The sequence below is a fragment of the Cucumis melo genome, chromosome 9 (assembly GCF_025177605.1).
Source record: "Cucumis melo cultivar AY chromosome 9, USDA_Cmelo_AY_1.0, whole genome shotgun sequence".
In the NCBI taxonomy this organism is placed as follows: domain Eukaryota; kingdom Viridiplantae; phylum Streptophyta; class Magnoliopsida; order Cucurbitales; family Cucurbitaceae; genus Cucumis; species Cucumis melo.
Genome location: NC_066865.1, coordinates 22,485,820 through 22,557,849, shown reverse-complemented (window position 1 = coordinate 22,557,849; position 72,030 = coordinate 22,485,820). Strand labels below are relative to the sequence as shown.

The 72,030-nt window shown below is 31.4% G+C and overlaps 7 protein-coding genes across 10 annotated transcripts in view; 3 read left to right on the top strand and 4 right to left on the bottom strand.

Moving 5' to 3' along the window:
- Positions 1-11,452: 11,452 nt before the first annotated feature.
- Positions 11,453-15,945, bottom strand: LOC103482641 (monocopper oxidase-like protein SKU5). Its single transcript, XM_008438905.3, has 9 exons — positions 15,512-15,945; positions 15,152-15,261; positions 14,795-15,065; positions 14,544-14,682; positions 13,122-13,488; positions 12,582-12,947; positions 12,415-12,493; positions 11,987-12,186; positions 11,453-11,867 (listed from the first exon to the last, which is right to left on the bottom strand). The coding sequence occupies exons 1-9, from the start codon at positions 15,653-15,655 to the stop codon at positions 11,765-11,767; spliced, it is 1,779 nt and encodes a 592-aa protein (XP_008437127.1). The 5' UTR covers positions 15,656-15,945; the 3' UTR covers positions 11,453-11,764.
- Positions 15,946-22,079: 6,134 nt separating this feature from the next.
- Positions 22,080-25,215, bottom strand: INV1 (acid beta-fructofuranosidase-like). Its single transcript, NM_001297457.1, is given in 7 exon segments — positions 22,080-22,651; positions 22,723-22,810; positions 22,897-23,132; positions 23,215-23,376; positions 23,458-24,314; positions 24,411-24,419; positions 24,694-25,215. Coding segments are annotated over 7 exon segments (2,043 nt in total). The 5' UTR covers positions 25,106-25,215; the 3' UTR covers positions 22,080-22,372.
- Positions 25,216-28,320: 3,105 nt separating this feature from the next.
- On the bottom strand, positions 28,321-33,774 carry LOC103482639 (uncharacterized). Its single transcript, XM_008438903.3, has 13 exons — positions 33,592-33,774; positions 33,386-33,500; positions 33,220-33,298; positions 33,042-33,117; positions 32,829-32,912; positions 32,636-32,740; positions 32,167-32,247; positions 31,997-32,061; positions 29,741-29,810; positions 29,546-29,623; positions 29,122-29,219; positions 28,891-29,026; positions 28,321-28,615 (listed from the first exon to the last, which is right to left on the bottom strand). Exons 1-13 carry the CDS (start codon positions 33,673-33,675, stop codon positions 28,469-28,471), a joined length of 1,218 nt encoding a protein of 405 aa, XP_008437125.1. The 5' UTR covers positions 33,676-33,774; the 3' UTR covers positions 28,321-28,468.
- Positions 33,775-34,550: 776 nt separating this feature from the next.
- LOC103482638 (3-oxoacyl-[acyl-carrier-protein] synthase 3 A, chloroplastic) lies at positions 34,551-39,242 on the bottom strand. The gene is made up of 8 exons (XM_008438901.3): positions 38,671-39,242; positions 37,594-37,742; positions 37,098-37,237; positions 35,939-36,044; positions 35,733-35,851; positions 35,513-35,577; positions 35,211-35,433; positions 34,551-35,041 (listed from the first exon to the last, which is right to left on the bottom strand). The coding sequence occupies exons 1-8, from the start codon at positions 38,859-38,861 to the stop codon at positions 34,820-34,822; spliced, it is 1,215 nt and encodes a 404-aa protein (XP_008437123.1). The 5' UTR covers positions 38,862-39,242; the 3' UTR covers positions 34,551-34,819.
- An 8,218-nt stretch (positions 39,243-47,460) lies between these two features.
- Positions 47,461-49,958, top strand: LOC103483060 (protein RGF1 INDUCIBLE TRANSCRIPTION FACTOR 1-like). Its single transcript, XM_008439493.3, has 4 exons — positions 47,461-47,726; positions 48,163-48,237; positions 48,357-48,533; positions 49,485-49,958. Exons 1-4 carry the CDS (start codon positions 47,538-47,540, stop codon positions 49,770-49,772), a joined length of 729 nt encoding a protein of 242 aa, XP_008437715.1. The 5' UTR covers positions 47,461-47,537; the 3' UTR covers positions 49,773-49,958.
- Positions 49,959-53,024: 3,066 nt separating this feature from the next.
- On the top strand, positions 53,025-56,581 carry LOC103482637 (uncharacterized). 4 transcript variants are annotated; one of them, XM_008438900.3, is made up of 6 exons: positions 53,025-53,452; positions 53,968-54,195; positions 54,335-54,514; positions 54,678-54,765; positions 54,853-55,047; positions 55,136-56,581. In XM_008438900.3, the coding sequence occupies exons 2-6, from the start codon at positions 54,085-54,087 to the stop codon at positions 56,383-56,385; spliced, it is 1,824 nt and encodes a 607-aa protein (XP_008437122.1). In that variant the 5' UTR covers positions 53,025-53,452; positions 53,968-54,084; the 3' UTR covers positions 56,386-56,581. The 4 variants fall into 4 exon arrangements, with proteins under 4 accessions (XP_008437122.1, XP_050945793.1, XP_050945792.1 ...); XM_051089836.1 differs by having other exon boundaries at positions 53,079-53,452; positions 54,015-54,195; XM_051089835.1 differs by having other exon boundaries at positions 53,100-53,452; positions 54,015-54,249.
- A 12,583-nt stretch (positions 56,582-69,164) lies between these two features.
- Positions 69,165-72,030, top strand: part of LOC103482635 (adenine phosphoribosyltransferase 3-like) — a 5,708-nt gene continuing 2,842 nt past the window's right edge. Inside the window, exons 1-3 of the mRNA XM_008438897.3 lie at positions 69,165-69,600; positions 69,847-69,957; positions 71,520-71,612. Of these exons, the coding sequence (XP_008437119.1) occupies positions 69,519-69,600; positions 69,847-69,957; positions 71,520-71,612 (286 nt within the window). The 5' untranslated portion in view covers positions 69,165-69,518. The remainder of the gene's footprint in view (positions 69,601-69,846; positions 69,958-71,519; positions 71,613-72,030) is intronic.

The following is a 72,030-nucleotide window of genomic DNA, read 5'->3' as shown; positions in this document are numbered from 1 at the left end:
AAAAAAATAAGAAGAAGAAATTTGGCTTGCCTTTTTGCAGACCATTGAGTGCCCAATTCAAAATTTGAATCATAAGAGCAAAAAAGAAAAACCCATTTGGAGGAAGAAGAAAAAAAAGGTTCCTTCAAATTTATTTATTTTTGGAGGTTTGTGAATATATGACTTTGCACGAATGTTATGTGTCTTTTTAGAAGTCAAGATTGAAAGAGGAGGGGATGGGGGAAAAGAGGTATTAATTTGACGGCCGCAATCACATTTCATTTAAATGAACATAGGTAAAAGGGAAATAAAACTATTAAATAATACATATCAATATTGTTTATAGATATTTATATATTTTCATAGATTCAATAACAAAGATTCATACATTCCACATCAATACGAAATATCACTAATACTATATAAATCGTTAAAATATCATTAATACGATATAAATTGTTAAACAACATCGATAGAATATATGATTGTTGAGTTATTTTTATTTTCTTTTTTCTTGATATTTTTTCATTTGTTTTGCTGTCCTTTGCTTTTGCTATTGTTGGTTTGCTTTTAAAGTTGAAGGTCTCGAGATTTGTGCATCCAATGTAGGCATTAGGGTTTGGAAAGTGGAGATGCATTATATATTATATTGTTGTTATTATTAGTTTATTATCACCCTTTTTCCAAACTTTTAAGTTTCCACGAATTAACTTATTATTTTTCATATTGATCAACTATATCCTTTTATTCAATACTGTATATATTTGTTTACAGTTAAACTTTTATATATATATATATATTGTTATACTTTTCTTTACCAATTCAGATTGTGAAACCAAACTTGTTAATTCAGAATGCACAATTCAGAATAAATCAGAGAATAATAAAAGAACAAGAACGCAGCGATATATAGTGGTTCGACCAATTTGGTCTACATCCACTTTGAGAACCAGTTTGGAGGATTTTATTTCGAGCAAATGTGAGGAACAATTACAGAAATTTACAATTCAACAATCTGTAATTAAGAGACAAACTCAAAATATACCATCAACCAAGAATGAGAGACCCGCTGTATTGAACCCCAGAAAGACAACACTGACCGTTTACCACTGCCTGTAAACCGACGCTGCTCGTCGGAATAAAACCAGAAAACCGACGCTGAAGAGACCCGAGAGTTTGCCCACGTCGTCAACCCGACGCTGTCTACCGGAATGAACCCGAAAAACCGACCAACGGCGCTGAAAGAATCGAAAGGACCGACGCCGTAGACCGCCGAAACCACGCGAAGAACTGACGCTGACTCGTCACGGTGAAGGCCGACCTGTTGTCGGAAAAGTCACGCCGCCGAAGTCCTTCCGCCGCGCCTGTGCAGATCAATCTTCCGCCGTCACTCTCTCTCTCTCTCTTTCTGTATATCAAAAACGGCTGCCCCTTTTTTCTTGTCTTCTTCTTTTTGTTCTTTTCTTGTTAACCTAAAAGAAAAGAAAAAGATTGATATAATTTCAATTATGCCATTAGGCATAATTACCCATCTGCCCTCAATGTTTAATAGAAAGAAAAAAAAAACCCCATTATTTAACCTCTTAAATAATTTGTCAATTTTCACAAATCTCCCTCTTGACAAACTATTTAAGGCACCAAACTGATTCTTCAAACTCCCTATCATCCAGATTTAACATTCAGCTCATCTAATAGGTATTTAAACCTATGAGCTGAAAGAGCTTTAGTTAGCATGTCTGACAAATTCTCAACTGTATGAACTTTGACCAGTTCCACGTCTTTCTGAGCAATGACGTTTCTTATGTAATGAAATTTGACATCGATATGCTTAGATCGTTCATGATGAGAAGGATTCTTCGCAAGATGAATAGCACTCTGGCTATCACAATGAATGATAGGAATAAACTCCTGCGATAACAACTCACCAACAATTCTTTTCAACCATACTGCTTCCTTAACTGCTTCACCAAGAGAAATATATTCTGACTCCGTAGTCGACAAAGCAACAACTGGCTGTAGGTTAACTTTCCAACTGACAACATTACCATATAAACGAAAAATGTGACCTGATAAGGACCTTCTTTTATCAAGGTCTGCAGCATAGTCAGCGTCTGTGAAACCTTCTAACAGTGTTGATTTATCACAATCCCTGCTATAACACAATGATACACTGGCACTACCTTTCAAATATCGTAATACCCATTTAACAGCTTTCCAATGTTCCTTCCCAGGATTTGACATAAATCTACTGATCATACTCATAGCATAACCCAAGTCAGGTCTAGTACAAATCATCAGATACATAATACTCCCAACAGCATTACAATATGGAATATTAGACATCTCTATCCTTTCTTGTTTAGTAACAGGACATTGTGACGAAGAAAGTCTAAAGTGAGATGCTAAGGGTGTTGAGACTGCCTTGCTACCAGACATATTATACTTTTCAAGCAGTTTGATCACATAACTCTCCTGCGAGATGGTTAACAAACCTTTCTCTCTATCTCTCTTTACATCCATGCCTAGAATTCTCTTTAGTTCACCTAAATCTTTCATTTCAAACTCATTACTCAACTGTTTCTTGAGTTCACATATTTCAGCATAATCCTTAGACACTAGTATCATATCATCTACATACAACAGTAGATAGATGTACGTACCTTTTTGAGATTGTTTCCAGTAAACACAAGCATCATATGAGTTTCTGTGGAATCCCTGCTTTAGAATGAAAGTATCAAACCTGATGTACCACTGTCTTGGGGATTGTTTTAATCCATAGAGGGACTTGTGAAGTCGACAAACCATGTCTTCCTTACCCTTCACCTCATAGCCCTTAGGTTGAGCCATGTAGATCACTTCCTCCAATTCTCCATGAAGAAATGCTGTGGTGACGTCCATCTGTTCAATAAACATGTCAAAGTGAACAGCAATAGATAAAATTAATCTGATAGACGAATGCCTCACCACTGGAGAGAAAATCTCATGAAAATCAACTCCCTCCTTCTGAGTGTAGCCCTTGGCTACCAACCTAGCCTTATATCTAGGCTTACTGTTACCTCCTGTACCTGGCTTAATTTTGTAAATCCATTTTGATTGAATAAGTTTCTGATTAGGAGGCTTTGGAACCAATGACCATGTCTGATTCTTATGCAAAGAGAACAATTCTTCTTCCATGGCATCCTTCCATTGTTTCTTTGAATCAGATACAATTGCCTCTTCAAAGGTAAGAGGCTCTGCTTCAATACTGTCAGCTGCACAAGTGAGAGCATAAGCAACTAAGTCAGCATAACCATACCTTATAGGTGCATGTCTTTCCCTCTGAACTCTGTCACGGGTAAGCTGATAATTCTGTAGGTCATTGTTACTTGAGCTTTCTTCAATAAAAGCTCCCTCATCAATCAAAATCCTCTCCTGTTGAGATTGGATACCATCAAATTCAGACTGTTGTGTATCCTCTATTTCTGAAACCAGTGGCGGCTGATTATCTAAGTCAATTGATGGTCGTACTTCTGAAGCAATTCTAACTTCTGTCACAACATGATCACCCGTCTGTTGTTTCTGCTGCTCTTTAACACAGTAAGGCATTTCAGTCTCATTAAAAGTTACATCTCTACTGATAATGCATTTATTCATCCCTTTTTCAATGCACCAAAGTTTATAACCTTTGACACCCTGAGGATACCCAATAAACATGCATTTCAGTGCCCTCTTGTTCAATTTTCCATCTTTAACATGAGCATAAGCTGTGCATCCAAACACTCTAAGATGTTCTAAACTTGGAGCCTTACCTGTCCAGACCTCCTGAGGAGTCTTTAAGTTTAAAGCGGTAGAAGGACTCCTATTAATGAGATAACACGCTGTTTGGGCAGCTTCTCCCCAAAATTTCAATGGTAAAGAAGCATTAGTCAAGAGACACCTTGTACGTTCCATGATAGTTCTGTTAAACCTTTCAGCCAAACCATTTTGTTGTGGAGTGTAAGTAACAGTAAAGTGCCTCGTGATTCCCTCAGATTTGCAAAACTGGTTGAATTTGTTATTTACAAACTCTAAGCCATTATCTGTCCTCAGATACTTAACCTTCCTACCTGTTTGGTTCTCAACCTGCTTCTTCCATTCAAGGAATTTTCCAAAGGCTTCATCCTTTTGTTTCAATGGATAAATCCATACTTTTCTTGAGAAATCATCAATGATAGAGATAAAGTATCTCGAACCTCCCATAGAGACCTCTTTCGTAGGACCCCACAAATCTGAGTGAACATAATCCAAAATACCTTTGGTTGTGTGCTTCCCTTTTCCAAACTTTACTCTGGTAGACTTTCCCATTATACAGTGTTCACAAAATGGGAGTTCAACATTCTTAACTCCTCCTAGCAAACCTTGTTGGGATAGAGCTTGTAAGCCTCTTTCACTCACATGAGCTAGCCTTTTATGCCATAACATAGACATATCTGTAATTTTATCTGACGCGATAGCAGCACTGCCTGAAACTGTAGTACCTTCCAACACATATAGACCATGTCTTAAAGTTCCCCTCAGTTTAACTAGAGAACCTTTGGTAACTTTCATAACTCCATTTTCAGATTTTATGGTACAACCTGATCTATCTAATTCCCCAAGGGATATTAGATTACGTTTAAGTTTTGGAACATACCGCACATTGGTAAGAATTCTTACCATCCCATCATGTGTTGCAATTTGCACTGAACCAGTTCCTTTTACATCGCATGTACCATTGTCACCCAATAAGACCTTTCCCCCATCAACTTTCTGAAAGTTTGTCAGAAAATCCCGATGAGGAGTCATATGAAAGGTACACCCTGAATCCATGATCCAAGCATCCTGTATATCTCTGTGAGACACCATCAAAACCTCTGCAGACTCATACCCAGTCTCTGCTGAATCATACCCATCAGTGATCTCTGCTGAATTATACCCATCAGTAACATTCGCTTCACTGGTTGATGCTTCTCTGCTCTTATTCAAAGGGCAATTTTTCTTAAAGTGTCCTTCTTTATGACAAAGGAAACACTTTCTAGATTTTCCCTTGGATTTTGATCTGAAACTCCTCTCTTTACCTTTCCAGCTCTTTTTCTCACTCCTCCCTCTGGCCATTAGTAACTCGCCATCTTTGCGTTCTTTCTTGATCTCGAGATTTCTAGTTTTCAAGGCATCCAACACTATACTCATGGTCAATGAATCCCGACCATATTTAATAGCAGCCTTAACCTCTCGATATGTTTCTGGTAGTGAATTTAAAAGAATCACTGCTTGATTCTCATCCGACATCTTTTCACCAATGTTATTGAGATCAACTACAATCTTCTGAAATTCATCCAAATTCTCTTCTAAACTTTTACTTTGGTCCATTTTATATCCAAAGAACTTCTCCTTTATATATATTTTATTTGGCAATGACTTGGTCAAATAAAGGCTCTCCAGCTTTTTCCATAACTCCCCTGTAGTAGTGGCCTCATCCACTAGCCTAAGAACTTCATCTGACAGATACAGAAGAATAGTCGAATAGGCCATTTCATCCATATCTCTTTTTTCACTTTCTGTAATATTATCTGGAAGTCTTTCTTCATCTAAGATCTTTGCTACTTTATGTTGAACCAAAATAGCTCTAATCTTTTTTCTCCAAAGAGCAAAATCTCCATGTCCATTAAACTTAGACACTTCAAATCGTGTAGAAGCCATCTTTACAGAAAAGAAATTTAACCAAGATATGCCGACTTCGAACTACTACTCAAAACCCAAATTTCCTTTTGGATCGAACGGAGCTCTGATACCACTTGTTATACTTTTCTTTACCAATTCAGATTGTGAAACCAAACTTGTTAATTCAGAATGCACAATTCAGAATAAATCAGAGAATAATAAAAGAACAAGAACGCAGCGATATATAGTGGTTCGACCAATTTGGTCTACATCCACTTTGAGAACCAGTTTGGAGGATTTTATTTCGAGCAAATGTGAGGAACAATTACAGAAATTTACAATTCAACAATCTGTAATTAAGAGACAAACTCAAAATATACCATCAACCAAGAATGAGAGACCCGCTGTATTGAACCCCAGAAAGACAACACTGACCGTTTACCACTGCCTGTAAACCGACGCTGCTCGTCGGAATAAAACCAGAAAACCGACGCTGAAGAGACCCGAGAGTTTGCCCACGTCGTCAACCCGACGCTGTCTACCGGAATGAACCCGAAAAACCGACCAACGGCGCTGAAAGAATCGAAAGGACCGACGCCGTAGACCGCCGAAACCACGCGAAGAACTGACGCTGACTCGTCACGGTGAAGGCCGACCTGTTGTCGGAAAAGTCACGCCGCCGAAGTCCTTCCGCCGCGCCTGTGCAGATCAATCTTCCGCCGTCACTCTCTCTCTCTCTCTTTCTGTATATCAAAAACGGCTGCCCCTTTTTTCTTGTCTTCTTCTTTTTGTTCTTTTCTTGTTAACCTAAAAGAAAAGAAAAAGATTGATATAATTTCAATTATGCCATTAGGCATAATTACCCATCTGCCCTCAATGTTTAATAGAAAGAAAAAAAAAAACCCCATTATTTAACCTCTTAAATAATTTGTCAATTTTCACATATATATATATATATATATATATATATATATATATATATATATATATATATATATATATATATATTATGTATAACTTTCACTTTTGAGGTTGAAGTCTTGGAACTTAATGTTACCTAATGTTCATATGCATCAATTCTAAGGTACTTACTTTTTTTGGGTTTTGTTTTGTTCTTAAATATTAATATTATATATCTAATTAACTTGAAGAAAGAATTAAAGTCCTTCCATTATGGATGGAATATATGACCCCTAGTATATGTAAAAGCTCTTTTCAAGAATATCTAGACACCATATTTGTTTTTGTTGCACAGTATCTTTTAAGATATTCATAAATTTAGGAATCTAGATACCCAATAAATATTGTATTGTATGCCTTTGAGATTCCCATTAAATCTAACTTTAATGTTTTCCTACCATGCCCAAAATAATGGAAAAGGAAATGTAAATTTTGAAATATTCTTAATTAGCCTTCAATTTAAAAAAACAAATTGTCAAACCAAATATGTTGTTACCTAAACAGGTTTGCCCATTCAATTTTAATAACATCCAAATTTAATTTCTATGAAAAAAAAAATATTAAAAAAAGTAGACTAATTTTCACATTTATTAATTAGGAAAAAGAAAGTTAAAAGGGCCCTATTGATCCGATTATGAGTGCTGAATTTAAGAATAAAAACAATATTCATTTTTCTTATTGTATGGTAATTATCTTAATAAAAAGAAAAAAGGCATACCATATTGCTCTTCTTCTTCTTTTTTTGTCGTAAGTTATGTTTTAGAAAAATTTGTAAACTTTGTAAATACATATGTGTAACATAAAGTCACATAAACCTTAGCACCTTCTGTAATTAGATCTTGGGCTTTTCTCTAGCCCTTCATTAATAAAATTGTGTGTCTAGTGCGGTCTTAGGCACATGCCTAAGTCCCATCTAGTTGTTTCCTTAAAAAAAAAAACATAAAGTCACATAAACATAAATATACAAATTTATCGATCTAAAAAATTGAACTAGGAGTGAAGAATATAGTTTGGAAAAGCGTATATATCGATATCTTGTTTGAAGGGCATCTTAGTGCTTTTTAGCTCTTTCTCTTATCACGGGGCTTTCCTCTAGCTCCTTGATTTGTTTTGTATTTGGTATCTCTCCCTTGCTTCTTGTTGTAATTCTTTATATGATTAATGAAGTGGGGATGATAAGGGTGTTAAGAGAGTTCACCTAGTGGAGATGTCTAGATGCACCTGACCCAATGTATTTTTTTCAAAAAAAAAAAAAAACCAACATATCAACATAGTGTCTACAGATGTTTTGATATTTTTAGTCAATGAATAGGAATAAAGGTACTTCATATAAACTCTATCAGCCAATTAAAATGACGAGTTTAACTCAATGGTAATTACAATAATATTTCTATTAGAAATCAAACATTCAATCCCACATTCTAGGTCGTAGTCATAAAAATTTCAATTAAAATCTATTCATTTACATAACTCCCTTACCTATTACACAAACTTAAATATATTCTAACCCTAAACTCTATTGGATAAACCTAAATCTAAGAGCGAGTCAAACATCCCTATTCCTATATCCATATCCCAATGATGTCCCCTATCTCCATCCCCTAGTGTGTGTGTATTTTAATTTACCAATTGATGTCATGTTTAGTCAATTTATTATAAAAGAAAAGGTCAGCATGTACCTAGCTAATCTAATAGTAGAGAGGGAGAAGAGGAATAAGAGACTATATATATATATATATAAATTAAATATGATGTGGTTGTGTAGATGAGAAGTGACAATATTTAATGTACATGGTGAAGAAGAGGGATTTGATCCAAAGCATGTTGGAAGGGCTGAAGATATAGAGATAAATAGGAGAAATTTTGGGTTAGGTGAGATTAGGGCAGGCAAAGGAATCTGATCCAAAGTCCTTCCTTTTCTCTCTCCCTGCAAACAGCACAAGGCTCGAGCTCTCAGTCACCGTACTTTCAAAATAAAAATTAAAAAGCTTCAACCCCAAACACATTCACCTTCTGCTAAACACTATGATCAGTAGCTCTTTCTTAATGGGATTGAATTGGTTTTAAAATCAAATTTTATGTTTATCTACCATGTATCATATCACTCTTCATAGAACTAAAATGAGTATTTAATAGAAAAAATATAGATTTAACTAAATGACGGTAAATTTAAAAAGATATCATCGATCTAGATGAGCATATTAAAAATCTCCAATGAAATAGATATACGGACTACTTGATCTCCCACTATCAACTAGTTTTGAAGATGGAACGTGGTCACTTTTGTCCAATATCCCTTCATATATCTCCATGTAATGTATTGATATTAATGTTCAACTTTGATATAGTTCACCTTCTTAATTAACTTTACATTTTGGTTCACCCAAACTGCAAATTCTTATACTAATTGAGATAGTCATTCTCACTTCTATGAACCAACTCTAAAGGTTATCATGGATTTCCATCCAAAGACACTCGACATATATATGTATGTATGCATGTATGGTAGGAAGGGAGGAAAAGTTATTTAATTGAAAAAGAAAAGAAAAAGAGAAAAGGGTGAATAGGGGAGCTATTTAGGATGCTGTAGGTTGTGGATATGAGGATCTTTCAGCTTCCTTTCAATCTCTCTATGTTTGTCTCTCATGAGGTGTCATTGGATGTTTTTGTTGGTAGAGAATCAATAAAGTTTACTTAAAACATTTTCAAAATAATCAATTTGTTTTGTTTTGCTTTTCTTTTTCCTTTTTCTCTTTTGTTTCTTTGTGTCTTTTTTTTTTTTTTTCCTTTTCTTTTCTTGAAGTTTTAACTGATGAGTGATGACTAGTGGATTTACTCTTTTGCCTTTGGCTTTCTCCTTTGAGTTACAATTACAAGTACTTGAAAGAATTGACTCTAAAAGGCAGGGGGGATCAGTTGGTACCACACCATTCTTCCCCTCCCCTTTAACCTTTTAACTCTTTTAATTACCATTTATATATATATAAATAATAATGAGTATTTAATTACCTTTTAACTCTCTCACTTGTCATTTTTATCAATAATAATGAGTTCTCTCTTCTTTCCTTTTCTTTTCTTTTCCCTTTACTTAAAAGTTATCTTCAACCAGTAACTAATAATAAGATACAGTTAAATTATAACTTTGATCACTTCTCTTTGTCTGTACCATATACAATTTTAGACTTTTATTGTTGCATGAAACCTTTAATCTTCTACATATTTAGATACTAATTACTTTCAAAATTGAAAAATACAAATATTTGTTAAACATTTTGAGTTTAATGACATATTAGAAACAAAGTTGAAAAGTTTAGAAAAGTTTTAAACAATTTGAAAATCAAGAGCGAAAGAACTAAACTAGTAATTTAATATCATTAAAAAGAAAAAAAAAAAAAAAGCCTAAAATTACTTGGGTGTGTTTCTATAAATACACTAAAAATAAGGTGAGAACTTTAAACATTATTAGGAATAAGAATATATTGTTTTGAGTATATTGTAATTGAAATCTGAAAATGGAAATTTGAACCTACCATTTTAAAAGGTGACCAATATTACTATATAAAGAGTTGAGTTTGACAAGTAAATATATATATATACACACACACACATATATATATAGTTACAAAGTTTATGATTAAGTAATGATGGGATTGGGAAATTTGGAATTGATAGTAAATGAGGAAGTTGTTGGGTTGAATCACATGGTGAGGCAATGGGATAGGATGGCCCCACCACAAAAAGAAAAGAAAAAGAAAAAGAAAACATATGGATTTATTATACTTTAGCCTTAAATTTAAATATAAAAAAAATAAAAAAAAAATATTGTGGGATTTTTGGGAGAAGACAAAGGCAAACCAAGTTGAGGTTTGTGTTTGGTTGATATCACCCTTTCTCTCTATTTTCACCAATTCTCTATTCCCTCTCCCATCAATGCCTTTGTCTTTGACATGATTTCTCATTCCCCCTAATCTTTTCTCTCTATATTATTATTCTTCTCATTCCCTCTTTCACTATTTTATATAAATCCATTTCCAAATTAATTTTACAATTATATATATACATACATACATACACACTACAACATGTGAGACTTTAATCAAAACATTTATCTATTTAATCAGCATTTCTTAATTAGGTCAAACCATGACAAAGATGCTGGTAAACATATGCCTCGTGACTCAGGTATGATGAAAGATGTTACGTATGTGCCACACAAGTTGAGATAGTCAAGTGCATTTATTGATCGTCCCCTTTGTTTTTTAGCATTCTTCTCTAAATATATATGATTATATCATACAGAATTTTCATAAAATTAAGAATATAGATTTCGATTATATTCCTAAATTTTAAGAAGTTCCATCGTGACAATTCTGGATACATGGAATAGTTGAATCCCAATCACGTAGAATTTTCAGACTGAAAAATATTATTACCACATCTTAACAACATTTGTAGGATCTTTTATGGTAATGAAAGTTGGTTGAATCGTAATTAGAAATTCATCGGTGGGTTTACTTTTCCATGTAATGCAAACGAAATGTGAAATTAATACCATAATACCCTTTTATATTTCTAATTAACTTTATGATGCTATTCATTCTATTCTTTAATAGTTTTTTTTTTTTTTATTTTACCTAGTAATTAAAATTTTGTATTGAACCGATTGTAGATTTACTTTTTTGAAATTCATAGTTAATTTTTCTATAAAAACAAAATAAATAAAAGTCAATAGTTAACTTTGATTGGGCTAATTTATGACATGGCCCAACCTATCAGGTTAAACTCAAATGGTCCGTAGGCAAACAAATTAGTCCTAAGCAAAAAGCAAAGAAAACTCGGAAAAGTATTACAGAAATACGATGATAAACGACACGTGAGAAAGCAGTTGAATTGAACATCGATGAATCGTTAATGGGACAGTTGGTGTATCATGACTCGAGAATTAAAAGAATGATTAATCCAAATCTAATGAACTATGAAAACCAAAGATACATCTTCTACAGCTTGCAGCATGTGGGAAAAAAAAATGCTATGCAAAAATCATGAAAAATTGGGTATCCACAAGACTTATACAGACCTACACACTCAACCACAAACCTTACGGAGACGACGCCCGACATTTTTGACAACTTACGTAACACGAGCAGCCATAGAGCAACGGTGCTACTTAGCGCAAAGCAGAGATTAAAGTGGAGATCATCATCAGCAGAGTGAATAACATCTTCAATCTATCGCCCGTGATTGAAGTTGCAGAAGAGATATCTTGAGGCCTGAGTTCATATTGCAGAAGACAAACAAGAAAATTAGAGTTTATATAATCATTCAAATTTTCAGTTTCCACAATAGATAAATAGAAATATAGTTGAAAAGGGTTTTTTTTTTTCCATACTTTTGTAATTTACTAAGCTGGCCACAAAAGAGAGCATTGTCTGGCATAGGCAGTTCTGTTTTGTTAGTAGCCTCAGGATTGACAACCCGAACATACGTCTCTTGCCCAAGATACCACGAGTCGAGATTCTCTGTCCTGATGTTCCATACTCCCACGTTATCAAGAGATACCAAGATGGCAGTCCATGCTCCAGGATAAACCTAGACCAGGAGATGAACAAGTCAGAGGTGCTACCGAATATGGTATTTTTCGGCATACAACTTATAATCGTACATCACCCAACAAGATTCTCAAATTATTGAATTTCAATTTTACTTGTTAACACAAGGTTAAAAGGATTACTAGCAATTATTATACTAGTGAAAGAAAAGGTATCAATCACATCTGGGCAGGCACAGAAGTAGCAGATTACCCCATCAAAAATGTACCTGAATTGTTGAGCGAGCAATTCCATCCCATTTATTGTATGTACCTCTGCTATTCTCAGTCCACTCGCCATAGTCCATCCTATAACCATTCAATCATTGAATGAATACAAATGTAATTTAATTGTGCCTCATTACTAGTGTTCGTGAAGATAAATGATAAAACATACCCCACGACAAAGAAGGCGTATCCATTCATGTGATAGCTCTGCATCTTGGTGTCGTTATTCTGCAGTATAACCTCCATAAACCCTCTATATGTTCCATTAATCACTGATGTCTCTGCCTTTGGTGGTCCTGTAAGTGGCCTAGTGGGGAAGTCGAGCTTATAAACACCCTTTAATTTGAATTGGTCAGCCAATCTGATTGGTGTAGATGGATTAACAAATGAGATTCCACTGAGCGTCGTTCGCATTTTACCATTGATTGACACAGGAGGCTTATTTTTCAAGACATAAACATCAGTTACATTGATTGAGCCATATCTGAATGATCCTTGAGGATTGGGACGAGCACCACTAGCGGATACATTCCATCTGCAGAATTTATTAGCAAATTTCTTAGATAACACAAAATATTAAGAATTCCAAATTCTCAAAACTTACAAGTTTGCTTTTGTGACTGCATATCGTGCAATTTTTATTGAACACAAAAGTCAAATCCTTGTAATACTCCACTAAAAGAACAGAATCTTCCTAAATTTCACAAACCTGATTGATCTTGCCTGGTTCATTGAGAAAGTTTTGTCAAACTCATCATTTGGTGCTTCTGGAAGAGGGCCAATTGCCTTTCCTTTGGAATTAGAGTAATGCAAGATAGCAACACCTGTAACTCTTTTCCAAAGTGATTCATTGACAAACCGAGCACTAGCTACAATGTAATAATCAGTGCTCGCATTCTGATCCATGGTGACCAAAAATGAATATGACTGTCCTACATGTATGTCTAAGCTAGTATAATTCTGTTGCACTGTATATGACCCCTCTGTTTCAGCTAAAAGAAGATTGTGGTTTTGGATCCTGAAATTCAGACTAGTAGATATTCCAACATTGTGTACACGAATCCGATATGTTTTTCCTGTTCAACAGAAGCAGAAAACCCATCAATCTTTAGATGCCACCACAACAACCAAGGACTTGCTAACATTTAGAAGTACGAAAGAAGTCTAAATGCTTTTATCATAACTCTACGAAGATTTTAGACACATAAAGATTCTTAAATATTGGATAGTTTGGCAACCATCTTAGTGCCCAAACGAGAAATCAAGGATATATTGTATTGCATTGATTCGTACAGTATCCGCAGCATCCAACTCAAAAAAATAATTATATGCCTTCCAACTAGTCTTATACTCCCACTATCAAGTTGGTCAAATGAAGGTTAAGTTAGGAGGAAGGATTGGTTAGTTGACGCGCACATAATTGACAATATAACTAGCATTTTTAGAAGTCCAATAATAGGAGATTCAGACTCCCAAGAACATGGGAGTGAGCCTAGTAGAAAGAAAATGTTCCTCCCACCTGTTCAAAGCAACCAGTTGTATTTTTAAGGGGATACCTCTATCTAAAGTGATTACTGTGTGTGGAGCCTCCATGCTATGGGTTTAGAGAGAGTTAGCTTATGTACCCCACATTAGTTGGAATTAGAGTTAGTAGCCTTGTGTTCAAAGCCCCTTATTAAATGTGTTTAAAGAGGATTTTCCATAGGAGAACTAGAAAAATAATGCCATGTTTGAACATTAGAGTGTCCCGCTAGGTATGAAAACCCTGCTCTTTGAGTTTGCCAATCAGGTTTATCACCCGTACAGATGGACCCAAACAAAATAGGCTTAGGGATTCTCCTCTCAGGCTAGAACCTACATGATGCTCATTGCTTAGTAGTAGATTGGGCTCTGTCCACTATCAGAAGCAAGCCAGTTGTGCTCAATTATAAAATGTTGTAGTTTTAGCAAATACACAAATTAAAGTTGGTACATCAAGCATCTAATACTGAAAAAGAATTTCTGAGGCAATTCAAGTGAGAGAATGATATCAGAGCACGTTAATGCAATGTTGGTAAAAAGAAAGCACATTTTAAACCAAAGACAGAGTAAGAATCTCTCTTCACCAATTTTGTTGAGGTATGGGTGTTACCTGGATGAACTTCAATTGTTTCATGGTCGATACCATCAGGGACTAGCGTGTCATTATATCTGTAGGGGCCTTTGCCATTAATAAGAACACCATGTGGCATTCCAAGATCCTTCCCGTCATCAAGGGATTTTCTCAGAGCCTACATTTACAACGTTGCAGTTAGTATTAATATCAAGACAAGAACCATTACATGCATTTACAACATTGCAATTAGATAGACCAGACATTTTGTTCCTTCAGCAAACACTAACCGTGTGATTCCGTGTGTACCAATCGCCAATCAAAATTGTAATGTCTCCATCTGGGGTTGAAAAAGGAATGGGGATTACATCCCTATTGTTAATAATAATGCCACCAAATCCACCCGACGCTCTCTGGAAATGGAGTGATGGAAAGTAAAAGAAGCTCCCTATCTGATCCTTAACTTGAAACTGGTAAGTCCAGTTCCACTTGGGAGGAATTGGACAATTTGTTCCTGGAACTCCATCTTGCCATGAACTTCGCCGCTGCTGAACTCCAGACCTATTACTCATCAAATCAATCTTTCCATTCTCATAAATCAACATAAATTCCCAAAAAAAAAAAATGAACTTTAAATCAAACAATACCAATGCATGAGCATGCTCTCATCCAACTTGTTCCGGACATTGATAACAACATTGTTATTAGTAGTCACATTGACAGTAGGACCAGGAAACTTCCCATTAATAGCAATAACCTGCAAAACCCAAGACAAAAATCACAACAACTACTTAGATATAGTCTTTCTTCAGCTCCTCTCAGCTCAATTCCAACAATGTACTCTGTTTCTCAAAAACATAGCAACATAACAAGAAGAACCAGACTAATAAAAACACATACAATCTTCAAATCCAACACAAACCCACCTAAGCATGCAACTAAATAGACCCCCCAGAAGTGGAAAAAAGAAAAACAGAAGAGGAAAACAAGATCCAACAAAAACAAACCTGTTGAGGGATACCCAGAGGAGAAGCAGTGATGTAGGAGACTTCAAAATCAAAGAAAGCGAACGGATCTGCGGCCGATGAGAATGTAACAAACAGGCAAATTGGAAGGAGGAACAGAGATAAGTAACCAAAAGAAGCCATCATTCTACAACGAATCTTGAGTGAATGAAGGAAACGCGAATTAAGAGCTGAAAAACTTCACTGGAAAAAACCTCTGTTTTACATTATCAGTGGAGAAATGCGTTGAGAAATGGAAGAAAGTGAAGAGCGAGAGAGAGAAGAAAAGGGATAAAAAAAACGGCTATATTTCACTGCTTTTGATAATGGAAGGGGATGCAGAGTTTTGCAGTGGTGTGTTTGAGCTGGTGGGGCGTAGTGTAGTGGTAGCTAAGAAGAGGAGTGCGTGAAAGACAGAGCAACTGCGTTGGCTATTGGTTTTTTTTGACTAAGTTGGACATGGTTCTGTCGGTTACCGGTCACCCCTTAATTCACGTTCAAGCCAACGGAGAGGAGAGAGAAAGAGATGGTAAGAGAGAGAAGTTCCAGTAGTCGGTAAATATTATTATATTTTACTCTCTTTTATTTTTTTAATGATCTACGCAACTATCTCTTTTTTATTATTATTTAACCATCGCCTTTATTATTTCTTTTTTTAATACAATTTTTTTTAAATATAAAAAAATAATCTTATTTTCCCACCTAATTTCCTTTATTTATTGGGATACTAACAATTTTGTAATGTTAGAAGAAAAATAATGGATAGAGTATTTTAAATTTTTGTGTCGTATTTATTAACAAGCAATCAAGGTATGGTGATTCATTAAATAATTCTTTCTATTTTTGTTCTTAGTAACTTTAGATGCTTTCATTTTTGTTTTTTTTTTTTTTTTTAACTATAACATGTCAATTTTTTACTCTTTAATTATTTTTATTGATTTTTTTTTAACAAATTCGTTTTAATTCTAGACTAGACCGGAATAACATTAAGCTAATGAAAATTAGATAGAAAAATAACATAAAAATAAGACCAGAAAATGAAAAATTTTAACATATTTGATATATATATTAATCAAAATATGTTTAAGCTCTCCACATATAATTGTATATCTTTAACAAAAAATAATAATAAATAATTTAAAATAAATATAGTTCAAACATACCATTGATTAAAAAATTCGAAAATTCAAATTTAATTAATGAAAATTTTACGCTAAACTTGAAAATTAAAACAAAAAGACACTTACATAATCTTAAAATTATTCACAAATAACTTTAACACACCAAAGTGAAAAGAATTGACCCTCCCAAGTTAAAAACGCAATAATCTAAAGTCGAGTATAAGTTAGTGTAATCTATTACTTCAATTTCATGTTCGTAAACCTCATTTTATTGTTTTAATGAAATAATAAAGAACGTAAAATAAAAAGATTAATTGAGGTAAGGTGTGTAATGTTTATTTATACAAAAAAAAGAAAAGAAAAATGGTGGGAATGGACATAGAGAGAAGAGTGTGATATATATAAATAATAAATACATTGAAAGGGAAAGAAAATAATAAATACAAAGAAAAAAGAAGAAGGGGGAAAACGGGAAGAACGTAATATATAATATAAAATTGGGAAATAACGTTCTTATAAAAATCTGTCTGAAAGCGCCACGTGATTGCCAGCCGTTAACCATTTGACGTCAACACAAGTGGGCCCCCTCACTCCTTAAATGTTTAACCCCTTTTGTTTTTGTGGGGCCCTCCCCTTCCATCCTTCCATCCTTCCCCTTCCCCTTCCCCTTCCCTAATTTTTTTTATTTTTTTGGCTCATCTGCTGGACTTAAACATTATTAGCAATGCCATACATATTAATTAACAAATAGTAATTAAGATTAGAGAGTTATTAATTGTTAAATTTCAACATTTCTCCACACTCCCATTCATTTTATTCCCACTCCTTGTTTGGTTTAAATTTAATCAATGTTCACATACATCTTTGATTCATTTTATATAATTACCTTTTTTGACCTATTTTTTAGGTTCAATTTCATCTATGTTGTTACCCTACCCCCTCCTCATTTTTATTGCTAGCAGCAGTCTCCAAACTTTTTAATTTGGTATTTAAGAGGTTTTTGAATTTTGAATTTTGTTATTAATAGATTTTTAAATCTTTTTTTTTAAATGTTTAATAAATATCATAGATTAATGATCTATAGAAGAAAAAAAAAATTGTATCATAAAAGTCTTAACTTTCATAAATTCGTGAAAATTTTAAAACCATTGAATAAGTTGAGACTCTAATAAATTCAACATCGAGTAGCCGTTTGTTACTTGAAAATCTAAGATTCTCCTAGAATGCTATTTTGCTATAATGTAAACATCTTAGGATGCTTTTATAAGGGTATTTTAAGAGTTTTTGTTATTTGCTCTTTGAGTTCTATGATAGTCTTAAAGAATACATAATCTTTTCTTTTTTCAAATCAAAGTATGTTAGTTAATCGTAAATTAAAAATTAGTAGTTTGGTCGATTTTTTTTAACATTACGTAAATTTAAAACATTTTTTAGTATAATTATTCTAAAACATAACAAATATTTTCAAACATATGTAATATATTTATGTAAAATAATTATGAGTAGTGTCTGAATAGGTCAAATATTTGTTACTTTGGACATTCAAATGGTCAGTTATCTACATCACAAAAAGCCCCTCAAAAACTGATATCAAAGTTTAAGGATTAAACATTTTATTTTTAATTTAGAGACCAAATAGATGCGTATACATCAAAGTTTAAATCATAATAATACATTTTTGCATCAACTTAGTAAGATATTCTATTATTCAACTTATAAGGGGATTGTTGCAAATATGTCAACCAGACTCAAAGTATAATTTATAAAAGTGATAAAATTTAGATTTAGTTTTTAAAGTTTATTAGTAATTAGCCATATCACTCTAGAAGTTTAAGATTAGAATAAGATATTATTGCTCTCAAAATTTCGGTTCGAACATAATTAAAAGAAAATCATGTAGGATAAAAATATTTGTCAACGAGAATGGTTAAATAACAATCCACATGCTTATTGTTTTGGTCCCTCTAACTTTCAAAATTTTTTATCTTATCCCATATGCATTAAAATGACAATTATTTTGTCACTTTCTGTATTATATTTCAACATCTAATACCTATTTTGTCAAATGGGATCATGCTCATATTAATATATAAATACATTTATTCAAATTCAAGCTTTTAATCAATTAAAAAAAATTAAATCAAAGATAATGGCGAATCAAATTTTTTGGCTTTTCTCAAAAGAAAAGAAAAAATAGTCAATTAATCAACTATGTGACCAAAAATAGCAACAACTTCAAACATAAACAAAAGAAAATTTCTTAGGTGAAGAAAAATCAAAAGAGTGGACAATAACATACAAAATTGCTAAACTCAATCGTCACACAAGATGACGTTCAACACTCTAAACCACCTAACAAAAAGAAAAGTTTAAAATATGTATTTTAAAGGTGTAAAAAGAAAGTAAAGTAAAAGATGTACGTAAGTGAATTCGTGTAAATTAATTAGAAAGTGAGGACATAAACAAAGTTCTTTTTCTTCCTTTTTCTTTTTTCCGTAAAAAACAAGAAAAGAGGGAAAGCAAAATAATGGGTACATTTAGGGCAATACATTATTAGGAGAAGGTGGGCATAATTTTATTGATTAAATTTAGTAAGAGAGTTGAAATAATTGAAAGAAATAAAATGAAAATTATTGAGATTGATATTTAAATGATAATAGAAAGAAAGAGGATTAAGGGTGGGGTGAGGTGAGGTGAGGGCAGGCTGTCATTCAGAGTGAGAAACATCAATATCTATTGTACAAATTCTATTGGCCCATTGTACCCTTAATTTACTTTTCTTTTTCATATTTCACCACTTTATGTTATATTTATTTGTTTGTACCAATCTATAATATTTGTTCATTTCAAGTATACAAACTTATAAAATAAATAAATAAAAACTTGTGAACCCATTTACACATTTCATGTGTAATAATTTAAACTTGACAGTGTTGCTATGGAATATTTAGTATTTGAAATTTCACATATTTATATAAACATAACTCTTTATATGGGAAAAAAAACATTCAACGAAGCATAAGGAAAAAAAGAAGACAATCAATGAAATATAATATAAATATATTTTAAACCATTAATAAAATATAAAAATTCTTTTTTATTTAATTAATTATTTATTTTATCAACAACCATTGTTTTTAAAAATGAGATATGGACATTTTTTAAATATTTGTAATGTGTACAATGACATTAATTTCAACTATTTTCTCTCTCTCTACACTTCCAAGTAAAAAAGTGGAATCCACAGTGGCATTTTGAGAAGGAGGGAGAAAAAGAGACACATCCCAAGAAAAGTAATATTAAAAAGCAAAAAAAGAAAAGGTAATAGTAATACGTTTTCTATTTCTTTTTCCATTTATTTTAAAAAAAGTCTTTGTATGTAATAATTATAAAACAGGAAAAATTACACAAAAAAAAAAAAAAAAATGTAAGGAGCACGCACCTCTGCTGACCCCTGTGTAAATTTTTCGATGAAAGTCATGTCCAACTATTTCTTGATCGATATAATTTCATATGTTAAAGATTTTTCCTTTTTGTTTTTTTTTTTTTTCTTACATGCGTTCTTGGGTACCATCTCTTGTTCACTTAGGTTTGGGTCTTACCTAAGGCAACTACCAATAGTGTGAGTATATACATATACATATTGAAACAATATCTTGAAGTTTACTTTATGGAGGGGGGATGAATATAAAAGTTGAAAAGAAGAGGAGATGAAAAATGTATGGAGAGAGAGAAGAGGAGGGGAAATGATGGGTTGGCATTAAGAATATAGAGTGTGGAGAGATGGGTGTAAAGTTTGGGTTTGTGGATGATTGTTCATCACCCATTCACATGTGTAAACATCAAAGTTTTCATATGCCAACTCATTATTTATACCCACTCGCACGCCACGACCCTACTAAATCTTTACCTCATCACATACCTATTCCAATATTCATGTATTTATCTCTTACACATTTATAATTCTCAATTTCGTACCAATACAACTTCAGCTCAATTGACATAATACTAAAAGATTTGTGTTTAAAGTTTTACTCCTAATTTGTATTAAAAATTAATAATAATTTCTCATCCGAAAATAAAATTTTTTTTTACTATGTGACAAATCGTGATTAAACAATTTGGTGAGATATATATAAAGATAGGCGTGACATGCGGTACTTAAATATTTTTTCATAGTCCATACATCATATTATAATTTTAATTCTCAATTAAAAGATTATACAACAAAGTTTTCAAATGTGTCAAATCATGCCTATATTAAGTATTGGATCGTACAAAACGTATACAAAATGACATGCAGTGTCAATTTAGTCATGGGTTGAAATCTACTATTCAACCAAATATATTATAATAACAAGAAAAAAAGTACGATTACAATTATAATCTCAAAGTTTTAGTGATAGAAATGTTAAGAAATTGTAATAATTATATAAGTTCGAGGGTTTAATTTTTATCATAAAGGGCACAATAACTTCTACAACTATAATAAGTTATAACAATTTCAAAACTAAGATTTGATATTTACAACTAAAAGTTGGATGATGAGAGGTTGGATTTAAAAGAGAAAGAAACATTGTTTGAAAGTTTCAACTACTTGGGTACACTTTTGATGTGGGTGTAAATAGGGAAAAGGGCACCATCTTGAAATAATTGAGCCATACAAAAGGGGGAAAAGCTGTCAAAAATGAGGAAGCATAATTATAATTTTTTTTGGCTCCAATGTGTCCCAATATCTTTTGAAACCATATTGTAAAAGTTATGCCTCAAATTATACATTTTTCACTTTCTTTTATTTTAATTTAATGTATGGGCGTTGGAATAATAAAGTTTCCACACCAATATTATCTATTAATCAATTTTAATTTGTTTCATCACAAGCGGAATGTACTAATTATTCACATGATTAAATCTCTTTTTTTGGTTCTTTAACTTTAAATAAGGGGAATTCATGCCTCTAATTTCCTTTTTATGTATATAATAAGTGTTGTTGTTTCTCCCAATTATGTGTATGGTATAACAAATTACCACATCATAAGAATCATACTTTGTCTTTCAAAAATTAAAAAAAAAAAAAAGGTTAAAAAGGTTGATCGAATTTTTTTAGTCGATCCAAACTAATTCTAAATCAATTCAAGTTGTATTATCTCAAAGTGAATTTAACTCAACATTGGTTCTCATAGTTTTCGCTTTTGTTGATCGAATATTTAATTTAATGAGTAGATAGTTTAGTTTGAATGGAGTAAAAAGTGGTTGGATAAAAACATATGAAATCCAAGGTTCTTGAAAAAGGGTTGGGTTAAACTGAGATAAGCCCAAGCATAAAAGTTGTTGGGTTCAAAGTCACTAAACCCATATGGCCCAATCTATATGGTATCATCAAAATCCTATAAATACAAAAATAACAATATGTTAAGAAAGAAAAAGGAAAAATTACTCCACTCTAACCATTTCAAAGGGAGCAGAAAGTCAAAGCAATTTGTCAAGATTTAAGAATATAATCATTTTATTCCTAAACATTCATGCCTTGAATATATCATATTAAGTATATCAACGAATGTGACATATTTAACATCTACATATAAGAAACAAAAAACACTATTCTCTTCATCATCTCTCAAATGAATTTCATTTCACTACTTAAATATAGAAATTATAGAAACATCAATTATATGTACAAATAACACTTCTTCTCTGCAGAATTTCATCACGCCGGACTCGTCTCGACTCAACCTTGCACATCTCATTTAATCAGATGCAACAATGAAACTAATAGGAACAGGTAGATTGGTAACAACACCACAGAACTTTTGGATGAGTTGCGGTGGTCATCGGGGTGGTATGGGCGTATAAATGCAGGATTCATCTGCCATATTGTGAGGGAGGCTGTAATATTCGTATCCTTAGCATTGTTGAACACGAAGAGCCGAGCAGCACCGTAGATCGCTTTTGTTGGATAAACTCTTGATGTGATGCAAGTTCTTCCACCTTGAGCAAAACTTTCTACCACTGAATGATCAACCTGAATGGCCAAACACGATTCAATCTCAACTCTATTGAACTTGAATGAAAGAAGGGACTCTTGGAACTTACAAGTATTCTTAAGGAGAACTTTTCATCCTCTAGTACTGGAACATAACTTCCATAAATTGGCTTGAAAACGTCGTTAGCCTCCGAGGATCTGAAGCACCGAAACCTTTTGACTTTAGAGTTCATTCATTATCTCTATTTGGACAAAACTGAAATGGAATAGGACTAGTTGTGTACCTTGATTCATCAGTGCAAAAGAAAGTCTTGAGAGTACCATTTTGGCCTTTTGCAACATAAAAGTAGACTGGAGTATGCTCGCTGAGGCTCTCGTCTGCAAGTACCAAAAGACCAAATGGTCCCAATGCGCCACGGTTAGCTGCTCCACCCCTTGTTTGACAGCTGAATTCTACATCGGTTTCGATTGCCTTTGCGACAGCCTCCTTATCCAACTCGAACTCAGCAAAAATATCTAGCTGGAGAGTTTCACCCTGATAGTTAGCAAGAAAATACATCTATCATATTGGCAATGATTGAAGATGTGTTGCTAAAACAAACCTGAGATGATGAGCCAATTTCAAGGGGTACCACCGATCCTGGCTGGATCACCAAATTGTTGAAGGCATGGCTTCTTTGCCTCAAGCTTTCTATCTCCTCCACTGGCCATTGGAGTAAATGGGTTCCAGTTTTGTTATCAAACAATATAGTTCTTGGAATTCCCTGCCAAAACATCATTGTATTAGAATCTACTAAAGATGAATCCATTAGATAATTTGGGAACTTATAAACGAATCAGCTTACCTGCACTGATGCCCATCCCTTCTGAACATCAGCAAATTCACTGTCAGATTCTCCAATCCAACCCCACAAAACTCTTCTTCCTTTCTTATGGTCAAAGAAAGATTTGGACGCATAGAATATCCCATAATCGTATCTCAAGCCAATCCCAACATCAATCTTGGGATCATCAGGAACCCAAGTAGCAGTCTTCTCATCATATGTTCCAAGTGAATAGTAATCGTGCCGATCATCGTCAAGGCTTGTCTTTACAACATGCTTCACGTCAGGTCCATTAACTGAAGTATCCAACCCAACATTCCCAGCTTTAGATACAGGAAAGAAGTCTAGACATTCCCACATTCCAGTACCAGCAACAGCACAAAGCAGATTGTCCAACAACTGAAAATGTTTGAAGTCCTCAGTATCATACACTAAAGAGATCCCAGTTCGATTGACTTTCGACCCAATCGCTATCCGCCATTTTCCTTCGGATGTGAACCATGCAGTCGTGGGGTCACGGAAGTCTCTGAAATCAATGCCAGGTGGGGGAACAAGAACTGGATTACCAGAGAATTTGACCCAATTGATGAGCAAAGGATCAGACAAGTTGGCTGGATACGCCAGGTTTTGAACTTGGACATGCTCTTTTGTGGAGCCAGTGTAGAGCATCATGATTTGGCCATCAGGAAGAATGGTGGCAGAACCAGTCCAAACTCCATTAATATCATACCATTGGTCTGGAACTAAGGCCAATGGAAGGTGAAACCAATGAATCAAATCTGTTGACACAGCATGCCCCCACACAATGTTTCCCCACACTGCAGCACGTGGATTGTACTGGTAGAAGAAATGGTACCAACCATTGTAATACAAGGGACCTATTGCATTTTAAAGTCTCAATCATTACGCAAAAGGAGAGGCAAACACAATCATTACTCAATTCTGATTGACGAGGCAAAATAAAAATGGCTTACCATTAGGATCTGAGCCAGAAACAAGTAGATTCCCCCAGAAGCACAATCAGAAGTTGCAAAGAACCACAAAACAAAACAAAAACACACATTAAAGAACATGTTACTTGTATATCGGATGAACATTCTTTTCTTGCTTTGAAAAGTCAAAAAGGTAATGAATCACTTTCCAATCCACTTTTTGGATTTTTCTTTCATTTGAAGATTCATAAACGTTCCACCATATCAAACCCACGTAACTATAAACAAGAAAAGATTCAAAGAAAGAGGGAAAGAAGAAGAATACCATTCATCCAATTCTCCTCTGGTTGGAAATGGAATGCGGTTCTCTGCCATGACAACATACTGTTATTCCATGGAAAATAAGCGACATTCTGTCCAATAAAATGCCGGTTGGCCTTTTCCGACACGCCGGCCGACACCCCACGTGACCCCGGACGCAATATCTCCGGCGACTGGGACCTTAAGAACAAAAGTCCTGGCAATGTGGCAACAAAATTCACGTTGGTCTGAACAATAATGGCGACCAATAAGCAAACCAAGAAAAGCCCAGATGAAATCAAGAGGGTCCGCTTAACGGGTCGCCGTTGAAAGGCCGGATATTCAAGGGGATCGCCAGGAAGAGGACTGTAAAAAGGAAGATTTTCCGGTTGATGACCGGAGGCAAAGAAAGCAGGAAAAGGATTAAAATTCACCATATATGAATGGGTATGGTAATGCTTTGAGATTAATCTGAATCACCTGTTGATATTACTCACTTACAAAAGAAAAGAAAAACAAAGGCAATAAAAATGGAAGAAAAACTAAAAATGGAAGGGATTGATTTGAAGGAGAAGGGTATGTTTTTATTTGTTTGGTTGTAGAGAAAGAACAGTGCAGAGAGAAATTAGGCAAAGGGAAAGAAATGTGGGGCTTTGCTTATATACCAAAATGGAAGGAAGAATTTATATGGAAATGTATGTAAAGATGAAAGAGTTGAGTGAAGGAATGGATTTTATGGCAATTTGAACAACAAAAATGTTGTCTTTTTTTCTCAATTCTTGGCTGTCCCAACTTCCTCTTCTTTCCTATAACCATTCTCTGATGAATCACTTCCATGTGAAATTTTCTGTTTGTTTGTTTCTAATAATCACTCTACTCTTTAGTTATGGAAAAGAAGAAAAAAAAAAACACATAAAATTTACAACTTTGTTGTCTTCGAATTACTTTACATTTTCAAAACAAAAATCAGCACTCGAAACAATGAAAAGGAGACGTAAAATAGTGTAACAAACCACCCAAATTTCTATTCTAAATTTTTCTTTTCTTTTTTCTTTTTTGAAGATTCATAATGCATTGATAGTAACTTAGAATAGAGAAAAAAACTCAAGCATAGTATTTCAAACTTCTAAATTAAGGTACCTTGGATGACACAGTTCAGAATTAGTTTTGATTTGATTTCTAGATTTCAAAATGCTACTCTATATCTTTAACTAAATTCTAAGAAGTTACATTTTTACTCTTAGATTTGAAATTGGTTTTTATTTGGTATATAAATTTTAATATTTACCTGTTTACCCTTGATTTCTTTAATTTTAAGTGAGAAAATTGACAAAGAAATAATTTTAATAGATAATTATTTTAAATAACTAGAAGATAACAATATACATTCATATTTTACTATATTTACAAATTTAAACGTGGAAAAGTTGAAAGTTTAAGAATCAAATTCAAGTCAAATTTAAAACATGACGTAAAAATACAAAATCTTGAAACACGGCAACAAACTCTTAAATCAATCCGAAATGTTTGGTTAATAAATTTTGCATCAATTTTCAAAGGGAAAATAAGAGGAAAGAGACAGATGTGTTATGTTGGAAACACATGGAAAGGATATTATATCAAACCATTTACTTTGTTTTTGTTGATTTTTAGGATATTACATATTATATATATTATATAATAACTATGTCTTTAAACTTTTACATATATGATTACAATGAAACTTAACTTAGCTTTAACCGTAATTGAAAAATATTGAAAAATAATATAAAATTTTATAGTTGAAGTTTAGATCATTTATTTTTATAATTGTTGTACTAAAAAATATTTTTACACAAATAAATTATTATAACTAAAGTTATACTCTAAATACTTTTTCATTAATTTAAAATAATTCTTTTGATGGCATGAAAATCACATTTAAGGATTTGAAACTAATCATTAAAAAATAATTACAAAAATATCGGATTTAATAAATCATTAATAAAAATTTGTTTAAATAAATATTTTGTCTAAAATTACTCTCAAATGATTATACGATTTAACGTGGAAGTTGGTATTTGGTTATGGGATGAAAAAGTATGAGTAAAAATTCAATTGGTGTTTCCAATTTCCATGTGCATCACTCAATTGGGTTCTCTAGTATTTGGACTCTCTGACACGTTTCTTGGTCTTTCAAGATGTCCAAAATAATCAAAATAATGTGAACCGCTGCTCTCCTTAGTTACAACTAAGGACAATAGATATTTTAAGTGGAAGAGATCATTTGTTTGATGGAGTTAGATTTTTCAACCAAATTACTATACAAAACCGATTAGGTCGGTTTAGTAAATGTTCAAATCAACCTAAATGTCTGTGATTGATTTAAGTCTTTAAAATATTTTTTTTTGATATTTTTCGATTTGAAACTTTCTCAAGACTGACATTGATCGACTTCGATTTTTTGTCTATGATGGTTCACCCATAATCTCAAGAATATCAGTAACAAATGACAACAATAATGAAGAAGTTAGAAGATCTCAAAATAAGTGAGAAACAACTCGCACGAATCTGATTGTAGACTCAAACGAAATCTACACCATCTAGATTGAAGATTCTCGTGTCAAGAACGTGCTGTCAAAATTTCAGTTTGATCAAACTACAGATCGACTCTCAAACGATTGAAATACTTTGATGTACGAAATGGAATTTAACTCAGTTTTTTCTTTACTGCTACTCAACACTTCCTCGATAATAGATTTGCATGTATAGCTAATAGACTGACTTCTAATGCAAATAGATTTGCATGTATCACTAATAGATTTGTATGGTACGGGAAGGGGCAACTCAGGAAATGTATGAGTGGTTTGATTTTGTTAGGGATTGAGTCATTTTGTGCAACGAGGAGATTTAAATTAAAGTTTGAAACGAGAGTATAATGATTAATATAGTAAATATTAGTGTTCCAAGATTTCATTAAGAATGTATTGTATTTTCAAAATCTAACCATATATGTATTTTAGATAACATACAGTCCATTGTTCAGAGGATTTTCAGGAATTACGTTTACCTATTTTACGGTTAGATATGAGCATTTTATAATTTGAGGGCCAAAACCAAACCTCTAGATATATGGTTTTCATTGGGATGAATGAATTCAATATAGTGTTTCATGAATTTACTTTCGCTTTCAGCATTTTATGAATTCTTTTTCTACTTGGCAAAGGTATGCATATGGTAATCGGCCCGATTCTTTCCCTGCCCAGGTATTGATCAGGATACCTCAAGGTGAGGGTATGTGACCACGACATAATTTATAGTAACCCATAAACTTAAACTTTTTTATCAATCGGTAATATAATATAGTATCAAAGTATAACATTCTATGTGAAAGTAAGCTTGTACATCCAAAATTTGAATGATAGTGTTTAATCCATTTTAGAAAAAAAAAATTAATGTATTTAGAAATCATTAGATATAGTTTTTCAAACAAAGTTTATTTTAAATAGTTTTTATAAAAAAGAGTATAAATAGAAACAATTTTTTAAAGGGAAAGAAACACTTTTTTTTCCACAGATTAATCCAAACATACCAATGGGAAATTTAAAATAACATCCTAGAGTGGGTAGCCACTTTCAATAATTTCTTCAAAACAGAAAGTTGAAACGAAAGATTATACAACATACACTTTCTATCATTAAGTGGAACCAGAAAAGCAGGAGTTATAGAACAGAATTTATTAGAGTATTCAGACACAAACCACTCACCAGCTCTTATTCATGAAAAAGCAACATTTTTGTAAATACCAAAGGCCAAGGGTTTCATACATTTGGGGGTGGCCAAATCTTCTCGAAAAGTTCCTCAACTCGCTTTGTTTGGTCAGCATAACCTTCCAATCCATTAGCAAGCAGCTGCAAAGCTGCAGGCCCCATTCCTGATGCAAGGCTTAATTGGTCCCATTTTTTTACCTGAAAAAAATATTAATTTTCCAATTATACATACCCATTTGATGAATTTTGTAAGAGTTTTCCAAACTTGGAAGTTAGTAACTGATGCCTTCAGATCAAACACCATCATTATAGATTTCATTTCACACAAACACTCTTCAAAGTTCTACCTCTTCCATAGGATATAACACTTCTTGACAAAAATAAACAAAGTTGAACAAGGCAATTTCTTGACATTCTTATTGTAAAAAGCCTACTGTGCGAGTATAATTGAAGTTCAAGGAAAGAAAATGGACCTCGTCCTCACTGAAAATGTAATTAGCTGCAGACTGTGGAGAGAGTTTCCTAATAAAAGAGTACTTATCATCCGGAGTGGTAACTGATTCTTTAAGGGACTGCAATACCTTCAATGGAGCAATGATGTAATCCACGCTGAAGGAAGAAGAAAATGGTGATGTTAGCAGTAAACGTATTTAGAAAAGTATGACAATTTCACGAATTTTCAGTGATGCGATCATATGATTTACCCCAGAAGACTGAATAAATCTTGCTTATTTCTAACTGCTGCTGCCATCAACTTTGATCTGTATCCATATTTGTGAATGTAGTTGTAAGCCTTTGTCACCTGCAATAATGAATGGGCCATTGTATTAGCATTCTTTGTACCGTTCTATTCAATTTCTTGACTCAGTAAAAAGATGCTGAACAGATTTGAGAAATCTCAAAATAGCTTTCCGATAGAGAACTCCAATTACCACCTTAATGTCACAAAACTATGGCCTTAATGTCACAAATGACAAAACAGTGGTAAGTGGAACTGTAGATATATTGTACTCAACAATTTGTCTGCTTGACATTCTAGAATGAAGTGACGCTTGGGCGTAGAGAAAATAATTGGATAAAATGGACAATAATTTTTCAGCTGAACATCATTATCCAAAGTCCACTAACCAAAGCCAGCCCAGGATCCTCTCCTCTTTTAAGTGCAGCTTCTATTTCAGGGTCACCAGAGTGATTCCGAGCCCAATCCTGAAGGGTAGTTATGTGTATCAGCAAGGTAAATAAAATGTTTCCGAGTAACATCATGAATTCAACAAGATAATTTAAGTGTTTCTGATTAGTATTAGAAAGAGGTGAGAAAATTACACGTAGACGACCAACAAAAATCTGAATGACAGAGGCACCAGCTTGAGCTGCAGCTGCTGCTTGGGCAAAGCTGTAGAAACATGAAAAGACCGTCAATAAAATATGAGGGCTAAAAATGAATACAATAAGGAAATTGGTTGACTCCTATTTTTTCTAGTGTGATAGGCACTGGCAAGCCGATGGCCTTTGCAATAGACCACATATTCTAACTGATTTTATCATATTCTAAAAATCTTCTTGATTTTGTTTCATCATAATTATATTGCACAACATTGGTTTGACAACAGGGAATTTCCAGGAACTAAGATTAATGAATAATGAGGGATAATTAGACATAAAGCCTATAACCATTTGAGTTATATTAACTATGCTCTTGCACACAACTGGCAGATCAGACAATTAGCCATAAACAATGTCTTCCTTCATGGCATTCTAACAGAGGAAGTGTACATGGAACAACCCGCAGGCTTCACTGTTGAAAGTAACTCGCGGAAACTACTAGTGTGCAAACTAAAGAAAACCTTATATGGCTTGAACAAGCCCCAAGGGCATGGTTTGACAAATTCAAAACCTTCTTGTTATCCCAAGGTTTCACAAACTCAAAAGCTGATTGTTCACTTTTTATGAAACTAACAAATCACTCCTCATGTTACATTTTGATATATGTAGATGACATCATCGTAATTGGTTCCTCAAGACGTGACATTGACAAACTGATCTCACGAATGAATGCCACTTTCTCCTTGAAAGACCTTGGGAAGCTAAGCTACTTCTTGGGAATAGAAGTTTCTTATCCACAATCTAGTGTACTATTCTTATCCCAAGAAAAATACATCGCAGAAATTCTACAAAGAACAAAGATGCCTGATGCAAATCCTATTACAACCCCACATATACAGTAGTATTGTAGGAGCACTGCAATATGTAACAATCATAAGACCTGAAATAGCTTACTTAGGGAATCGTGTTTGTCAATTTATGCACAGTCCAAAATTATCACACTGGCAAGCAGTGAAAAGAATCCTTCAATACCTCAAAGGAACATTGAAATATGGGCTGTTACTAAAGAAACCTACCAACTTTACAGTTTAGGCCTTTGTTGATCCCGACTGGGCATCGGACCCTGATGACAGACACTCAACATCTGGAATATGTGTGTATTTTTGTGGAAATTTAATCACTTGGGGATCTAAACAGCAGCATACTGTGTCTAGATCAAGCACTGAAGCAGAATTTCGCTGCCTTGCAAATGCAGCCACTGAACTTGTATGGCTAGCCTCCCTCTTCAAAGAACTGAAGATCCTTCTACCAAAACCACCAATACTGTGGTGTGACAATCTTGGAGCTGTTCACGTAAGCGCAAATCCAATACTACACTCAAGAACAAAACATGTAGAGCTAGACATCTATTTTGTAAGAGACCTTGTTCTACAACAGAAAATTACAGTTCAACACCTTCCAGCAACAGCTCAGGTTGCAGATATACTAACCAAGCCACTATCTGCACATTCCTTCATCCCACTTTGAGCAATGTTACACATGCTGCAGACATAGGCTTGAGGGGGGATATTAAGGCTGCCCACTAAGAAAACCCAGAAAACTATTACTAAACAGTTTAACTGTTAAATTTCAGTTTAGCAGTTATACAATTTTTCTGTTTAGCTGTTATACTGTTTTTCTGTTTAGTTGTTATACAGTTTTTTCTGTTAGAAGTTTTTCTGTTTCTCTCATCTATACATTTCCCATTATAAAAGGAAATGCCATGTATCTAAATAATTCGTTCAGAAAATTCATTCAAACCTTCCACTCTCTGTATTTCCTATTCTTCTGCTGCTGTCCATTTAATTATCAGTTGGACAGGACAGCACCATGGTAATACTTATTTTATTTTATACAATGCAATCGGTTAGTCCATACAGAGAGAGAGCGAACAATATACAATCTCCATGTTTTAGCTTGAGGAATGAAATTTAGTCCGTGAACCTTTAAACTTATGTTAAAAACATGTCAAATAAGTCCCTATTCTTTCAATTTCATGTCTAAAAGGTCTCTAAGCTTAAAAATGTTGAATAAGTCCTTTAACTTTTAATTTTCTGTCTGATAGATCCCTAAAATATTCAAAAAAAAAAATTAAACGATATATCAAATATAAAGTTATATTATATGTGTAATAGGACCCTAAACTTGCAATTTAGTGTCTAACATATTTCCAAAGTAAAGCACAAAATAGGTCCTTGAGCAAGGAGGTTAGACTACCTATATACAAAAGTCAAATGTGTCTGTATTCCCTCTGATTCCAACAATCTTGAGGCCTCAATACCCTAATATCGTAATTGTTGGTTTGCTGATCAGTACCTTGACCCCAGATCCATAAAATAAAATTCAATCAACAAGACAGACTGTTCTGCCCATAAGTCAGAATTCACCTGCCAAGTTGCCGGAATTTTGAACAACAACCGCTCAGGAGGAACATTGATTTCATTGTACAATTTCAGCAGGTCATGCACCTTTGATCCACAAACAAAAAACTATAAGATTTCTAGGTTTCACAAGTGAAACATCCAACATCTGCATATGATTTATACATCCCTGTAAACTAAACACACAAACATACCAATTGTACTAAATGGGTAGAATTATTATGCAATATGAACTCTGATGAATTGAAGAATCTCTAGTTGGAATGCTAAAATCGATATTGAAGCATTTAGATCATCCCAAAGGAAATCATTATTGAAACAGAACAAATATAAAAGATTGAAAAAAACTAGAGGTTTCCCCAAATGAAAAAGAAATAGTTCCAAAAGATCACACAAGCTAGGAAAATAAGGCTAGATCCGACATGATTGAAGTTATCTAATGATTTACAAGGATGAGACTTCAAGAAGGCTAAACCTTTCTGATAATGCCATGCGTATCATACGCAACACGCGCATCCACCTCAGTTGAAACACGTCCAGGAACTAGTTTTGCCAAATCACCACCAACATTTACTAGAGCCTGCAAATCGAGACCCAACTTACCATTTATTGATCTCTTCAAAATAGTTAAAGATTTCCAACAAACAAGGTAAAATGAAAATAACAACCTTGTTAAAAATACAGGAATATTTCAATTCGGGGTTGTCTAGCCCAAAACATTGAGAATCGGCCAACGCCATATCAACCGCATTCTGTAGAATGTCAGAAAATTCACATTTGAATTGCAACACCATAACAATAAATATACCAAATAGGGAAGCTTTCCTTTCCATTTTGTAACTATTATCTAAAACAATTTAAAAAAACACTGAATCGCCTACTCTAAATATGGTATCAGGAAGGCCACATATGCCCAGAAGGAGAGAAGAGCTAACAGTAGCAGCAGTAGGAGGAAACCTGCAGTTCCAGATAGAAATATAATCTCACTATTCCAAAGAAGCACATCCAGCTAGATTTAAAACAAATGATAAGAATGTAATTAGAGGGTTGATATTATACCTCTCGAAATCGTCAAAAACGACGGTGTCAGGAACGATCTGACTGAAGCTAGAAACAGCGTCTAACTCAGATGTCAACCCTGAAAACAAGAACATGCGGAGGTAAAAAAAACAGTACGTTGTTGAGCTGAAAATGACGGGAAAAGGGGGTAAAGAGAGAAAAAAACCAGTGTCGAGGGAAGAGGAGAAGCCGGAGGAAGCAGAAGTTAAAGGAAGAGATGTAGGGGAATGGGAAATTAGAATGGAGGGTGTGAATAATCCAGCTGAGAACCCCAATTTTCTCTGATGAGGAAAGATTTGAAGGATTGAATCAGTCACCAATATCATAATAGGATTATCGTAAATGTAAAAAGAAAGAAAAAGGGAAATTCACCTGAAGGAAGGAAGAGGAGGAGGGCGACGGCGACAGCGACGGGGGAATGGTCGCAGATGGCGGAGATTGCAAAGAGAATGACATTTTGGAATTGGAAATGGGAGTGAGTGAGTGAGTGAAAGACCGTTAATTGAGATTGAGATGAAATAAATATTCTCTCTATTTCACTTCATTACTCTAAAACTGCCGGTTTTATTGTTATCTTCATCAAACAAAATATATCTATTAGATTCATTGTTGATAGAAGTAGAAGTAGAAGTCTTTATGACAAAATCTAAAATTTTGTAATATCTTATCAATATTATTATTTACTATATCTTTTTTTAAAAAAACAAAAATTAATATTCAATCTCAAATTTAGAGTTTAAAAAAATCTTTGAAAAATTATGTTTATTTTCATATAAATCAGTATTTATAAACCAACACACTTTGTATATTATTATTCGTGTATTAGAGTAATATGATAAACATATGTAGTCCATTTTGGTCTAACTGATATTTTGCTATATTTATAAATATTTTCAAAAGTTTTTGTCGTTAAAATATAATTAATTTCTATTAAATATCAAATTAAATTATATTCGAATGAGAAATTAAATTTTCAATTTTTCACCTAAACTTATTAAAATATAAAATATAGTATTAAAAATTCAAAATCTATTCGACGTAGAAATAGCATATTATAAATTTAGTACGAACTAATATAAACATTTAAGTATAGATAGATTTTTAACTCTAAAAGAATATGGAAAGTTTCCTTAAAATCTAACTTAAAAAGAGTGACAGTCATGACCACTAGAACAATACCAATAGTCTATAATTTTGATTAAAGAAACAAAAGCCTAAATTTTACTTGTAATTCAAAATAACAAGATATAATAATTTCATTCATAAAGATTAAAGGAACAAAAAGATTATAATATTTCCTAATCAAGATAGATTTGACAAGAACAGAGAGATTGAGAAAAGTGGAAAAAGAGAGGAGGGGATTACATTAAATTAAGCAGCACTCAATTATTTGTGAGTCAGAAAGAAAGAATGAAAGTTCAGTTCTAGTGTTCAAAATCTCTAAAAAGAAAGAAAAACCAAACAAACAAGTAGAAGAAGGCAAGGGGGATTGAATTGTCAAGCTAGTGTCACTGTCATTGCAGCATCCCAAAATCTGCAATAACATATACATTCTCTCTTCTTACTTCTAGTAGAAGATGATCTTTGGGACTTTCAAGTTTCAACCCCATCTAAGAATTGCAGACCCCCAGGTTAGACCTGCCCCGAAACCTGAAGTTGCGATCGTATGCCCTGCCTTCACCTTCCCACTTCGAACTGCTTCGTCCAATGCCAATGGAATGGAAGCTGCACTTGTGTTACCGTAGTTTGCCAGATTCGATATCACACGCTCTGATGGAACCTCTAATCGAGCAGCTACTGCGTCGATGATCCTTTGGTTTGCCTGCATATTTATTAATAAACATTTTAAGTAAATACTTTGTTATTGGATCCCAACACAACTTTTCAAGTCACAGTGGGATTTAGAATTTAGAAGATTATTCAGTTCGGCTGATTTTCCCTGTTTCAATTCAAACTTTAAACTAAAGACGATAAAGAAGTCCCAAAGATACCTGATGTAACAACAACCAATCAATGTTAGATGCATTTAGACCAGCTTGTTGAAGGGCAGCTTCGATTGACTGTGGCACACAGCGAACAGCAAATCGAAACACCTCCTTGCCATTCATATGAATACAAGAATAGGTGACATTTTTGGGAGGAAAACCAGCCACAAAGCCGTTAGAACCCAAACTTTTATCAGTTTCCTTTTCCTTGATCCCAGCATTCAAATGCCTGTTCCAGACTTACGTTTCTAATCATACACCTCACGAAACCATAAAATGGAACAAGGAAAAATATCAGAAAAGCACACCTTTGGCCATCCCCATCACTGTGCAAGTCAAAACCAAATAAACCATCATCCTCAGTATCACATGCCTGAAACCAAATAAATTGTTGAAAGAAATTCTTAAGTAATTCCACTTGTTTCATAGGAAACAAACGTTAGCAATAAGATGTAACATACTAGATATATCAAAATCTTATTACAAAACGGTTTCTGTTGTATACCGTCCTCACTATAGAACTTATACCTGCAGTAGTACAGCACCAGCAGCATCTCCGAAAAGAATGCAGGATGCTCTATCAGACCAGTCAACATAGCGAGAAAGAGCATCAGCACCAATGACAAGAACATTAGAAAACCCACCTCCTGCAGTTATAGGTAAGGTAGTTTATTGCTTTAAAACCCAAGGGGAAAATTGATCTAAGCAAGAGGACTAAAACCAAGACTCTTTACCCCTTATGTGACAAGCAGCAGATACTAAACCCAGTAGAAATCCACTACATGCAGCTGTTATATCATAAGACAAAGGATTTCTTTTACAACCAAGAGCTTTTTGGACCTGGGATGCAGTGAAGGACAATTAGAAAAGCATGTAATTTAGATAAATCCAGTAATATTCTAAGAAAAGTCAATCAAAGGGGAAGTTTGCTAAAATAGAACAATTCCAAAATACGTGTCTTTGGTAAAGTACAAACATGGTTGATTGGCAAACATGGTTGGGGGATAGTTAATGCATATCTTCTTTTTTTCTTGTTTGTAGCTTTCTGGGGGATAGACTGCTCAGCATGTTTGGTGTTGCCTAATAAAGCTCCGGATCCCTTCCATCAACTCATCACTTACATAAACTAAGTTGAAGAGGTACAACCTAAATTCAACCTAGAAGTTAAGTTTGTTTTGAGCCAAATATTACATTCTTATTTCAACTTGTGATACAAATATATAAGCAAAGCACGAGAGAAGTCGGTGAAATTCACAACAAATTTCACCATCCAAATTAGTTGTGTGAACATTGATAGGGAAAGAACACCTTAAACAAGCTTCAAGGCAAAGAAGATATACAAGAATCATGTAACATGTAAATCTTCTTCAATAGTAGCTCAATAGCTATGCAAACAGGAACCAGGGACAAAATCCTCAAAATAGAAAGGAATCAGTGGATTTAGTTTTCTTATTTTTGCATGAGTTTTCAAGCTTGCTTGTGCGTATCTCCACTAATCTTATGGGACAATCAATAGACTCCCCTACATTTTGTTGATAAAGGAAACTTGATTTTAAATCTTTAGTTAGTGGCTATCATAGTTTGAAACTATCCCCTCCAAGCTCATTTTTTCTCATTGCCCCAACTACCTCCAAGTCAACCTGTGGTGGTTAGAAGAAGCAGTGGATTTTTATGAATGGAAACAGCTATATAACCGCCCTAATTAGGTGACATAGTAGAATGGGGAGAAAAAGAATGATTCTCACACTCCATATCCCCACAAAAAAACATTAACGGAACTTTCCAGAATCCAGAGAACCAAGCACCACATGTAATTCAGTTATGAACTTATGTCTCCTACTTCATATCAATTATTACTTAAATATTGGGGTAAATGATCTACGGAACACATACCTGTGGAGCATTGCCAAAAAGATCCTCTGGTGTCGAAGTGCACATTAATACCAAGTCTACATCATCAGGTTCAACTTGAGCCATTTGAAGAGCTCCTCTTGCTGCCTCTGCTGCCAAAGCTGTCAGGCTACTGTCCTTGCCTATGAATCGGAAGAAGAAAGCTTAAGTTTTAAAACCACCATCCAATGAGCATAAAAGGCTACGAACCTTCAAACTAGAAAGCCACAAAGTTGTCGACTTGACATTCTGTTAATTCAAAAGAACTCATGAAAGGCTACTTAGTAAATTAGGATCATCATGAAAGATATAGTGTACAAGGAAATCAAATAAAGAAGTGAAATATTTGGCTCGTAAACTCCATATAGCAAGTTCAAGAGTAACTGTGCTATGGTTACTATCCAGACTCTAAACAACGAGTGAACGAAGTCATGCAATTATGGTAAGTTGTTCATTTGGTTGTAGACTCCTACTGTTGGCTTCATGAGGTAGCACACACCTGCAATCACCCTTCGATTGCGAATACCAGTGCGAACAGATATCCATTCATCATTTGTATCAACCAACTTTGCAAGATCATCATTTGAAATCTGAAGACTTGGTACAGCTGAACCACACCCAACTAGCTTGCAGCCTCTGGTGAGGATCCTGTAAAAGTATATTTTTTTCCATTTTAGCATGACTGTCTGAATCAGCATAAGTTCATATAGTGGGTCACTATCGAAAAGAATTTTGTCCCAAAAAAGAGATCATATAGATGGTAATCTCCTAACTGAAAGTACTATTCTAATTAAATACAAAAAATATCCAATAAAGCCATTTATAACCTTTTATTGATGTAGCAAATGTCTTTATCATAAGATGAAGGCCTGAGCATATCCTTCTAAATTTTATCCCAAGTTAAACGCCAGTTGCAAAAGGACGTAATGGGGAAAAAATGAAGGAATCAAACTAGTTAAATGTCAAATTGTTCTTCCAGAATTTTTTCTTTTCTTTTTTCATATCCATAAAAGTCCAGACCAGCTTTCGCACATTTGAACCATTCTCACAATCTCACTGCAACGTTTCCACGAAAATGTTCTTCCAAAAAATTGAAACAAAAATGTGGACCATCTTTCAAAAATCTAGATAAACAAGATAAACTCTGCTCCGAGCTATCCTCTAAGATGCATGACTATTCTAAGTTGTCTCCTAAGTATCCAGATACTGTAAGAGGTCCAGACAGCTATACACTCTCTATAATCACAAATCTAAATCCAATATACCACACCAACTACCGTCACTGTTCTACCAGCCGAGAAGGTTCAAATAAATTATCAGCTCAAGAGTTTCTGCTAAATTCTAGGTAAATAATGATTTGATTATAGATTTTCTTGCACTAATCCACGCAATTCATTCGTTCGTTCGTTCAAATGAAGTTCCAGTAACAACTCCTAAACAATGCTAGCAATCTCAACCCCCTCAAATGAGCAGGAAACTATGTCGCTCTCAAGAACCATTTCAATCCAGAACAAAACCAATCAAACAATCAAACCAGATAGAAATTGAAGATGAAAAAGAAGATATAGTAATTTACCTGGGCACCCGAGATTCAGAAGGGGAAGCTCCAGAAGAAACCTTCTCTGCGCCGATAGAAGTAGAACAGAATATTACTTTAGGAATTCCATCAGATGATCTAAACCCAGATCGAAAACTGCCTCCTAATGGAAAATTCCTCGTCCTTAGACTCGGGACTGATGTTGCAAAGAAGCCAGATGTATTTGCCATTGTACTAAACACTCAGAACCCACAACACAAAAAACAAAGAGAGACTTGGGAAAGTAACAACAACTTAAAAACAGTGAAAAATGGGGTGAAAACAGCATTCAAACCCAGAACCCATAAGAGGGAAAAGATCGAAATGGCGATTTTCAATGCTTATTCTGCAAAAAATCCTAGAAAAGTCCGAGAAAAAGAAAAGAGAGACAGAGGAGAAAGGGAAAAAAGAGAAAATGGGGGCGATTACTCCAAAACCCAAATAGCGGAAACTCCAATGTTTAGCAAATTCAGCTCAAACAGGAAGGATCAGACATGCATTGCCTTGCCCTTTCCCCCACCAAGATTTGATTTTTCATTTATAAGTCTCTTGTAGTTAGAAGGAAAAAGAGAAACGTATAAATCTTTCTCCTTCAACGCATAAAATAATTTCACCAACACAAATTCAAATTACTTTTAAGTCCCTAATGTTCATGATGTAACTTCCCATTTTCCTTTTCGGTTTTGAAGGCTATAATATGTAAATTTACGATGTAAGGTTGAGAGTTGTTTAGCTACTTTCGTACTTCCGTTTTTCAATTAGTTCCTCCTCCATTTTTCTGTTTCCTATTCAAATTTATTCTCTTTGTTTTATCGTTGAAGAATGAGATAAAATCGAAGTTTTTTTTCGTATGTATTAGCTTTGCTAATCTCAAGTAATCTCGCAAGACAACATGTCTCTCTTTCAATATTTGGATTTTAAGAAAACTCATATAAAACTAATTCGTAGATAGAATGTAATCTTAGATTGAACCCGTGACTAAATTATGAGTATATAAAAAGATGTATAGTGAAAACATTCTTAGATATAAATGTATATAAATTAAAAAAAAAAAAAGATGAAAAACTCAATATTAAAAATATCAAATTTTGAATGCTTAATTTCTATTTTACTTTTCTCAACCAACACTTGTTTTGTGAAGTTAATGCATTAATAATGACTTATTAATGTTATAATAGCGTAGATATATAAAAAGTCATTCTTTATCAATGTTTTGTAAATGAATTATATGAAATATGATGGTCAAAAGATATTATATATATAAATATTAGTCATCTAAAGTCAATAGACTCCTTTGAGTCAAACTATGATTTCATGTAAACCCAATCCTTTATCTCAAGTGGGATTAGTTGTCTTTTTCTTTATTGTTTGTTAATGAATTATTTGAACTTCAACCAATGAATGTAATGAATTTATGTATCATATACTTTGTTTATTTTTTCAGTTGATAGAAATTAATATTAAATTTTGATGTTTTACCTATTAACTTCAATCAAAGTTTGGAAGTTATCGATAGAAAATCAACCATTGATACTTCAATGACGGCAATAACTACAAACTCGTTAAAGAACAGTAATGAATATTAAGGGGCATATACTTAGATGTCAAATATAGGAGATTCATTAGTAAAATATTAAAATTACTTTTTGGTCTTTAATTTAAATAATACAATTGTCAAGATGAATTATACCTTCTAATATAATGTTAATGATGGAAAGATAGTCATGCGTAGCAGAAATTGGATCCATTTTTATTCTAATTGAACTAGGTTAATTACATGATAAATCCTAAAATCAAATCAAATTAGTGTTTAATGGTTATACCTTTGTAGCTACTAATTTACTCGTTTCTTTCACAAACACAAACCCGGATCACTACTAGTGTTCAATCCCTATTTTCCTAACTTAGAATTGGGTTGTGGGACCCGATGAGCGAAATATTTGTATGAGAGAGAGATGAAAATTGGAGGTTGGACTTAAGGTTGAGAGTTGGAAGAGAATGATTTTGGTAGTTCCTTTTTCTTAATTTTTTAAAGACAGTAACCTAAATTGCCAAAAGTTTTTTTTTCCCCATTTGAAAGAGTAGTCTTCAAATAAACTAATTACATGCAACTATTGCTTGTCTAAACTTATCAAAACTCAACATCTCACGTTTCATTAACTATTAGTGAGCTTGGTGTCATCACCGTGAACTCTCACTTAATTAGGCTACTAATTGATGAGTTAGTAGAATTATGCAACATTGCACTTTCTCTTAATGAACTTGGTGTCATTACCATGAGCCTCCACACAATCGAGTAAGAGTTAGTAGGATTATTCAACAAAATGTTAGATTTTTCCACTAACTCTAATAGAGGATAAATTTGTCATTTTACTATTCAAGTCAAAGTCAAGCATTGAATTTTCAAGTAAAAAGTCAATTTTTTGACTTTTGATCATTTTATATGTCTTGACTAATTCTGACCTTGCGAGAATGAATCCGTATTCATTTTTCTGAAATTCAAATCACATTTGAATATATTGTCTATCAAAGTTTGACTTTTCAAAGTCAAAAGTTAATCCTTTAATTTTTTTTATAACTTTGACCATTTACGTCATTTTCAAGCTTTCTAAACTAATAATTGACCGTTATATTATATGTACTTGTCAATTTCTCTCTTCTTACCAAACTTATGAAACTTGCCCACATATTTATGAAATCCATTAAGAATGGTATTATTACATGAACTGATATGACATGTGATTTATGTAATTTTGAAATTTGTAAGCAACAATCTCATGGGTTAATTGCCAAGTGTGAGATATTCTAGGCATGATTGTTTTTCTAAAGAAAAACAAATCCAAATTTGTGAAGTTTAAAGTTGTAGAGAATCTTTGTTGAGATTTATACCTGATTTTTGTTAGTTTAAATTTGTAAAAATCAATAATATTCATCAAAAAAAAAAAATTCATAAATACTATAGATTTATCTATAATAAGGATTTAAAAACATGATGGATCAAACTCATAATCTATGAGTCAAATTATACAAATTTAGTTCGAAAGTTAAATATCACAAAGAGCTTAGTTGAAGTTGATGGGAAAAAATCTTAGCATAAAATATTTCATTCAATGGAATTGTTGATAGGGATGGGATGTAAATATGATAAACATATATATAATAGAAGAAAGACAAACGGTGAAATTTAAATTAAATCAATAACAAAGGTCTAATTTAATTGACGTGATATATATACATTCTTGATCGAGAAGTTAATATTTAAATTTTTCCACCGTAAATTGCTATACCAAAAACGATATCTAAATTACCAAACAGTAAAAAACATTAGTTTAATCTTCTAATCTCATCTCATGTAAAAGAAAATGGTACTTAAATTAATGAGCTTCATTCTAACTTTTAAACAAGCTCTTAAATAGAAGTAAGCTATACTAAAAGAAATAGTTTGATGTAAACCTGTATTAAATATAGACCTAACCTCTAACTTTAAATTACTAAAAGAAAACCTCTTATTTAAAATTATAGACATCAAAATATCTGCCAAGAGAGGCCAATTAAAGCTAAATGTAAATTCTTCTTCTAAAATAAAGAAAAGGAAAGAAAAAGCAAAATGAAAATAAATGTAGGTTGGCATTATCAATGCTAAAATTTAAATTTTATGCCAAACTATTATATTAATTACTTCATGGTCTATAGATTTTTGTTTTTAGTTAAATATATATATATATATATATTTTTTGATTGAATTTTTAAAATCTATTCTCATCTATTACTTTAGACAAATAATGGTATGATATTGTGTTTCTAACCCTACAATTTCCTTTTTCTTTCTTTGTTCTTTGTTCTTTTTCTTTTTTTAGAAAGTGACCAAATTCCTATTGGTTCAAGGCCCAATGGGCCTATATTAGGTCCAAAAGATATTGATATATGCATGTTTTAAGAGAATTAAAAATTAGAGAATAATTTATGAGGGAATTATTATCCATAAACCAAAGAGAGAGACTCTCGGGAAGTCGGAACAGGAGAGCACTCATCTTGGGGTGAGCTTACTATTTAGATACCTTCAGCAGTTATTCGCTCCGTACTTAGTTATCCAGTGTTTATCGTGGGCACAATTACTAGTACTCCAAAGATGCGTCCTTGATCCTCTCAATGCTCTAACATCAACACCGGATATGGACCGAGTTGTCTTATGACGTTCTAAACCCAACTCACGTTCCGCTTTAATAGGCAAACAGCCCAACCCTTGGAACATACTATAGTCCCAAGTACATTTTATACATAGTTTCAATATTTCGTTGTTTTTTAAAATGTCACTAGTTATAATAAGTAGCAATTTTAGGAATAATAATTAAACATATAGTAATATCTTTTTTTAAAAAAAAATGTAAATATAACAATTTGATAGACTTCTCTTGTTGACAGACTTTTACGGTCTATCACTAATAGCAACATGGTCTATCTATGATAGACTTCTATTAATGATTGATTTTCTTGGATTTTGCTATATTTTCATTTTTTTAATATCGTTATATATACTAATATTTTAAATCTAATTGCTATATTTACAGATATCTCAAAATTAAACAAATTGGTCCATACATTTTTAAAATAGGTGCTAAATGTGTTTAAAAAAAAGTAATAGGTAGTATATGACCTTTTAATAAAATAGAGTTCCAATATACTAATGATTTTGGTACCTACTAAAACATTTCATTATACTTATGACAACCAATAGTTTTTTTTTTTTTTTTTTTTTTTAGACTTGAATAGTATTGTCCCTATACTTCTATAAACTAATAACATCCCTAAAATAATAAATTTTCCCCTTTTCAAGAAATAAAAATAATATTTCCTGTTTTGGCTTGAGGCCAAAATTAAATACTTTTGGTAAATTAATAAGATAATAAATTTTTTAAGACCCATATATAATATTTATGGTCCCTTCAATATTATAAATTAATAATTTCATAAAATTCACAAATATAATTAGAACAACTTGGTAAAATATGATTTTATTGTTGTTTGTTTCTCCTTAAAATTTTTAATTCAACTATTTCACATTGTATTTTCAAAAAAAAAAAAAAAAAAAACTTTTATTTTCGTTCCATTTCAATAATATATTCAACAACTTTTTTTTCGAACTTTGGTCATCTCTTATATTTACATAGAGCTTTACGTATTTGATACGTCATGCATGATTGATTTTTAGAAACCATTTAGATAAATCACTATTGGTTGGTTTTGATTTGAATTGATTAATGAAAAACGTATGATGTAGTTTATACGGTCTATAAAGCGATTTCTTTCTTTGGAAAATAAGAAAGAAAGAAAAAAGGGGAGATATTAATTGATTATGTACCCATCATTTAAATGCAATGGGAGAATTACACAATCAATTTTGCGAAGAAAAAGTAAATGAAACTTTAAATTGAAAGGAAAATTATGTCAACTTATGTCAATACCATTAAATAAATGTATAGAAAAATATGAATAGAAATAATTGGTTGCAAGTTGCAGCTTTACTATATAATAAAGCTAAGAAGATGGGAAACTTTATGAGAGAGGATGAAGGGTTAAGGATGCGAGAGAGAGTATGAAAGTTAGGGTATGGTGGAGTGTAGAGGATTCAAACATAAAAAGTCGGCTAGTTAAAGGAAAATGCTACCCTGCAGGCGACCACACCGTATGGGACATGGGTACTCTCCCCTCCCTGCCCTAATTTCACTCTGATTTTGTGACGACATTAATTCCCATTTTCCTTTAATTTATAGGATGGACCCATCCATGTGATACTCAATTCCTTTTCAAATGTAATCTAATCTTTCTTTCTTTTCTTTTCTTTTTCTAAACATGTCTTTTTAATTACTTCTTTCTCGTGAGCATGGTTTGATAATTTTGGGATGCTCGGAATAATTTGATGCTAAGGCGGCTATTTCCACATCTTGTGTGTCGTTGATCGATTGATAACCTTCTAACACTTTTTCTTGGAAGTTGAATGTTGTTTGGTTCTCTCTGTTGCAAATTTAGTGGTTTGGTTTGGACGTTTCGAGGTTGAGGCCACTTAGAACATATTCGTCTGGCTGGCTTGAAGTTCATAATCCCTTAGTGTATATAGGAAAAACTTCTCGTAGCAATGATGATTTACTCTGATCTTGAGAGTATTATTTCTTCAATATATATCTTGAATATCTTCGTTGATTCTAATTGCTAGGAAGTAATCAATTTATTAAATGTTATTTCAGTCAATTTCTCTAGAGTCCTCTTTATCAGTCGGATGAAATCTATATCTTTCTCTCATGTTCACCATATTGGATAAAAAGTTTTAGAGGGTTGAGATTATTTAATTATCTTTAGTGGTTTACATTATTTATGTCTCGCAATGTTCTCACGTAGTTATTTGAGTTTTTATCTATTTGGATTATATTACTGTAAACAATCTTATGTGCTGATCAAGTTAATAAAATTTAGGATAATGATCGTGTAAACATTGTGCTTTTAGACGAAAAATTATCCATCATTAACAATTTTTTTAATTTCTAGAATATACCAACACCAATATAATATAGATTTAGCATGAACATCCATATCATTGACTTTAATAATAATAGCTATTGGTCAACTTTCTTATTAATTTACACCATGGTGGTTAATTTATAAATTCATGCATTTATTTTTCATTATATCTATATAATCTCTTATCCACTAGGGTTTTCTTTTTAGTTCAACATATATACACACACATACATACATATTAATTAAGAAATTGAAGAGCTATTAATTTTGATGTTAGTTATATTAATTAGTTTAGACCAATAAAATAAATGGTTTCTTTAATTTAGGAAAAATAAGTGAAATTTTTGGAAGACTAGAATTTAGTGTATATAAAATATGAGACGTAATAATTAATATATGAGGGCAACACATATATATATATGGTCCCTTAGTTGTTCGTTGGTTTGAGATTTCTAGCAGTTTCCATTCAATTGGAATAACTTACATAGTTGGATATAGGGAAATAATGGATAACGTTTCCAAACCTCCAATTCTTTAGGAATTACACTTTTCAAAATTATAATCATACTAATAATAATTTTTGTTACATGTGAGTTAATTCGTCAACATGGGTACGACTCTATACCATATCATATATCTAATTAACAAACCTTCATATTATGATCTCACATAGCTAGCCTTAATCACTTAGAACTAGTGCAAATTTAATTACTTCCAAACCTCAACAATAACCTTTTAAACTATGTTTAAAAGAGGTATAGGTTACATAACATTGATCATTGAAACCCAAAAAGAAAACTTGATAAAGAAAACTTAATAAATATATTTCATAACCATGATTGTTTTTTGTTTTTTTAGTAACAAAGATAGATTTTTAATTTTTAGATTTTGAAAATTTTATAATATTCTCTTTATGTCTTTTTTTTTTTTTTGTTAAATGATTTGTTTTTATTTTTAAAAACCAAATCAAAATTTAAAAACTAATAATGTTAAATATTTGTTAATCCTTGTAATATGGTTAATTATTACTCATGTTAATACATATCTTTAGGACACTTTATGTGTTTATTTATCTTTTGATTATTGCACTTACGAACTTTAGAAAACTTTTCCAAATTACGTTGTTACATGAAAAAAATTTATAAATCACGACTTGACTTTTTAATAAATAAAATAAAACATAAATGTCAAACCGTTTGTAATAAAAATGAAATTGATTATCAAATAGGTTATTATCTTCCGTTTTGTTTCCAAAAAACTGAAGAAACAAAAACAATAAAATGCAATACAATACTATTTCAATTGTTGCATGCAATACAAATAATAGTCTTTCATAGGAAATAAAATTTGATTATATTTGTAAAAATTTTGGTTTATTTCTTCATATATATATTTAAAAAGAATCCATCTTATTTTTAATATTTTGTTTTTTAAAAATACACAATTTCTTAAACACAAATTTAATAGCGTATGAATTCTTTTCTAAACATTTTAACTTTTGGAAAATGTACTAATCATCTCCTCACACATTTTTCCAGAAAGAAAAAATAATAATAATTTAGAAATCTAGAACTCTTCTATCATTATTATTATCATTATTTAAAAACACATATATGTGTGTGTGTAGAAAATCCAACTGCTAACAAATTCTTATATTGAGTTGTTAATCATTTAGGTATCAAAACTTGATAGCACATAATGGGTATCCCATCAATAATGGTGCCATTTCCCACTCTGACAAATTCTTACGCATTGCAAACGATGTATCATTACTATTATTATTTCAATTTGAAACAATAAATATGGATATATAAATGGGAAAAATAATTGAAGAAAGAGCCGCCATTCATATATGCATTTAACAAATTTACAATATGGAAGTTATTAGAAGAGCAAAAAAATTTGGATGAGAAAACAAGAATTGCAATATAATGGTGTGGTCACCTTTTTTCAATAATTTTATTTGATTTTTAGAAACAAAATGATTTTTTTTATATATATATAAAAAAGGTGGAGAATAAATAGATTAATTAATTGGCATTCTGCTGCCCTCGTGATTCTTATTAAATGTTCATCTTTCTCTCACAAAATTCAACCCAAAAATAAATAAAATAAACTGCAATAAGTTTTTACATAGAAAAGGAGAGTTTTTGAAAAATAGAAATATATAATTTAATTACAAGGCTTTAAATTATGACGATATTGATGCCTTCAACAATTCATCAATCTGATCATCTCAGCTTTCATAAGTACTTTCTCTTTTCTTTCTTTCACATTCTCTGTTCCTTCTACAACGACCGTACATATAATCTCAGTTCTTTCTTTTCTTTTTTATAAATTTAACAGGTGAGAGTATGGTGAGAGAAGTTGAGAATAATTCAGTTCCTGAATGGGTTGAGATTCTTCTGGGGGAGAAGTTCTTTACTCCATGTTCACTTCACATCTCTTGTAAGAAGAATGACAAGACTTTCTTTTGTTTGTTCTGTCGTTCTGCTATTTGCTTCTCTTGTTTCTCCTCTCATCGCACGCATGCTCTTCTTCAGGTATACCCTAAACTTAACCTACTTAACCTTTCTTTTTTTTTTTTTTAATTGTCTGTAAGTGTCGTTTTCCATGTAATTAAGTTATATATCATTGACAAAATAAAAAGTCAAAAGTAATTAAAAGGTTGAATTTTCCAAACTCTTGTATGTTGTAGAACTCAACAAGTACTTGATAATAATTATAATGGTAATTAAATGCTTAAACTTAATTACCCTAAATTTTTAGTATTAAGTGATAGTTTAAGCTTAATTATGCATACAGTACGATGCATGGCATACACAATTGATTAACTGTCACCTTTACAAATTGATTAAACCTAAAAAAAGCAAAGCGTTACAATCATTATTATTGATAATTCACTCTCTCATTCTCCTTCTCTAACAGTTTAATTCTGATTCAAACATATTGTAAAAGTTTTTTTTTTTTTTTGAACAGATAAGAAGATATGTGTACCATGAAGTTATACGACTAAGAGATGCTGAGAAACTCATGAATTGTTCTCTCGTGCAAGTAATTATGATAATATATATATATATATATATATATATATATAGTAATTAATAATGGTTTAGCTTAATTAATACATATATATATTGTGATTTGTGTGTGATATTAAACTGTGGACGCAGCCATACACAACAAATAGAGCAAAAGTGGTGTTTCTAAAAGAAAGAAGAAGGGGAAAGAGAAGAGGTTTGAGATCATCATCAGGAGGATCGAGAAGTAATAGTAATAATACAAATTTGTGCATCACATGCTTTCGCAACCTTCAATATCCATATCTCTTTTGCTCTCTTTCATGCAAGGTACGGTCTTCTTTTCTTATTAATTTAATTCCCCCTTGTAATTAACTTTAACTTTAATTATTCAATTATACATTCCATTACATTATTCTTTCCTTTTCTTTTCTTTCTAAACATTAATTATTCTTCCACCTTATTCTTCACTTACTAGCTACTCAATTTAATTTCTATTTTTTTAAACTAATTTATCTAAATTTAAACTTTTTTCAAAATAATAATAATAATAATAATAAAGAAAATTGAAGCTGCATGTATAAAATTGGTAGTTTCCAAAGTTTATAAACCAAATAGATGTCTACTTCTTGAAATTCATATACTAAAATTATAATTTAAATCATATAGTTTATTTTACTATTTTCTTTGCTTTTTAATTAGTACAAAAAAAAAAAAAAAAAAAGAATATGAAATCTAAAGTTTGACCTCAAAATTAGCCATACATGTCAATTATATAATTCATGTTAGAATAATCATGACTATATAAAAGAGCTAAATTTAGTCTCATCTTCTTTTTTCTTCCTCCTTTTGAATTCAAGATTTTCCTTTTTTTTTTTTTTTTGGTATTTTCAATTATAAAATAGTGAATCAAAATATTTTCAAAATATAGCAAAATTTTATATTTTTATCATTAATAGACATTTAACTTCTATTAGTGTCATGTATATCAAGATATTGATAAAAGTTTATAAATGTTTCATTAGTAAAATAAATTTTTTTATTATATTTTATAAATATTTTCAACATGTACATGTATGTTTTCATTTTGATCATTTATATCCTAACAATATGATTTTCTATGAACGTAAAATTCTAAAATTTAAATTATGTATGGAAACTATAGTCGTAGTTTATTTGAAATCTAAAATATTAATATCATAAATACAAGGGTGGAATCTACATTTTTTTTGCTACCAATAATTCAAGTGTTAATATTTAATTATGGTAATTTTTTTTTAGATCAATCAAAAGGTGAATGAGAAAATTGAAATAATAAGCAAACAAAAAAGGAATTATGAGAATCTTCCACCGCGAACCACAACAGAAACCCAAACCCCATCCTCCGTTCTGGACCGGGATTTCTCCTCCGCCGCCGCCGCCGTTAAGTCAGTCAAGAAGAAGAACAACCGTAGCTGTGTGAAATCCTTAGCGGCGGTTCTTTGCCGGCCGAGATGCTTCCCTATCTCCGATTTCGCCACCGCCGTGAACCGCCGAAAGGGCGTTCCTCATAGATCGCCGTTAAATTGACTTTTGGCTACTCTACCATGTATTGATTATTATATATGTTTTTTTCATTATGATCATAATATATATTAAGTATGTAATTAAATTTCGTATTTTATATATATATATATATTGTAATTATGTTCCAAAAGTATTTTTTTGGCTGATTAACGTGTTCCAATTTTATAATCCACACCCAAATTAAATGTTTATGATTTTGAATGTTATATATCATGAATTTCAAAGAAGGTAAGTATTTTAAAGCATTGGTCACATGCCTACAGCCATGGATAAGGATCTATCAAAGGTAACAAATAGTTTTATCTATATATACACATTATTCACATATGTTCTAGTTACTAATTATTTTTTCTATGAATAATTTTCTTCTTTACCTTTGATATTATTCAATTCTTATCTTTGATTAGTTACCTTAAATTCTTCTTCCACGTTATATTATAATGATAGCAATTTCATGATGAATACATTTATATTTTGGACAACTCGATACTCATAAAGCATTAATAATAATTTATGGTTGTCGGTCAATAATAATATAGCTTTTGATACATCAATACACAAATTATTCAAAATAACATTTAATGTATCTATACTTTAAACCATTCATTTCTTTTTCTAAAGAAAACCAATTCATTTCGGTTTTCGAATCAATACAACAAATATGGTTCTTAGAAAATGTAAAGAAATATTGTTCGGATCTCCTTTTTCCCTTTCTTGAAAGTGTGTTATTTATTAATAGTGTTATTATTTAGAGAGGCAAAATTATAAAATAACGTAAGTAATCCAACTGGTTTGAAGTGTCGTAATAATAGATTTAAGAGATTCTAACATTATTTTTGGTAGATAATATTATAGGGTATCTAAATATGTTTAAATTTTTCAAACTATAACGTTGATCTCTCAGCAAAGTGAAACTGCTTATATCCATCCATGAAACAATTATAAAATTTTGGCTATGGAGAGAGTATTGAATGATGAATTAGTTGTTGAAACTTTATGTTAAAAAGTTTAATTAGAAAACATGCTCACTTCATTAAGCTTCCAATGGGGGAGTTTTATAGTTGAATATGGGGTATGACATATATGACTTATAACCAAATTAAAAAAGGTACTTTATATATAACATTTTAATTAGAAAGTGTTAACATATAATGTCTAGAATTTTTCATATATTTGTTTATCAATTTGGACACAGTCTTACTTGTTACGGAAATTTAAATATCCTACCAAAATTGTTGCCATTGACATATGACATAGAAGGAAAATATATTTATAAGGATTTGGTTTGAACAACTTCATTAGTGATAGTGATGAAGGGGACCAAGCTATAAAATTTAGTATATTGCATAATAAAAGCAAAAAAGAAAAACAAGACAATAGGTAAACTATAAGTAATGAGGAAAAAGTTATTTATTGCCTAAAAGGGAATGAAGTATACTTGTGGTAATTAATTATTAAAGAAAATTTGATAAATAAATAAGACATTACTTAACAAAGGAGTGTTGGAGAATTTAGACATTCTAAATTAGTTTAAACTAGAGAGAAAATTATTATACATGTTCTTCTTCGGTTAACCCAACTCAACCTTACGTCAACGAGTTTATATATCTATTCGTTGAATTGAATAAAATTAAAACAAGCTTTGGGTGTGAATTATTGATGTAATCCATGAGTTAGCAACCCTCCTTTTTATAGGTTGTAAAATTGTGTTAATTTATTGAGATTGAAATGGTGACAAATTTTTAAAAAATTTGCTAAATCTGAGATTCTTTCTAAATCTGAAAATTATGGTGTACTATATAGGCTATAAGATAGGGAATTGGCAATTGCAAAATCCATTTGCACTTTTGTTGAAGTTTGTCCCTTTCTATATAAATGATAAAACCACAAGAAACACAGTAATGAAGGTTAATTAACACACCAATTCTTTTAAGTTAAATTCATTAAAACATGGTAATGGCTAAAATACCCATATTAAGTTATCCATTAATGCAATAAAATTTTAAGAATATCAAATATGAGGTTGATAAGTATTTAGTAGTGAATCGTGTTGAAGAAATAATTTAAGATCCATATGAATAAGAACTTTGTGTATTATCTAAGTGATATTATACATATGCATCACTTTGTACATGAACGATATGTCGTGAGAGCGAAAGTATTCATATAAATAATATTAGTTGAAATAAAATTTGAAGGGTTGAAATCGATTTTAATAAATTTGACATATTAAATAAGGGAAATATATTCGTTATATACCATTCATTAAATATCAAATAAAATTATTAAGATACTAAGCTACATCTTTTTTAAAAAAATGATAAGATGGGTCAGGATTGTCATTATAAGAACTTGCCTCAAATGAGAAATATATATTAAAGAAATACAAAAATAGCAAAACGTTAAAATTATTTACAAAATATAGTAAAATTTATCGAACTCTTTATAATCCATTTAAATTTTTAGTTTGGTTTTTTGTGTTATTCATAACAATTTTTCTAAAAAATTCATAAATCGAATAATCAATTACTTAAAAAAGATCGTTGTAAATATTTATAAATATAACAACATATCATTGTAAAATATGTATCTATTTATATAGAGTAAGATATGGAATGAATCGTAATATTTTATTACGTTTATAAATAATTTAGTTCATATTATATTAGGTTAAAAAACAATATGCAACGGATAGTTCAAAACTCTTATTATGAATTAGAAAATTAATGGGCCATGATATGTTGGGTAAAGGATAAAAAAAAATTGTATGGAATTTGGATGATATTCAATTAAATTAAACAAAAATAGATGTTGGAAGAGACAGAACCAGCTGTCCCCTAAAGTTGAAGCTACAATTAAATACTATTATATATATGTGTGTGTGTGTGTGTGTGTATTATATTTCAAAACAAAAACATTTTGGTAGTAATAAAATGTCATTTGTGTTTTATTTTATAAAGAGATTCTTTTCAATAATTAATTATAGTCTCTATTGTGTTTGCAATTTAGATTCATTATTCATTTCACAATTTGTGTATTAGATTCTTTAACGCTAAATGGTAAAAAAGAAATGAATTAATTACCAAAGATGACCAATTTTTTATCTTAAGAAAATGAAATAGAGTGTGAGGGACAAAAGAGTAAAAGAGAAGAATAATCAGCATATCCACGTAAGCAGGAAGGGAGTGGCCACGTAAGCAAATTGTAAAGTTGAAACGGTCGTCCACACAAGAAAATCTGTGATGATCAGTTTTCCAAGCCATGAAAAAGAGAGCTACGAACTATTATTATTATTATTATTATTATTATTATCATAGCTTAGAACAAAGAATCATATTTCTTTGAGAGAGAGAGAGAGAGAGAGAGAGAGAGAGGACAGCACAAATATCAAATATTGAAATGAATTGCAAGAAAAAGGTTGGTCCAGAAGAATTTTTCCTTTTTCCTTCCCTCTTTTTTCTTTTTTATGTAGAAGAAGAAAGACGTTCTTTTTTCTTTGCGATCCTTTCCCAACGCACGCATTTTTGCTCTTCTTCTTACCCTTAGCCCTTTCTTTCTCTCTCGGAATCCCAAGAAGAAGCGAAAACTGAACAAACCCATCTCTCTTTCTTCTTCATTCATCTGATTCCGTTGAAGCGACGAAGAACAACCCCATTTTCCTTTCTTTTGGATCTTCTCTCATGGTACACTTTCTTTCTCTCTCTGTGTTTTTACCCTGTTTAATTTCTGATTGCATTTTCTGGGCTTTGATTAACTATGTTGAACTTCAGTAAAGGGTCTTCCTTTATGTTGAAGCATTTTTTCTCTTGTGGACCATTAAAAGGGTCGAGTCGTTTTTTTGTGTACAGTTATGTATGAATTGTTAACAACTCTGAATATGAGCTGAAATAATGGTCAACTCCGGGGATCTTGTGAATTCTGTCATTTGGGAGATGATTGGATGGATGGAGTGTGGATTTTTTATTTAATGATTTCAGAATGAACCCAATTCTTGTCTTGTTATGTTACAATGTTTTAGTGGAGTAGTAATAGAAACTTCACTTCAGTTTATTGATAAATTGTTGAGTATTTCTAAAGGATGGGATTGTGGTAGGTTACTGACTTTGCATCATATATTATCAACTGTTATAACGTTTAACATTTTCTTGGAGAAATCTGTCTCTGTAGTTATGGAGCTGAATTTTACAATTTTTTTTAGATAATTTACAATGATGGCTGCTGGTTACTGAAATCATCCACGTGAAGCATTCGTTATGTTACAGCTAAAGACAGCGAGTTTTGTTCCAACGTGAGGTATTGTCTAATTAAAGGAGAAATGTTGGTGCAAGGAGACTTTAGTTCAGATTCAATGCAAATGTATTCTGATTCATTTAAAGAAGCACTGAAGCAAACCATGCTGAGCCAGGAGGTTATGTTTAGGAAGCAGGTATTGGGGATGCACATTTCATCCTCTGTTATCGGTTTTTGTATTCAAGAGTTGGTACCTTTCTGAATTTATGATCTCTGATGACGCTCCTTACCTGTAACTTGTTTTGTTATTTATACATCTCCTCAAATTGCTTCAGGTTCATCAATTACATCAATTGTACAGTGTACAAAGGATACTAATGCAGAATTTTGGTTTCGAGGAGCTTGATCGATGCCGTTTTAAGAAAGCAGGGATAATACCAACATTCATGCCATATGCATCTCCCACAAGATATGATCCATTCACGAAAGAAACCGTAGTTTCCTCGATTTGCATGGTAAACGAGTTTCCTGACTTTTAGGAGTGTAGTGTCTTTAGTGTAAGAGATAGTTTGTAGGATATAATCAAATTCCTCGCAATGCTGAATGACTTAAAACTTTTATTTTAGCATTTTCAAGTTTCAATTTTCTAGCTTTAATATGAGAAAACCTTTTCTTCAGCTTGAAAAGCACCCAGCTAAAAACCACAAGCTTCGGCACGGACCACTCGATTTACAGCTTCCTCCAGATCAGTACGTTAGCCTCATTGGTAAGGGTTCTCAAATGTACCTGATCTCAATATAATGAAATTCAAAAAGTAAGATTTCTTGTTGTCGTGGTAATCTTTGAGAACCAGACTTGGAGGAGTTAGATCTTTCCCTTGATCTCAAAATTGGGAATCCAAAAAAGGAGAAAGACGAAGAAATACTTTCGTACAAGAAGTCTCGTCCTATGCTTTCTGAAGAAGTTATTGATTTGGAAGATTCAGTTGATGGGGATGCAGAAAATTTATATTCTTTAGATCTAAATGTTCCAACAATCCAATCCATAGGTAAGGGTTAGTCTCATGATCCATAGGAGGGGTCTTTCTGTTTATCTTACTTCCATTTAACATTTCTCAAGTGCTGTCTTTTCTGCAGAATTTGAAACCAGCCTTAATCATATCTCAAGTGACAATCTCCCTATCAAGAATGAGCAGTTGAGACCCCGTGAAGCAAGATATCTTGACCTTAATGAAGCTCAGAGCGATGATATGATTACAACTCACTATTCAACCTCAAGTTCGTCACATGGCAACAAGGAAGCAGATAGCAAGGGACAACAAGCCAATTGCTCCTCACAAATTTGGGTCGGAGATAAGAATAATTACTGTTCTACTGAATCTTCCACATTTGAACAAGATGCAAATCTTGATGTGATGGATTGTGGAAGTGGAAATGAGAGATATGAAACTCACTCAACGGAGTCCAAATTAAAGGAAGCAAGTACAGGTGAAATGAATAACCATCAACGTGATGAGGCTCCAATGGTATCAACAGTAAACTTTTCTAAAGACTTCAGTAATTGCTATGATGAAGAAAGTAAAAAATTGGAGGCAGTAATTGTGCCCCCTGCTGACATCCATGCAAGGCTTCAAAAGAGTGAAGTATGCTCTGATTGTAGTCATGCTGTGGAAGATGGTTGCAACAGCATATTGACGGTGACCATATCCGGCATCTCTACCTGTAAGGCAGAAAATGACTCAGGTGGGGAGCAGAAGGTGCAAAATTTGAACCAATGCTATGAAACTCAAAAGGAGCTGCATAGTACAGAAACCATCTTTTCCAGTGGGCAAGATCATAGGTCTTCTGGTAGCATTGAATCAGAACATGGTGAAGAATCTTCTAAAATGAGAGTTCTACTTCAAAACGCGGTCGAAACACTTATTTGTATGTCTTTGAATGATTCAGCCTTTGATCATGATTGCATCACAAAAACAGAATCTAGTGAGATGGTAAAAGATCAGGTGGATCAGCCACAACACTCTTGTGATTCCTTTGAGTTACTAGTCTTAAACCAAACAGAAAACAAAGAAGACGATGAGTTCTCCATATCATCATCACAGTTATCTGAAGTAACTGACATGGAAAATATGAATTTTGGTGTTAAATTAAGAAGAGGACGAAGACTGAAAGACTTCCGAAGAGAGATACTTCCCGGTCTATCCTGTCTTTCAAGACATGAGATTTGTGAAGACATTAACATTATGGAGACTGTTTTACGGTCAAGAGAATACCGAAAAAACCGAGCTAAAATCCAAGATGGACAGAAAGTCTGCAGTCCCACGAAAAGCAAACGATCTCAATCTCGATCTCGGCTAAACAACACGAGACGAAGAATCATTTTGTGAAAGTTGTTTGTAATTGTGCTGAGTGTTGTAGTTAGATGGAGATTCAATTTATTCTGACCATTTAATTGTTGAAACAAACATGTATAGGATTGATTAGTTGCGTCATGTTTCCTACCAAGCTGCTCAAGAAATGAGATGTTTAAAGATTTGATTGTCAAATTTTTAACTTATAATCAAGAAAAGAGATGTCTAAAGATTTCTTGGTTTGAATTATATTAAAAGTTTATTTTTTCCCTAACAAAATGTAAAATCCTCGCAATAGGTAAAAATTTAATTATCATAAAGATAATAACCCAAGGTATTTGAAATGTGATAGTTAAATTAAATTGTGTTGGCCAAAGTTGGGTGATGATTTGACATTATAACATAGGATGCCTCTTTGATTTGATGAGGGCAATGTTGGAGCTGAAATTCCATTATTGGGTAAGTAGACTTTCTCATTTCCATTGGGCCAATCAAAAGGGAACATCATCTTTTACACTTTTCTTTTTTGGCTAACAAAAGGGATATACAGACAATTCTCAAGGTTTCATCTCAAAATATGGAAATTGATTTTCGGTTTTGAATAATACCAAAATGATTGATTAATTAATTAATAATTTGTGAATCTCATAAATACCTTCATTCCTTTTACAATCCTTCTTTGTTTGCCTAAAATTAAACTAAATAACATACTTACATACTTCCATATATAATATATTGAAGATATCATGTTTGAGATGTATACTTATGATCACTCTACAGTAATAGACTCATATGAATTTAATATGGAATTAGATAATAACATACCTATGCGGTAATGGAAACAAACTACAGATAGTAATATTATGACCATTACACAGTACTACTATATGATAACAACATATGTGAATATAGTATTTATAATTCAGAATAGCAACAACTCATGCATATTATTCCTACCTTTTTCTAACAGTTTAATAACCGATAGTTATTTCCTAAATAAGTTTGAGTATAGAGAAGGTATTGCAGAAGGGGAAAAAAACGACCATTAAGTATCATATAGAATAGAAAATGCAAAAAGCGGCATCATGCCCAATGATCATTACATGGTATTAACTTACACATTATCCACACTACTTAGTTGTGGTAAAATCGTGACAATGTACATTATAATTAAAAGAAAACTAATTTATAAATTGTGAAATTAGGGTCCATTTCTTTGTTTCTATTGTTATTGTTATTGATATTATAATATATAATTCCTTTGGTATATTGATTAATTACAAATAGAATTAAGTATTCTTTGAAAGGTAGTTGAAACAGTGAAAAGATAGGTATTAGATGTGCAAGAAGAAGATTGCTTAGTTAGGACAAAGAAAATGTGGAGCTTACAAAATATGTTGGAAAACTATTCAACTTAAGAAAATGATGTTAAAAAAAATGGTAAACATTTCTTCTTTCTTCATTCTTTTTTTTCCATAGAATGATTTGCATATTTCTTAGATACATAATTGATTTTTAAAGATATTGATAAAAAAGTAGATATAAAGTCAAAATTCTTTTGAGATACATGAAATAATGTTTATATATAACTTAATTTTAAAAAAATGAAATAATTAATTGCTAGATAAAACGAAGACATGAGAAGTTAATAACAAAAGAAGGATTTGTTTAGAATTTGCAAATAAATTCAAATATTTCCTTAGCAAAGACGAAACTTATTGAAAGTTAAAAAACCAAAAAATTTAATGTGAAACATTCTTAATGAATTAGGTTAAATCCCTAAACGTTTTTTTTTTTTTTTTTTTTTTTTTTTTTTTTTTTTTTTTTTGAAGAAAGAAGATCTTGAAGAAAAAGAAAACATAGAGCAATAAGTGGAAAGGAAGAAGAGGGAATCTGACATTTGCAAAATGCACTTTGAATGTATTCAAGCTAAAAATAATAGCTCTTTAGACATTACAAGAGGAAGATTGAGTTTCTTGAAAATGATCCATACACATTACTTTTTCATTCAATCTCCATCATTTATGTTGAAATCCTCTCTCTCTCTCTCTCTCTTTCCTTTTAGAAACTTAAAAGAGAAAACATTAATACAACCCACTACCATCTTTTGTGGAAAGCTCATTTTTTTTGTTATGAATGTTTCGTTTCTGTTTGACCCTACGATATCATTAACTATTTTGAAAAGTTAAGTGAATCTAATACACGATACAAAAGTCAAGCACGATGTTTATAACAAAATAACCAACAAACATATAATAACTTAATATCAAGGAAGTGAGATACAAAGATTAGTAACTAGTTCGATTCAATATCATTACATTTGAAGGGTTATATGTCCAATAGAAGGAAAAGGAACTTCACTATATAAAAAATTGAGCAACTACACAAAGTTCTTATTTAATTGTATACTCTCTCTTTAGTGTGATCCCACTTTAAAATTTTCAATTTAAGCTCCTGTAAGTTTGAGTTCTCCTCCCATTTTCACGATAAAACTTCTCCAAACTTTTTATGAGATTCCCTGAGCAGAAGGTATGCTAGGTTTCCTTAAGTATGCAATCTCCCACCTTCCTAAATACGTTTTAATCAAACTTTGGTTGAGCTCTCTTCAATACAACATCAAAAATTCATCCGATCAATTTTTACTAGTTCTGCAAGAGATTTGCTAAACTCACAATAATCTAACCAAACATAATTGACAACCAGACCAAATCCTCGATAAATAAAAAGCTTTTTAATCACAATATATGAGGATTACAGTTTAGACAATCTCTAACTCCAAAACTCTCCATACACATAATACAAAAGGTTGAGCCTCAACTTTACTGTGTAATAAAATTGACCGATAATCATATCATAGTAACACATCTAAACCATTTATTTATATATGTAGACAATTGAGTTTCATTCGAAGCAAGATATGTTGGGAGAATTTATGGTGAATTTAGTTCGTCGCAATTTAATATTGGAAAAGAAGGATGCAACCAATTCTAACTTTAAAATTTGGTTTGATTGAAGTATTTTTTATTGAATGAAAAAAAGAATTGAGTAAAATAAATTCAAATGAAAACTCTAACAAAATTTTTTTTTTTGTCACCTCACTACTATTTTTCTTTTTAACTTTGTTATAAAAAGAAAAGTTTGAATATATATACAATAATATAAAAATGAAAAAGTTTCAAATTGTGTGTTGAGTTTTCTTTTAACCTTTAAAATTTGAAATTCTTAAAATGGTTATATTTTATTTTCAGTTTTTCCATTAAAACTTTTTTTCTTTAATGTTGTGTAGAGAGATGTCTAAAAGAAATTGAAGAGTATTAAAGTAACCTCATGTAGTTTCGAAATTAATTACTAAATTATATATATAATAAAATGTGTTATTTTCAAATATATATATATATATAACAAAATATCACAGGCAATCATAATCTAGACAGACGAATATTTTACTATATTTATAAGTATTTTATGAAATTTTATTATTTAAAATAATTTATTGAATAAAATATTATTTTCTTTCTCTTAATTAGAAGGTATGTAGAGGAAGAAACAAGAATCAATAGACTAATAAAAGCTTGACAGCTTTTTTACTTAGAATGTAAAGTGTTTTGTGATGTTTAGTTTAATTATTTTCTTGGTTGTTAGCTTCTTCTGCATCCATAGATATATGACATTTAATAAAAAAAAAAAAAAATCTCATAAACATAATTTTCATCGTCTCAATTTTAATTTTACCAAAAAAGTTAATAATGTAGTTTTTGTTTGACCTAAGATATTAAGATTAAAAAAGTATAATTAATAACTTCATTTCACTTTTTATCGAGTTCAAAGAGTATTTATCGCTCTACAAGTAAAATAACAATTTCTATTTCTTATTAATTATTTATACCATCATGAACGACTAAATAAATATTTAAATTTTACCATTGCTCTGAAATTTAATAAATTAAATGAACATAAAAAGAAGTACATAAGTGGATTAAGAAGTGTGTGTTTGATTAGAGAGAAGGAGAGAGTAGGGACAAGAAGATCTTAGAGCCAATCTTCTAAGATCTCCCATTTGTGAACCTACTCAATAGTATCTTCATCAATTACCCCTTCATCTGTGGGGCACCTACCCCTAAACCCTAAAACCCCTATCTACATTATCAATACACACACACATATATATATATTCTTATACCTATCTATACCTATATATATATATAGAGAGAGAGAGAGAGAGAGATTACTTTTACTTATACAATAATACCCTATCTCTCGCTGCCTCAATTACTCCCACTTCCCACTCATAAGAGGGGGCCATTCTCCCTCACAACCCCCTCTTTAATGTTGTGATTTTTCTTCCCTCACAATTATTAGTTACATTTTCCAAAAAAAAAAAAGAAAAAAAAAAAAGAAGAAGGTTTTTGACAATTATTTTTCATTTTATTTCCAAATTTTGAGTTAATTTTAGTTTTTAGTCTAACGGCCAATAAAAAAATACATACTAAAAAAATGGTGTTTTTAAATTTAATTTTCAACCTTTTAAACGAGGGATCATAGTTTTACAAAAATTGACCTAAAGTATTGAAAAATAACGTAAGGATCGGATATTATATCCGCAAAAGATAATCAAATATGAAGAAAACTTTAAAAATATTTGGTTTGGTAGAAGATTGGATAGATTTCATAATATTTGATAATTTAGATGTTTAATATGTTGAAGATGTATCGAAAAATCACAAGATAATTATATATATATATGTAAAAAAAGCTAGAAAAAGTTAATTTTTGAAACTAATTTAGAAAGAAGGAAGAAGATAGTTTTGTAGAATGAAATTTAGTTTGAATTTAATATTTGGACAAAAAAGTAAAAATGAATCAACAAATGGGAGATTTAATAAAAGTTGGAAGTGAAGTTATAAGTAAATGTCGGCGGACGGCGGTGTATATTTATTGTTATTGTAAAGTGTAAAAGAGAAAAAAAGCAGAGAAACCGACTGCCGACAGTTAGGAGAGTGTCGGTCGGAACTTCGCCAACACCCCCTTATCAACAAACACTCCAAACTGTTACCAGATCACATAAAATATATCCCCCTTCCCTTTTCTTAAATATTTATTATATCTGGACACAGAAATTATCATTCCAAAAATAATATTACAAAAATCATTCAATCGAATACCATAATAATTACAATTATATTTTAAAATTCTCAACGTAGAAATTATACTCCACAATTTCTATAATAACGAGAAATCAAATTTTACGGCTAAAAATGGCACTTAATTGGTTATTATAATATATGGATGAGACAATTGTAGGTTATATTCCACTTGCTTTACATTAGTATTTAAATATTTTAAAATTTTAAAAGTATAATTATAACACTCAATCACATGTTACGATTGGTTTTGTAATTTGTCTTTTGTCTTTTTATATTGTTTAGATGTAATTCTCTATGTTTTTCTTTCTTCTTTTTCTTTTTCTTATCTAATTAAAAATAAAAGTAATATTTAGAAATTAAGGAGACGAGAATGTTAATTAATTCATTTAGAAATTAAGGAGATTAGTTATTTAAAAATTAAAATAATATAATACTAAAATTATAAAATATAATAAAATAATAAAGAAATCATATCTTCCATTTTTTTAAAATCTAGAAAATGTCACTATTTATACACAATTTGACAACTATGAGGTGGATTATATTGCCACTAAGAATGAATATTTTATAGATACGTGACACGAGTGTCGGATGATTAAAAAAGTGATATACAGTAGATATTAAGCTTAACAATGGATAATGGACATGTATTTATCTTAATATTTATAATAAAATGGTTATTTTGGTAATAAAATGGTTATTTTGGTGCATTTAAAAAAGAAGAAAAAAAGGAGTTTTTTGGAACAAATAAAGGAGATTTTTGGAGAATATTGATAATGTGGAAAAGATAAAAAAAAAAAATAGAAAAATGTGGACCGTACAAAATGAGAGTGTCCATTTGAGCATTCACTTCCACTATTTTTGGTCTCCTCTCCATTCTTACAATTCACAATAACAAAAAAATCCATTTCTTTCTTTCTTTCTTTCTAACAAATAATAATAATTATAAATACAATAACAAAAAAATAAGTTTTTAAAAACTATTTTGTTTACTATTAAAAGTTTAATTGAAATCAAACATTAGCCAACCATGATTACTTTTTTTTTAAAAAAAAATACAAATCTAAGACACCATGTAGAAACTAAATTTATAACTTAATAAAAATGTAAATTTTAGAATTTAGAGATAGTAAAAATATATATTATAACATTTTGGGACCCAAATAAAAGTAATATTTAAAAATAAAAACTTAGGATTAAAAGGATGTATATTTTTTAAAATTAATAGGTTGATTTGATTGTTTGTTCACACCCATTTGTTTTCTTTTAATTGTTTTAAATCTAACCATTTGAGAGGGAAAGAAAGGTTAATTTGGAGTAGACATACTCATCTAATAACACATCAAAAATTTAGAGATCGAACTTTCGACTTCGAAGAAAGAATATTATGTCTATTATCATTTAGCTAAGTTTACTTTGATAATGACATAAAAACTTTATTCATATTGAAAATATATTGCATTCACTAATTGAGTCGACCTACATGTAACAATTCTTTAGATTGAGTTTAAAAAATATAAATGAGTTCATTGTATAGCGAGTTAGTGATTCATGAATGTTATTCAATTTAAATCAAACTTTTCAATTTTTATCAAAAACAATACGTGGAAGATATAACATTTCCTCAAAAAGAATAACAATGGGAAAAATCAAAATAATGAAAAAGTGCATCAAATATAGAAGAAAGATCGAAGTTAACAGGGTGTGTATATATATATATATATATTAATTTAAGTGGTAGATGCCAAAATTTGAATAAGGAAAAAAGAGTAAGATGACCCCATGATGATAATGATAAATTTGTTTAAAAAGGGAAAGTGTGAACCAAAAAAAAAAAAAAATTGTATGATGATGTGGTGTTTGTCACATATACTTCAATACTTAAGTCAAAAAGTGAAATAGTTTGAGAACCTAAGGATTTGAGAGCGAGAATCAATCTATTTTCCCTAAAATTATAATGATGTATTCACACGAATAAGGAATTGACTTTAGATATCCTTCGTAGAATTTTGAAGCCATGTTAGGATAACTCTTTACCTCATCGAGTTGAGTAATGCCTTATTGGCCATTTTTGCCAGGTTGAGGTCGAACACGTTTCTGGAAACCATTTTGGTCTTAGAACAATGTTCTTTTGGTCAGAGTATGCTCATTAGGGGTTGTTAGGCTTGGTCCTAACGAAGACCCAAGTTGAACCTTTTTCACCGAATCGTTGGGCTTGTTTCAACTACAATTAGGTGCTACCATTTAACTGGATCTTGATATTTCTTTAGTTTTACAAATTTTTCTTGTTTAATTTTGATTAAGTCTTGTCATCCAAAATCATCCCCAATACAAAAAGAATTCAAATGAAATTCAAATTCTCATAATTTAATAGGAGTTGTCGTAGATTATTTGCATTGTAACATTTCAATCAAAATGTCTAATAATAACAAATTCTAATAGATTTGATTATCCATTTATTGAATAACTATTCTTTAATTAAAGATAATCCCAAATCTCCAAACGTAACTTTAATGTAAAATGTGAAAAAAGAATCAAATTAATAGAAAATCACCAATAAATTATGACAAGATCTTAATCAAATGATTTACCATCTAATTGGCTATATATTATTCCTCTAGGAGTGATTATGGTAGTTTTGATAAGCCATCTTCCATACCAAAATTACTCAAATTGCTCGTTGGAAATTAAAAAGAGTAAATCCTTTTGTGTCAAATCCCTTTCAGCCTTTTTAATTAGTTTATAAAAAAATATTCTTTTGCCAAACTTTTATCCATTAAGTATGAACCCATCCATTGATTGCTCAAAAGCTAATCCCTTTTCAACTTTTTAAGCACTTTTAATTGTGTGTATGTATATTTCCCAAATGTGGGGTTTGCTTAGATTTTTATTTGAAGCCAAATTTAGATTTTTATTTGTGTGTATTATTGGATTATTGGATTAACACATTAAGAAAAGCAATTGATAATAGTGCTTTTAACATAATAAAGTAAAGAACATATAATTGCCACTAGGATATCCACCTACATTTCCCTTCATTTGTTGCTTATGTCATAATGTTTGTTTGTATATATATATATATATATATATATATATATCCTTCCTCTTTTCGATATTTAAAATTTTTTACAACTTTCATATAATGTTGAAAAGGACAAAAAAAAAAAAAAAAAACATTAGTGAGATTATTTATAATTGGAATTTAATAGTCTCAATAGTGCTAAAGGGGAAAACAAAAAGGAAGAGATTAAAATTTAGATTTTTATTTACTTGTTACTTAATTTAAGGTGAATTCTCTTCATATTATGAAGCATAGGATTGAACTTCCACTCTTTTTTTTTTTTTTTTTTTAAGTATTATTATATATATGTTTTCAACCTTGATATTTAAGGATAATGTTACTTTTTTTTTCTTCTATTATTTTTATCAAAGTCATTGAGATAATGATGCAAACCAAGAAAACTTTAAACCATGATGTAAAATAATCTATAAAATAATTCATCTAGAGGTGATGCATAATATATAAAATAGAAGTTTGGATATGAAGAATCTTTGTCTATTTCTTTGACTTCAATTGCAACAAAATTTAGAATATCACTCATACATATAATTAAGTTGATTAAGCTTAAATTGCATAATAGAATGTTATAGCATGTCCTATTTAGATGGTAGTTAAAGAAGATTAAATGCAAACTTATTGGAGGGGCAAAAGTTAAACTAAAAATTCATGGTCTACAAATTTTGAATTAAAAAGGGAAAAATTCATAAGATCCCAAATACTTTAGATTGCATATCTTATTTTTATCTAGAGGGAAATTGTATAACATGACGAATTCAACAAAAATATTTACAAAATATAGCAAACTTTCAAATTCTATCAATAATAGATATTGATAGGTGCTAATTTACTTCTATTAGTTTCTATAATGACATCGATAGACAGTAATAAAAATTTATCAATATCTATTATTGATAAAATCCAAAATTTATTATATTTTGTAAATATTTTAATTTATTTTACTATATTTAAAAATATTGGGTTTCGATTTTTGCATACCACTTTCTTAATTATGGTTTGGAAGGGATGGATATGCACAATGGCTTATAGTTTTTTTCTTTTCAATTTCATTAAAAACTTCATATGGTTGATATAAATTTATCTTGAAATTATTCTTCCGCTAATAATATGTTGCTTTCTAACAAATATCTTTTGATTTTATCATAAAATTTTCGATTCCAGCTATTCTTTGAGTTTGTAACAAAATCGTCAAACAAAAGAATATGAAAAACTTATAAGAAGAAAGATTATTGAAACGTAGATTTACAAGATTTAGTAATAATGTGTTAGCTACGTCATTGATAGATGGAGAACAATTTTATTAAAGATAATACAAACTACATAAATAATCGTATTACAAAAGTTAAAGGGTTTATATATCAAGTATTTCATTAAATTCTTTCTTGGTCGGAGAGTCAAATAATAAATTAAAGACATTCTAACAAAGAAAAAGTAATTCCACAATTTATTTATTTTTAAATCGTAAAAGCTCAATTATTAAGATGAGGAGAGGGAGGGAGGGAACATGTAGGAAAGCTTAAGAAGCTATATATATATTATAGGATCAAATATTTAAACTTGCTACTATAGGACCTTTATTCAAACCAAAGACAAAACAATTGTAATGAGAAGTTGATAAAAATACATCATGCCCATCTAATCATCCAAACACTCCTCTTAAAAAGGAAACTAACAACCAAATTTCCACAACATTAAACAATATTATTTTTTTATTATTATAAAAAAAAAAAAAACCCATACATATGTACTTACCTTTTCTAAAAAAGGTTTGTCCTTTGGGTAAGATTTATTGAGGCCACACACACACACACACATATATATATATACACACCACATGATATTGACAAAGAAGATATATTAATGGTAGGTGCTAAGGAAGCATGGACAAACCTAAACCTATGGTAAATTATTGTCCTAAACTTAAAAGTACATCTTATCTTGTCAAAACTTAACACATAATACCCTTTTTGTTTCAAAATGCCATTTTAGTTCCTTTCATTTACCTCATTCTATTTTAAATGTCGTCCAAGGCTAGTGTGTTTGTACGATCTTACAAAATAATCACTTTTTTTTTTATTTATTTTAAAAAATACATATATTAGGAATCATAGTTTCTTTGTGATAAATCACAATAGACCAGAAAAACTATCGATAGTAGTCTATTTTCCTCGATCATAGATAAATTAGGATATTTTGCTATATTTTGTAAATATTTTGATTCATTTTGTTATATTTGAAAACAATTCTACAAATCATGAAAATTATTTTTATTATTTAATTAATTTTAATAATAGACTAAAGAGAAATGAGAATAAAAGTAGTAGGACCAAAATGATATTTTAACTTTAGTTGTAGTGGGATGTATAATTGTGAGATATAGTTATAATTTATTACAAAGGTGGTTGTATATTTTCAAATTAATGTTTACTTTTAACCTCTTTGCTACAAAGGGACCATATCTATAACGTGGGGATATACATAAGAGAAAAGTAGCCATGCTCTTATTTGGTGACATTAATGTTCCTAAGAAGAAAATCACTTTACTAATTTTGGACATATATATAATAATAAAATTAAATGAAAATTATTTTAAATTATAAAAAGTGATAAAATATTTACAAATATAACCGAGAACAATAAAAATTCAAACTTTTCCTCTCTCCTTTTTATTCTTCTCCTCTTCTAGTTTTCTTTTTCTTCTTCTTCCTTTCTATTTTTAACTTTGTATAGTCTTTTCAATTTTGCATCTTTCCATTTTTCGTCAAGATCTTAACAGTTTGACAATACAATATTCTTGTTCAAAACAGTTTAAACCTTCTACTAGCAATCAAAGAGTTTATGAACAACGTTGGTCTAAGTTCAAAACCGACATCAATCGATTGATTATCATCCATGAGTTCGATTATACTTATTTTGGTGAGAAATTGATACGGTTAATCTTGGAAGATAGTATCAAAATCAGACATATGATGGATAAGAAGAATTTGAAAGCAGGTACATGTTGCTATTAAATTAAATGCGAGTGTGTGTAGAGTTTTGGTTAATGTGAAAATGATGGAATTAGGAAAAGAATAATACCATCAAGATTTGAAAGCAACCTTTCGATTCTCATCATTAAAACACAACAAACAACTTTGATAATTAATTTGATTTCTAGCTTTTGATTGTTTTAGAATTGTAATTATTTTCTCACTATTTTTTTATTATTATTATGGTCTAAGTATTTTGATTTTTTTTTTACCCTTTTCTATGTATAAAAAAGTTATATATTTTTTCAAAGCTATTTTTTTAATTTAAGAAAACTTTTAACTTAGATTTTGAAAATTAATATTTTTACGAAATTGATTAGAAGAAATAAAGAAATATATAGAAATAGTAGAAATTAAAAAAAAAAAACTTAAATAAGCCCATTTTGACTTTATAATATGTTGTTTTAATATTTTCTTCTACATCAATTAGGACAATATCTTGAGTAAGAAAAAAAAATATTGTTAATAAAAAATAGGTAACATTCAATTGATGAAAATAATTATCAAATATATTCTTGTTTCTACTTGAAAAAAATAAAAAAATAGGAAACAATAATATTCCATTGTCAATCATAAATTTATATTCCATTTAACAATTTTTTAGTTGTAATTTTCATAATATATATAAAAAATATATAAATTTTACATAAGTTTTTGGTAAAAATAACGATTTATACTAATTAAATTCAATTATCGGATACCTTAAAAATACAATACTTAAACTACATAAGTTTAACTATAAGCTAACATGAGAATGACCTAAAACTTACGCTCTTGACTAATAAGTTGTTGTACTTAAAAAAGAGAACTTGCTTTTTCGAACGAAACTTTCTAACTTTTTGATGGAGTCATTGAGTTTATTTGATTTTAATTTTTTTCTTGCTCTTTTTTTATTTCTAGCTCACTTTCTAGTTTCTAGTACTTGTTTTAGTGCTAGCTCAAATTATAATTATAATTATAATTCTTGCTCTTATTGCCTGCTTTCTAGCTCATTTTTAATTATTGTTCTTGTTTATTTTTCAATGTATAACTCTCACTTTGGTTCTTGTTCAATTTCGTGCACTCTTATCCTCCACATTTGATCTTTTTTTTTTTTTTTTTTTGTAAAAAAAAGGTTCATTTGTTGCCATTAACGATTGAAGAAAGAATAACCAAATATGCATGTTGTTTGTCGATATCGTTGTTAGAGGCAAAAGACAAAGAAGGAGTGTTGTGGCCTAAGATGAAAATACAAAAAGAAAAATGTTTAAGAAAAAGAAAAACCAAGTCAAATAACATTATAGTTGAATTATATATATATATATTCTTAAACGTTTCAAAATTACTATTGGAGTATGACTTTGGACATAAATTTAAATACGAAATGTTTGGTAATGGCCTTTAGATTAGAATGAATTATATGTCTCGATTTTGTTTAAAATTCGAAAAAGAAATGTAATGGGTTTAGGAAAGTTGATTAGGAAAAAAGAACAAATTTAGAAGATTTGTTATAATTTGTTAGAGCAATCTATCCGTAATGATAATAATAAAATGGGAAAGAAGAGTTTTCTTCGAAATTAAAAGATATCCCCAAAAACCAATGGGACGTGTGAGTGAGAGTGGCAGAGCGCGCGAAATCACCAAACACACAGCCCCTTTCCTTTTCTCCTCCTTCTTCTTCTTCTTCCTTTCTCCTCTTATTATTTCCCTCCTTTTCTTCTCCCTCAAATCCCCTCTTCACAATTTCCAACCATTTCCTCCATTTTTATTTGTACCCAAATCCCCTTTTCCTCTGTTTCTTCTCCTTCTCTGCTTTCAACCCATTTCCCCTTCTTTTCTCCCTTTCCATGCCCTTTTCAACTCCATTCACTGACTTACACACTCTCTCATAATCTCTCTTTTCACCTTTATCTTCTTTCCCTCCTCTAAGTTTTCACAATGTCAGCTTACAGAGACGAAGATCCTCGCATCCATGGCATCAGGACTAAGATTCGTGTTGTCCCTGATTTCCCTCAACCAGGTTTGCCTCTCTTCATGTTTCTTTAATACCCCACTTCGCTGTTTTGGGACTCTATGAATTTACTGCATGTCTCCGTCAATTGAAATTATATGTTTTTTTTTTCTTGTCAAATGGTTTCTGGGGTTCGTTCCTTTTAAGGGAAGAAGATGATTTTTTTTTTTCAATTTTTTGGGGTGTTTAGTTTATAATGAGAGAACCCATTTTATGTTTTGGTGTTTTTCATACTGTTGACGGGTTTAATGACAGGTATCATGTTCCAAGACATAACCACTCTGTTACTCGACCCCAAAGCTTTCAAAGATACTATTGATTTGTTCGTCGAGCGATACAAAGGGAAAAACATTTCGGTTGTTGCAGGTGAAAAGGAAATATAATATTCTTTATTCAATTTTTCCATTTTTGAGTAAAGATTAATGTATTCTATAACTTTGATGAGGATGATCTAAAGCTGGGTAGAAACTTGTCGCTTTTGATTAGCCTGAAGATGGCGGGGTCCATTCTTTCGAGTAAAAAGTTGCTTTAAATGATGCACAAGTGCCCCCATTGCATGAATTTCCGGTTGTTTTTTATAATGCTTTTGGTACATTTTAATCATTGACGAATGCAAGTGACTGTGGGTTTTGGGAGTGATTCTATGTTTGACTATGAGCTTTACTGGTGGGCTATGCCACTGATTGCTGTATGTTACCATTTTTTACCTGATCAGCTAATATTGGTTCTCTCTCTCTCTCTCTCTCTCTGGCTTCTACTTTCTCTTTCTCTGGCCTTGTGATTCTATTTGTATGCACTCATGGGATAGATTTTTATATTGAACCATGACATTTTGGCTCCACCAATAATGTGAATCTCCCTTTTCTTATTCAATCGTTGGTTTACTTTATCAACATTTCTATCTTTTATATTCATGCCCATGCCCTTTGTTTCATGTAAAAAAAAAAAAAAAAAAAGCAACTTTCTTTAAACTCAGCACTGTTGAACATCTTGACAATTTTACTTTGTTGGTCTATAGATTTTATTTATTGTGGTTCTCCTGTTTAAAATACTGTTACATCTTTATTTATTATTTCTAGTACTTCTTTTTTGGATTAACCTCTGATGATAACATCTAACGAAGAGTATTTGTAATAATACAAACTAATTGAGAATATCTGGGGGTTATGCCAGTAAGAGAAATAACGACCACATATTTATATTTCTGATAATGATATGACACTGTGGTGGTGGTAGGATAGCGAACTTTGGATTATAATCTTAATCCTTTAACTCCAGCTTCATTTCTTTCAATCACCGTAATGGTCCTGTGATGATTTATAACCTTTTCATTACTCTGCTCAGTGGAGTTTAGTGGATCCATATATTCGTACCGACCTTGCATTAATGCATTATCTTCTTTTTACAAATAACTCTAATTGGTATCCAAATGTGAAATAAGTAACCATTTCTCTTAAGGTGTCTTTTATCAAATGGGGGTATGTGGTTCAATTCAGTGAATTCAGCTGAAAGATTTTGCGTCCATGTCTATTAAGGGAATGTGGTCCTTTACTTTGAAAATTTAGTACTCAATCAGAATCACCGTTCATGAAGTTTTGCTCCATTTATTTTGACCAGCACTCCATGCCATTTAGCTGGTAAATAAATCTCTGGTTCTCTTGTGATATTAATATCATGATGAGATTAATTAGTTCTTAGTTTGACTAGGTTTCTCTTATTCATTTCAAGCATTATTTTCTTTCCAAGTAGTTTCAGGCATTCATGCGCTCGCTTGTCTTGTTTTGCTGTCCTGCTTGCCATCCTTAAGCTGCCTACCTACATCTGTTATTATTTGTCTAGAAGTGATGTGGTTTACATATGACACTTTTCGATCAAAGTAAATATCATGCCATCTACATTGATTTTTGAAATATGGTGCTGCTTGGCAGGAATTGAAGCTCGAGGTTTTATATTTGGCCCTCCAATTGCATTGGCTATAGGAGCAAAATTTATCCCTTTAAGGAAACCAAGGAAGCTACCTGGTAATCATGTATACCTATTATGCATTCATTTAACCAAGTGTGCTTTTTTCTCTCTGGCTCAAATGTGTCTATGATGTGGAAAACACGTCACCATGGAGTTCTCCCTTTCTAATGAATAAGCCATACAACAAATGAACTTCACAGTCCTTTTCCTTGGTTCACGTGATTGTGCATTATACCGATTCTTTCACAGGCATTCAAGTCTTCACTTTGCTTAACCTCTTGCCTCCTCCAAGTTTCTCCTTATACCTTCAAGAGGAAGTGGTTGTATTAAAGTAGTTATTCTTATTAGCATTGAGGGCCTGTTTGGGGAGTGATTATGAAATGGTTAGAATCAATTTTGTCATGTTCATGATCAGTCTGAAACATGTGTTAATAATACAAAATCAATTTAATTTTTGGTTTTACAAATTTGATC

Coding starts and splice junctions, on each gene's coding strand:
- LOC103482641 (XM_008438905.3), bottom strand. CDS start 15,655: ATGATGGCTTCTTTTGGTTACTTATCTCTGTTCCTCCTTCCAATTTGC. Junction 12,948..13,121: donor AACCAGGCAAGATCAATCAG/GTTTGTGAAATT, acceptor TAAATTCTGCAG/ATGGAATGTATCCGCTAGTG. Junction 11,868..11,986: donor CAGCTTAGTAAATTACAAAA/GTATGGAAAAAA, acceptor ATATGAACTCAG/GCCTCAAGATATCTCTTCTG.
- LOC103482639 (XM_008438903.3), bottom strand. CDS start 33,675: ATGTCATTCTCTTTGCAATCTCCGCCATCTGCGACCATTCCCCCGTCG. Junction 32,062..32,166: donor AAATTCCGGCAACTTGGCAG/GTGAATTCTGAC, acceptor TTACGATATTAG/GGTATTGAGGCCTCAAGATT. Junction 28,616..28,890: donor ACATTTTCAGTGAGGACGAG/GTCCATTTTCTT, acceptor TATTTTTTTCAG/GTAAAAAAATGGGACCAATT.
- LOC103482638 (XM_008438901.3), bottom strand. CDS start 38,861: ATGGCAAATACATCTGGCTTCTTTGCAACATCAGTCCCGAGTCTAAGG. Junction 37,743..38,670: donor TCTGAATCTCGGGTGCCCAG/GTAAATTACTAT, acceptor ATACTTTTACAG/GATCCTCACCAGAGGCTGCA. Junction 35,434..35,512: donor AGTGATGGGGATGGCCAAAG/GTGTGCTTTTCT, acceptor AGTCTGGAACAG/GCATTTGAATGCTGGGATCA.
- LOC103483060 (XM_008439493.3), top strand. CDS start 47,538: ATGGTGAGAGAAGTTGAGAATAATTCAGTTCCTGAATGGGTTGAGATT. Junction 47,727..48,162: donor GCACGCATGCTCTTCTTCAG/GTATACCCTAAA, acceptor TTTTTTGAACAG/ATAAGAAGATATGTGTACCA. Junction 48,534..49,484: donor TTTGCTCTCTTTCATGCAAG/GTACGGTCTTCT, acceptor ATTTTTTTTTAG/ATCAATCAAAAGGTGAATGA.
- LOC103482637 (XM_051089835.1), top strand. CDS start 54,085: ATGTTGGTGCAAGGAGACTTTAGTTCAGATTCAATGCAAATGTATTCT. Junction 54,515..54,677: donor TAGTTTCCTCGATTTGCATG/GTAAACGAGTTT, acceptor CCTTTTCTTCAG/CTTGAAAAGCACCCAGCTAA. Junction 55,048..55,135: donor TCCAACAATCCAATCCATAG/GTAAGGGTTAGT, acceptor TCTTTTCTGCAG/AATTTGAAACCAGCCTTAAT.